Here is a 72089-nt window from a genome sequence, read left to right on the forward strand (position 1 = left end):
ATTGGAAGGTATAGTTCACTGGCTAGGCCATTTATCTGATGAGGCAGTGTGTCTCAAGCACATTATTCGTAGTATTATTATTATTTTTAATTTCTAAACTGCACAGTTGCTTAAAAGGCGTTCTGGTGCTACAACATAACAGTAGAGCAATCCTTTTCTACAACAATTAAAAGTTAAACAACCAGGTTTGAAGCAACCTTCTAAAATTACCGATGTTCGACGTCTTCGGCAGAGAGATAGGTAGCCAATTCCATAAACGTAAAACTTAAGCTGAGAAGTTTCTAAGCCCATTCGAGAAGCTCTGAATTTGTGCTGTATTAAAAGACTGGCCTAGCCGAATCCAGCATTTGTCCAGTTCTGGACCTAGTGAACTTGTTCCGGAAGTAGGTAGGGCCTAACTCATGGAGGGCCCTGTGAACAATACAAATAGATTTAAGAAGACTCTCTTGGCTACCGGTAACCAGTGACGTTTTTTTGAGGCCGATAAATTTGGTGGGAGAGACAGAGACAAACAAGCTGCCTCGTTCTGTATGCCAGAAAGACATTGATCAATATATATGAAGCTCCCAACAATAAAGAGTTTCCATAATCCAATTGACTAACTATGGTAGTTTGAACAATCAAAGGTCTATGTTCAACCACGAACAGATGTAGTATCTTACGGAGCACTTTCCTTAAAAAAGGATTGCGAGTGCCACTCTATGACCAACTATCTGTTGGAAATGCATGGACTTAGGCCTAGATCAAAATTCGGATCTGGTGTGGTCCTTTATTCCAAAATAAATAACAGATCTGGCTTCTCTTCCAACACAATTTCATAGATGTTGCCTATATGCCTGGGCATTAATTGTTGCGCACTGCAGGTTTAACAATGACCCCACTGAGAAGTTGGAATTATTTGAACACAAACGGCCTGTAGACTGCTCTACCCAGGTCAAAAAGGAAGATATTCCTGGAGTCATTCTAAAGTCATCCAATGGCTTCAGATGAGCTATTCCTGCAATTATCTGGTGAAGTCAGCTAAGCCATCTTGAAGCATGTGTATAGGGCAACATAATCAAATAAAATGACTCGAGAGTCATCCAAAAACAATCTAGGATGGTGTTCTAATGACTTTCTTTGAAAGATGTGTGAATAGCTTTAACTACTATAGTATGACTCCATAACAACTTGGGAATTACAGTAGATGACTTTGCAAACCTGAGGATGGCTTCATGACTACTTCAGGATGTGCTTGAATTTCTTTATGATGGCATCATCACTACATCAAGATGTATTTAGGTTACTTCATGATGAGTACTTCAGGATGTGTTTGTTCACAATGACCCTAAGGACCTCTGTATAGTTTCTTTTTATTCCAGCACAATTTCATGGTTATTGCTTGAATAAAGTCATTTTCATTGATGAATATGTTTCCTTCCTGTCCATTAGACTTCAGAGTGTGGTGTTGAAAAAATACACAAAGGCATCCAATTAGAAAATGTCATAGAACCATCAGCCTAACTGTAGGTATAATGCCATAATTCTTGTAACTATGACACACTAACTAGTAATTAAGAGTACTACAAATTTAAACTCAAATGGGAAAAAATGTGTGGGAAATGTGTGTTATACATAGTAAACTTGCAGACTAATTTCCAGCTCCTTGAAGTGGTATTACCACATTTCTTAATGTGGTAATACCACTTTTCTCTAAACAGAAACAATCATCTTAAATATGCGGAAATTGACTTACTGCATAATCATCAGGAATATTTGCAATTTTGTCTATCTATAAATGAGAGCCGAAGAGAAACACCACTACGGCTTTAACACACTTATCCCAGCCTTGATAACCCTTCCTTCTTTAAGCTCTTACAAGCTGTGAGTGATGATGGCTAAGTGGTAACAATTGTGAGGAGCTGTGAGTGTGTTTATAAGTATTTGGAGTGAACAACGTGACTTCTGAATAAAGTAAGTGGGTAGTACTTTAAGTTGAAAATAGAGAATTATATGAGCTCTATTGTAAATTTCTTTGGGTAAGCTGGTGGTCAATTGGAATCACTGACACAATATCGAAAGACAAAAAATCGACCTACAAATATATCGATACAAAATAATCGATCACATTATTATCGACATCATATACTTATTTAAAACATTACAAAAATATCGAACACACAATTTCGAACTACATAAATATAGGTACACAAAATATCGGCAACACAAATATCGAAATCCTAAAATATCGATGCTCAATAATATACATATACTTCATAACAAAATATCGTAAACTAAAATATCGACCACTAAAATATCTCCATTTTACTAATATCGACTATATAACATTTAATGAAAACCTAAAATCAAACTACATAAACACCAAATAATGTCTTTTATCTCTACACAAAATTATTATTAAACAATTATATATTTACTACATTTAAAAATGGATTTAAATAATTAACTCTTTACTAAAACATTATTAACAACATTCCTACATTAAACAACTATATTATTAAATTATACTTTATCAATTCATGCATCCAATACATAATATAATGTTTAGAAAAATACATATAGAATAATACACCACAAAACCACTAATTAGCGTTTTCCTTATTAGGAAACTAACTACCAGAAAAAAAAAAAAAAAATTCGAACTAACCAATAAAAACACTCCGAATTCAAACTGACCAATAAAACACATATTACAACATCCAAAGCACTATAAAAAGAAGTTCAACTTCATTCACAGTCCAAAACCAAAAAAACGAAATTGAATGAAGAGGAAAATCGACTGGATTGCAACTACAGATATAAGAAAATCAACATACAGGAAATGTTTAAAACTATCAAAAGTAAGTTAACTATATTATTCTCATGAAGACTCAAATAGAATAAATTGTAATTACAATATACATACACTATAAATAAATTAATGTCTTCTTTCTATTTCATGTTTTCACTACAGGAAACTCCAAAAGAAACTAAGAAAATACAGAACAGCACCAAAAAAGATACAACTAAAAAGTAAGTATTTCACAACCAAAAATCAACTAATAGATTAAAATACCACCCTAATTAAATCCCAATTGCAAATCCCCTAACCATTCCCTATAAAAATATAGAAACAATTATTACAACACATTTCCTTTTCTTTTCCAGACAAAGAAAATACTAGAGGAAAATCCCACAAATAAAGAATCAGGAGCATTCTACTCAAACACATCAAAACCAACGTTGTAAGTATATAGTAACTAAATCTTGTTTTTTTCTACTGAAAATTAATATAACATCATATATAATAACTATAATATATATTTTTCATAGATAAAGCTACATCAAAATGACTGAAGGAGCTGAATTCATAACAAGCCAGAAGGGAAAAATGTTACTATGCTATATGGGGTACACTTACACACAGGAAAAAGTGTATGGTTTAAAAGTTAACTGGAAATGCACTAAATACTACTCTAATAAGTGCTATGGGCGTGCTACAACACGACAAACAACAGTACTATACACTAGAGAACATAACCACCCACCAAACATTACTGAAATCGAAGTCAGATCTGCTTTAGAAACTATAAAGGAAGCTAGCACAAGTTCTCAAAAACCTACCAGTGTAATTTTAAAAGAGCAGCTTCCCAAAATTCCTAAAACTGCTACTACACAAATGCCATCTGTAACTTCACTCAAAAGAACTATTGCACGTACTAAAAAAACCACTACTACTTCAACCCCAATTCCTCACACATACAGTGAAGTTATTCTAAGTCCAGAACAAAGTATAACTTTCAACAAAGAACCATTTGTCATTTTTGATAATAAAAACAATGACAAAAGAATAATAATATTTGGAACAGCTAAAAATCTCTGTAAACTACAAGAATCACATAACTGGATGATGGATGGGACTTTTACCATATGTCCCAAACCATTTTTCCAACTATATACAATACATGTCATATATCACAATTGCAATATACCATTAATTTACACATTATTACCAAACAAACATAACTCCACATACACTGAACTATTAAATATAATAAAACAAAAAACAAATGACTTTTCCCCACAAAAAATAATCCTAGATTTTGAACATGCAATGATTAATTCTATATTAAAAACACACCCCCATACCTCCATACAAGGCTGTTACTATCATTTTAATCAATGCCTATGGAGACACATGCAAAAATCAGCCCTAAGCATTGAATATGCAACTAATTCATCTTTTGCATATCAAATAAAAAAACTCATAGCACTAGCTTATGTACCTGACACAGACGTAACAGAACATTACAACATTTTAATAGACAGCGCCTTCTACAAACAAAATGAAGAAAAACTAAGTTCACTATTGGACTATTTCGAAGATACATGGGTCGGCAGACTACATAGATCTGGCCACAGAAGAAACCCTAAATTCTTAATTCCCTGGTGGAACGTATACAGAAGCACCTTAAATGGAGAATCCAAAACTAATAACGCAGTTGAAGGATGGCATAACGCCTTCCTACAATCAACAGGCAGAACAAAACCAACACTAGAAAGATTTATATCATGCCTACAAAAAGAACAGAGTTATCAAGAGTTCCGAATGGAACAATCCATAACTCAGCTAACTCCAAAAACCTCAAAACAAACTAAACAAATGTATAAATATCTAGAGCAACAAGTAAAATTGTACCCTACTACCAAAGGCCTAGAATACCTAAACATCATAGCTAAAACACTTCTTTAAAGTACAAATACAAATAAATGACTAATTACCCATTTTCAATAATATCAAACACATAAAATATATGTATCTTATTACAAAAATAATTACTGTGTGTAACATATTTATACATATTGTCAAAAATATATTAACACACATTAATAATATTTGTAATAAAATAAAAATGAACAATAATATTAAACAATACCCACCCACAAGAAATAATAATAAATTAACTTACCACGTTTATTCCAAAGTCTGAAAAATCCATTTCCTGCTTACACAATCCAAACATTAAAAAAATGGTTCCCAAAAAAAAATGCAAAAATACAACTGGCGATTAAATCCATAAGCCATTCACCAAATATCCTTCGAAAATCCATGAAAAACCCGAAAATAGCTAAAAATATTAAAAAACGATCCATGAAAACCGAAACATTTAAAGTAGTGTAAAAACCATATTGTTCAATAAAACGAACACACACTTCTTTAAAAAAAAAAAAGAGTCCATCCGAAACGAATAACCTAGAAAAGAAATAGTAAAAACAAAGCAACTGACATTCCCACCCACATAAAACAACACATAAACACGTACTAACAATAATACTAGATTTAAAACACTTCTAAATATACATTAAACACCTTAAACCTAACTTTCGAAACATGCCTACACATCGTTAAAAACACGTAAAAACACAACACGCAACTCTAACACATAACATTTCCAAATATAACTAATATATGTACAGCTACACTAAACATTATCTAACTAGGCTCAAAAGTAAATTTAAAACCATCTAAAACACATAAAACAAACCTTACCTTTCACGACGCGAAGTAACTCCCAACCGCGAGCTTCCCTTCAAACCAAATGACCCAAAACAACATTACCCGGTTACAAAATAGAGTGTCCAAAACATAATAAAACATTTAACTATACTAAAAAGCCCTAAATAAATCAGGTAAAACAGTAAATTCACACACAAATATTTTATATTATTTAGTAAAAATATACCTATTTTTTTAATTTACCTACAAATTGTCAACAAATGTTCCTAATTTGTAAAATTATATTAATAAATATTTTAAAATTTAAAATATTTATTATTATAATTTCTAAAAAGATAATACTACAGAACAATGTATGAAAAATTGTTAAATTTTTTTTTGCATAAATGCTAAAATTTTATTTATGTTAAAAAGATGTTTGTTTCGAAAACATTGTAAAAATAATTAATATTAATATTTTACATATTAATATTAATAAAAAAGGTATAACATGTTTGTACTACAAATATTAAAATGTTTATATATGAAAATATTTGTTAAAAGTTTTGTATAAAGATTTACAAAACCTATTGCTATGTTAATTTTAATTTAAAACACTACATTGTACAACATTATTAATAATCTTTATAATTTACTTAAAAATGTTTGAAAATATACTTAATGTACATAAAATTTGTTCTGACCTATATTCAATATGTTTGAATGTAATTACAATGTAAATAATACTATTTCTGAATGATCTTACTCAAATGAATAAACAATAACAAATTTAAAAAACTACAATAAAAACCATGTTCTTGTCTTATGAATTGTGTTTCTCTGATTATTAATATTAATCTTCTATTATGAATATTTAACATATAGAATAATTATTTTATAAAAAATTACAAATCAATCAATATTATAAAATTACAGAATGCCATTACCCATTATTCCAATACAAAATATTCATATATTTTTCCTAATAATAATATTAAATATTCCAAACATATCAAATTAAAAGGTTACATGTATATATTATCCTAAACTATAAATATAGAATTAATTACTACAAATCCAATATATAAACATACAATACAAATAATATTCACTTAAATATATTTTTATAACTACTATATCAATGTAATTTAATTAAATTAAATACCAGACAGATTAGAGTAGTTGCTGGACACTGACCATAAACAATTTACTATTCCCACTCCACTCTATAATAAATAAAAGTAGATGCTTGACACTGACCATAAATAATTTACTATTCCCACTCCAGTCTATAATAAATTAGAGTAGGTGCTGGACACTAACCATAAATAATTTACTATTCCCACTCCAGTATATAAAAAATTAGAGTAGGTGCTGGACAGTGACCATAAATAATTTACTATTCCCACTCCAGTCTATAATAAATTAGAGTAGGTGCTGGACACTAACCATAAATAATTTACTATTCCCACTCCAGTCTATAATAAATTAGAGTAGGTGCTGGACACTGACCATAAATAATTTACTATTCCCACTCCAGTCTATAAAAAATTAGAGTAGGTGCTGGACAGTGACCATCAATAATTTACTATTCCCACTCCAGTCTATAATAAAATAGAGTAGGTGCTGGACACTAACCATAAAAAATTTACTATTCCCACTCCAGTCTATAATAAATTAGAGTATGTGCTGGACACTGACCATAAATAATTTACTATTCCCACTCCAGTCTATAAAAAATTAGAGTAGGTGCTGGACAGTGACCATAAATAATTTACTATTCCCACTCCAGTCTATAATAAATTAGAGTAGGTGCTGGACACTGACCATAACTAATTTACTATTCCCACTCCAGTCTATAATAAATTAGAGTAGGTGCTGGACAGTGACCATAAATAATTTACTATTCCCACTCCAGTCTATAAAAAATTACAGTAGGTGCTGGACAGTTACCATAAATAATTTACTATTCCCACTCCAGTCTATAATAAATTAGAGTAGGTGCTGGACAGTGACCATAAATAATTTACTATTCCCACTCCAGTCTATAAAAAATTACAGTAGGTGCTGGACAGTGACCATAAATAATTTACTATTCCCACTCCAGTCTATAATAAATTAGAGTAGGTGCTGGACAGTGACCATAAATAATTTACTATTCCCACTCCAGTCTATAAAAAATTACAGTAGGTGCTGGACAGTGACCATAAATAATTTACTATTCCCACTCCAGTCTATAATAAATTAGAGTAGGTGCTGGACACTAACCATAACTAATTTACTATTCCCACTCCAGTCTATAATAAATTAGAGTAGGTGCTGTACACTGACCATAACTAATTTACTATTCCCACTCCAGTCTATAATAAATTAGAGTATGTGCTGGACACTGACCATAATTAATTTACTATTCCCACTCCAGTCTATAATAAATTAGAGTAGGTGCTGGACACTAACCATAAAAAATTTACTATTCCCACTCCAGTCTACAATAAATTAGAGTATGTGCTGGACACTGACCATAACTAATTTACTATTCCCACTCCAGTCTATAATAAATTAGAGTAGGTGCTGGACACTGACCATAAATAATTTACTATTCCCACTCCAGTCTATAATACATTTGAGTAGGTGCTGGACAGTGACCATAAATAATTTACTATTCCCACTCCAGTCTATAAAAAATTACAGTAGGTGCTGGACAGTGACCATAAATAATTTACTATTCCCACTCCAATCTATATTGAATTAGGATTACTATATATGTTAGATTTTTTCAAACAATTACTAATTTGTAAACACTACCCACCCTTATCCCCTATAAATCCTACATCACTCTTATTAAATGAATTATCTTCTTAAAATTGTTAAATGTTAATTAAAATAACATTTCTAAATGGAAATAATTTTTTATGAATAATAAAATTTTGATATATTTATAAAACACTCCCCACCCTTATCCCCTATAACCCCAAAATACCACTTATGAAATTTTTTTTATTATTAAAAATATTAAAATTTACTTTTATTAAGAAATTAGAACTTTGCATTATATTTTTCAAAAATAAAATATTACATATATTTTGAATGCACTCCCCACCCTTATCCCCTATAACCCCCAATTCCCACTTATGAAATTTATTGTATTAGTAATTTATTTAATTTTAATTTTTAAACTCAAAAATTAAATTTCTATTTTTTTTTTATAAAATATTAAATATTTCTCAAAAACACTCCCCACCCTTATCCCCTATAACCCCAAAATCCCACTTATTAAATGTATTTTATTAGTAAAATGTTTAATTGTAAATTTTAATACAAAATTTTAAATGTAAATTTTTTTGAATTCAATATTAAATAATAAATATATATCTAAAACACTCCCCAGCCTTATCCCCTTTAACCCCAAAATCCCACGTATTACATTTATTTTCTTATTACAATTTTCACATGTAAAATTTTAAAACTAATTTGAAATGTTTTTATTTCTAAATATAATATTTCAAAATTTATATCATAAATTATTAAATTTTATTACTAAAATTTTTAATTTTAAATTTTCATACCAAATTTGAAATTTTTTTTTTTAATTAAATATTAAATATTAAATATATATCTAATACACTCCCCACCCTTATCCCCTATAACCCCAAAATCCCACTGATTACATTTATTTTATTATTACAATTTTCACATTTAAAATTTAAAAACACATTTGAATTTTTTTATTTTTTTTTAAATATAATATTTCTAAATTTATATCCTAAAATATTAAATTTAATATTTATTTCCAAAACACTCCCCACCCTTAACCCCTATATACACAACATCCCACTAACAATATTTTTTTTCATTATTAAAATTTAAATATTACTATTTTGTTCAAAATTTAAATTCAAATTATACAAATATTTATTAAAATATTTTATTTCTAATATATATTTTTAAAACACTCCCCACCCTTATCCCCTATAAACCCAACATCCCGCTCCTAAAATTATATATCCAAATTTAAAAAATTATATTAATAATAGTTAAATAATTATATCCTAAAATATTAAATATAATATTTATTTCCAAAATACTCCCCACCCTTAACCCCTATATACACAACATCCCACTAAAAATTTTTTTTTCACAATTAAATTTTAAATAATTGAATTTTGTTCAAAATTTAAATTTAAATTCTACAAAAATTTATTAAAATATTTTATTTCAAATATATTTTTTTAAAACACTCCCCACCCTTATCCCCTATAAACCCAACATCCCGCTCCTAAAATTATATATCAAAATTTAAAAAATTATATTAATAGAAAGAAAATTGTTATTTTTAATACACTTAAATAAACATTTGCTGACACTTCTAAACAATAATTTTTTACAAATCACAAAGTGACTTAATACTATACTTTTTCGATATTTTTACTACACGATATTATGTCTTTCGATATACTATACCTCGATATTTTACTACACATCACAATCTCGACATTTTTTACATCGATATTGTTGACAGAGATATATTGTTCCATCGATATTTTGACTTCGATATTTCTGTATATCGATATTACATTTCCGATATTTTGTCTACTCACCGGTCCATTGCGAGTGGGTCGGTCAGCAAGTGGTTGATGTTGAATGGGTGAGTTAATGTATTGAATGAAGTAATAAAACAATGGTAAGTGATGTCAGTGAAGTGAATGAAATGGTAGTGTAAGAAATCTGAGTACCTGAACCTGAGTGGGTGGATGGATGTACATGATTTGAATCACTACAGTGTTGTGTGGTGATGGCAATATCAGTAAGTAGTGCAGTTAGTGGGTGTGACCACGTGGTGCTGAGTGGGTATGAGTTGTATTCAGAGCAACTGTTGAAAATAGAAACTGAGTTGCATTACATAGTTAAGGGTAAGTGTAGCAAGTGGCTGAGAAAAATGGTTGTGTCACTGGAAGAGACTAGTGAGAATGGTATTGCATGGTTCTCGTCAATAAAAGGAATGAAAAGTAACACCTATGGTATTATATGTGCTTGATGGAAAGCGACAGTCAGACTGGTATATTATTTAGCATTTAGGATGTGAGTGGTAAACATATGGTGTAAGTGGCATTAGGTGAATGAGAACTGTGATTGGGTAAGAGCTGTGGGTGATGGAATGAGGTGAGTTAAATAATCCATCATCTGCTGCATAATTTGCAGATTTTCACAAAAACTTTTTGCTTCTAGCAAAAACGGATTTTTTTTAACAAACTCAATAAGGTGTTGCTACAGAGTAGAAGGTCCTTCGCAAAGGTTGACTAGTCACTTTCAGTGGCTTATTGCTGTATTTTGTGGTACTAATGAGATAAAATGATTGGTAAGACAGTGTTAACACGAGTAAAAGTTAGAAAATAATGAAGTAATAGTGTCACAAAATGTGCTGCATTAAGTCACATAATTTGACTTTTCTTACGCATAATTGAGTCATCGCTACCACATAATTTAGCCCTCTCATGCTGCGTAATTCCAGTGGCATTGCCTATATAGTGAACATTGATCTAAGAGGGTAAATAAATAAGCGTTGTGAAGGCATTAGTAAGATCAGGTTTAAAATTTAAGGGAATGACGTAGAGAGTAAATCTTGATAAAGAGTCCATATGGTGACCATATATTCATGTTTATGAAGTATGCGGAGAGCAGATGTTTAGAGGGCTAAACAATCATTGACATGGGATATGAACTGAGGAACAAGAGATCATAGAGCAAGGTGTGTGAAATGGCATGTGAAGAATGAATGTGGAAAGCAGTAGTGGTTGTGGATAATTGAATATTACAACAATGGTTTGTAGATTGTGTATTTGGAGTATGAATTTCGGTGAGGAACATATGTTGAGAATGCTTGTAGAGACATGAGGGTGGAGGGGAAGTGAATTTTGAGAATGGATATGGGGAACTCATGTATAGAGCCAATCCATGGAGTCAAGGTAAAAATTGGATAGCTGTAGAAATTGAGAGTGCTTGTGGTGGGTACAGAATAGGATACAAAGCCCTTGTGTTGAAGGTAAAGAATGGATACAGAGAAGAAGATCCGAATTATATATTGCATACAGCAGATGCACAGGGAAGTCAGATGATGGAGAGTGCAAACAGATGGAAACATTGGGGCCCATTAGGATGGCAGTCAGAAAACCACCCCGACCGCCATGGTAGCGAAAAACAACTGCCCGCTGGTACCGCGGCAAAACAGACAGTCCGATTCGGATCCAGCGCCCCAAAAAAACGACTGCGGCGGTAAGAGCCACCGAAAAACCGCCCATAGCGGGTGGAGAAGGCGAAAACCGAAAACAACCAAATTGCCTCCAGGACAGCGGAGACACCGCACGGAAAATTATGATATCCCCGATGTGACCAAGGTAATTTACGCAGCATGGCCACTGCTGCAGACGCTCCGTTACAAATATGTCGGTCGACAGAAAAAAGTCACAACAATGCCACAAAGTGCACACAGCAAACTATCCATGCCCCCAAAAACACCTAACACACCCCAATGACACAACCACATGGCAACTACAAAAATACAAATCCCAGGACAATCCACACTACACACCTGACAGCAATACCCCATTTGGACACACCCACATAGCTGAGTATAAAACCAGCCCCTTTCCTGACCAGAATCATTTGCAATACTCCACAACTGAAGGGCCCAACACCAGAGCACAAAGGAGAGGCAAATCAACACAGATCACTACTGACATCACACACAGCACCACCACCACTTCCACACCTGCACCTCTAACTCCCCTGCACATCACACACCCTACACATCACCATCACCCACACCACTTACACCCCTGCACCTAGAACCCCTTTGCACATCACACACCATGGCAACACAGACAATGCCCAAATTCACAGAGAGTGAGTTGACAGTCATGGTAGATGAGATAATCAGAGTAGAACCACAAGTGTTTGGTATCTTGGTCCAACAGACACCATAAGCCACAAGAACACAAAAGAGGGAAAGGATAGTCAATAAGGTCAATGCAGTAGGGACCACCCCGTGAACAAAAAAGGAAATCATGCAGCGGTGGCATGACTTCAAGAGGGTTGTGAAAGAGAAGAGGAGCAAGAACTGTGAGCTGGCTCAGAGGACTGGTGGTAGCCCTTCCATTGCACCCAAAACATTCACTGCATGGGAGTAGAAGGTGCTTGCCATACTGCATCTAGAGAGTTTCACGTGAATAGCCGGGGGAGTGCAGGCTGGTAAGTACAAACACATGTAGACCATTACACAGCTATGTACTGTCCAGCACAAGTACAAAGCCACATCTCAGAGGCCAAAGTATATCCATATGCACCACAATAACCAACACATGTCCCACAGATGGAACATTCACTCCATCTGAATCACCACAAAGGTAGCCGACATTTACAGGGTTGCATGTGTCCAAGCAACCAGCACTACAACTCCCACCATGCCCCCTGTCCCACCCCTGAGCAGGATGGAGCACTCCATACTAACCCAGAAGCAGTTGGCAGCCATCTTATGGTTCACCCTCACCCAACAGGTGGGTAGCCATCTTCCCTGGGAGGGCTGTTTGGGGGTGGGAGGCCTGCACAACAACTCCCACCATGCCCCCTGTCACACACCTGAGCAGGATGGAGCACTCCCCCCAGAAGCAGTTGGAAGCCATCGTATCACTACAAACAAACTTACAGGCAGGTAGCCATCCTCCCTGGGAGGGCTGTGTGGGGGTGGGAGGCCTGCACAACAACTCCCACCAGACCCCCTGTCCCACTCCGAGCAGGATGTAGCACTCCCCCCACCCAGAAGCATGTGGCAGCCATTGTATCTCACCAACCAAACTTACAGGTAGGTAGCCATCTTCCCTGGGAAGGCTGTTTGGGGGTGGGAGGCCTGCACAACAACTCACACCAGGCCCCCTGTTCCACACCTGAGCAGGATGAAGCACTCACCCCCACCCAGAACCATGTGTCAGCCATTGTATTACAACTACCAAACTTACAGGTAGGTAGCCAACTTAACAGGAAGGGGTGTTTGGGGGTGGGAGGCCTGCACCACAACTCCCACCAGGCACCCTTGTCCAAAAGCTCAGCAGGATGGAGCACTTCCCCCACCAGAAGCATGTGGCAGACATTGCATTGCTCTCATCAAACTAACGATAGGTATCCATCTTAACAGGGAGGGGGTCTGGGGGTGGAAAGACTGCACTACAACTCCCACCATGCCCCCTGTCACACATCTGTGCAGGATGGACCACTCCCCTAGAAGCATTTGGAAGCCATTGTATAACTAAAAACAAACTACCAGGTAGGTAGCCATCTTCACAGGGAGGGGTGTATGTGGGTGGGAAGACTGCACTACAACTCCCACCAGACCCCCTGTCCCACCCCTGAGCAGGATGTAGCACTCCCCCACCCAGAAGCATGTGGCAGCCACTGTATCTCACCAACCAATCTTAAAGGTAGGTAGCCATCTTCCCAGGGAGGGCTGTTTGAGGGTGGGAGTCCTGCACCACAACTCCCACCAGGCACCCTGTCCCACACCTGAGTAGGATGGATCACTCCCCTCCCGAGGCATGTGGCAGAGATTGCATTGCTCACATCAAACCAACAGGTAGGCAGCCATCTAATCAGGGATGGGGGTCTGGGGGTGGGAGTCCTGCACCACAACTCCCACCAGGCACTATGTCCCACATCTAAGTAGGATGGACCACTCCCCCCGAGGCATGTGGCAGAGATTGCATTGCTCACATCAAACTAACAGGTAAGCAGCCATCTTAACAGGAATGGGGTCTGGGGGTGGAAAGACCACAGTGCCATCAGGCACCCTTGTTCCCCAGCTCATCAAGATGGAGCACTCCCTCCCACCCAGATGCATGTGGCAGCCGTTGCATTGTACACTTCAAACTAACAGGTAGGTAGACATATCATGCCCTCTTGTCCCACCCCTGAGCAGGATGGAAGCCTCCACCACACACAATCAGAGATGTGTCACAAGTCCAACCCAAATGTGAAAACAGGACAGGTAAGTAGCAGGTACATGCACCCAGCCATTCCTCACAAAAAGCATGGTGCCATATGACATCACCAGCCCTCTCATCACAAAAAAATACACACAGATCCTATTGCCACTCACAGTGTGCAGACAGCTCAGCAAATGTAACTGTCAAAGCAACCAAAGTGTGACACACCAATTCACATGTAGAATAAGGTCTGTGCACAATCATGCACAGCACTGAATGCCATGTGTAAGTGCCATGTGGGCAGAGCAGCAAGGACCATATGAAAACAAAGAAAGCATGGCTGGTGGTACAAATTCAGATTTGCTCATGACATGACAAAGGTATGCATGAGATAACAATGGCCAGTTCATGCTCAGATGTAACATCGGCCAGGGCAGAGTAATCAACAAAGAGGCGTCACAGAAAATCTTTGTTGCACTAGTCCCTAGATGGCAACATGTCCCTGTTATCACAAAACATGCACATGACGCATGGTATGTTTTGACACCTCACACCATGGACAAGTAATGCATGTAACTCAACATCATGTCAGGAGGCACAGTAGTGCACATACAAACAATGTGATGATTAGTAAACTGTGTGGTGTACAAACAGTGAATAATACACAGCTAACACAAAGCTTGCTGGGTGCACTACAATGACCAGTTCCCATCTGTCCCACAGGTGACCAAGAACTGACTGCAGAGGACAACACCAGAAACCTGCAGAGCCAGTCTCCCCCCCGGAAATTAGACTCTCGGATGTTGACTCCCGGGATTCAGAGGACGAGGAGCTCCGAGCCGGCCCATCTGGTGTGCCAGGGCGCAACCGGTCCCAGGACCCCATCGCCCCCTGACCACAACTGTAGCAATAGCAACAGCTACACAGACCCCTGCTGTTATGGCATGTACATCCTCCACCACCACCACCACCAGTGCTGCCTGCAACACTCCCCCTTTCACAGAGGATGACCACCCCACACCACCAACTGAGGAGGGTAGAGAGAGGATGCAGGTGCCTACAGTGGTGAGGTAACAGATCTGTGGCAGCCAGGCAGGGTCACTCACAGACAACCAGAGCCTGGGACCAAAGCCCTGGACATTATAAACAGATTCCTTTGGGCATATGAACAGGCCCAGGGAAGAACGGGCTGGTCAGAAGAAGATTCCGGCGAGCTCCTCCTGCTGATGAGGTCCATGGACAAATTGTGGACCTCTTGGGCCAGCTAGTGGCGGTACTGAGTGACAGGCCTGCGCCACAAACAACACCTCCCCCTCCCCTTGCTGGGCTGCAGGATGACTGTTCAAAATTCTCCCCTGTGGCCACATAGAGGGGTGAGTCCTCAGACCCCACTGGCCCTACAGCAGAGGCCCCCCTGCCAAGCGACGAAGGGGCCGTCCCAAGAAATCCCTGGGAGTATCCCGTGGCAAAGCACCTGCCAAACATCAGAAACAGAGCCAGCCATGACAGCAACCCTCTTCACTACTGCATTGACTTTTTGGACTGCCCTTCCCCACACTGCCTTGTGAATGGCATCTGTCTGTTGGACTGGGTCACCACATTGATGTGGTGACTACTCGATTCTCTTATTTACCATAAATGTCAACTCACTGCTTCACTAATCACCTCAATGTAAATGTTCAACCCCTCGCATATCACCATTGTAAATAAATACTCCTTACACACATGTTGTTGTTTCTCCTCCTTCTTTATTCCAGGATGTGCAGTCTTCACCATGATTACAATGTACCAGGCGTATGGAATGTATGTGGGTAAGGAGAGGCTGAAGGGACCTAGGAAAACACAACAGAAACACATTCACTAGTCTGGGAAGGCTGTTTGGGGGTGGGAGGCCTGCACAACAACTCACACCAGCCCCCTGTTCCACACCTGAGCAAGATGGAGCACTCACCCCCACCCAGAACCATGTGTCAGCCATTGTATTACAACTACCAAACTTACAGGTAGGTAGCCAACTTAACAGGAAGGGGTGTTTGGGGGTGGGAGGCCTGCACCACAACTCCCACCAGGCACCCTTGTCCAAAAGCTCAGCAGGATGGAGCACTTCCCCCACCAGAAGCATGTGGCAGACATTGCATTGCTCTCATAAAACTAACAATAGGTATCCATCTTAACAGGGAGGGGGTCTGGGGGTGGAAAGACTGCACTAAAACTCCCACCATGCCCCCTGTCACACACCTGTGCAGGATGGACCACTCCCCTAGAAGCATTTGGAAGCCATTGTCTAACTAAAAACAAACTACCAGGTAGGTAGCCATCTTCACAGGGAGGGGTGTATGTGGGTGGGAAGACTGCACTACAACTCCCACCAGACCCCCCTTTCCCACCCCTGAGCAGGATGTAGCACTCCCCCACCCAGAAGCATGTGGCAGCCACTGTATCTCACCAACCAATCTTAAAGGTAGGTAGCCATCTTCCCAGGGAGGGCTGTTTGAGGGTGGGAGTCCTGCACCACAACTCCCACCAGGCACCCTGTCCCACACCTGAGTAGGATGGATCACTCCCCTCCCGAGGCATGTGGCAGAGATTGCATTGCTCACATCAAACCAACAGGTAGGCAGCCAACTAATCAGGGATGGGGGTCTGGGGGTGGGAGTCCTGCACCACAACTCCCACCAGGCACTATCTCCCACACCTAAGTAGGATGGACCACTCCCCCCGAGGCATGTGGCAGAGATTGCATTGCTCACATCAAACTAACAGGTAAGCAGCCATCTTAACAGGAATGGGGTCTGGGGGTGGAAAGACCACAGTGCCATCAGGCACCCTTGTTCCCCAGCTCATCAAGATGGAGCACTCCCTCCCACCCAGATGCATGTGGCAGCCGTTGCATTGTACACTTCAAACTAACAGGTAGGTAGACATATCATGCCCTCTTGTCCCACCCCTGAGCAGGATGGAAGCCTCCACCACACACACTCAGAGATGTGTCACAAATCCAACCCAAATGTGAAAACAGGACAGGTAAGTAGCAGGTACATGCACCCAGCCATTCCTCACAAAAAGCATGGTGCCATATGACATCACCAGCCCTCTCATCACAAAAAAATACACACAGATCCTATTGCCACTCACAGTGTGCAGACAGCTCAGCAAATGTAACTGTCAAAGCAACCAAAGTGTGACACACCAATTCACATGTAGAATAAGGTCTGTGCACAATCATGCACAGCACTGAATGCCATGTGTAAGTGCCATGTGGGCAGAGCAGCAAGGACCACAACTGTAGCAATAGCAACAGCTACACAGACCCCTGCTGTTATGGCATGTACGTCCTCCACCACCACCACCACCCGTGCTGCCTGCAACACTCCCCCTTTCACAGAGGATGACCACCCCACACCACCAACTGAGGAGGGTAGAGAGAGGATGCAGGTGCCTACAGTGGTGAGGTAACAGATCTGTGGCAGCCGGGCAGGGTCACTCACAGACAACCAGAGCCTGGGACCAAAGCCCTGTACATTATAAACAGATTCCTTTGGGCATATGAACAGGCCCAGGGAAGAACGGGCTGGTCAGAAGAAGATTCCGGCGAGCTCCTCCTGCTGATGAGGTCCATGGACAAATTGTGGACCTCTTGGGCCAGCTAGTGGCGGTACTGAGTGACAGGCCTGCGCCACAAACAACACCTCCCCCTCCCCTTGCTGGGCTGCAGGATGACAGTTCAAAATTCTCCCCTGTGGCCACATAGATGGGTGAGTCCTCAGACCCCACTGGCCCTACAGCAGAGGCCCCCCTGCCAAGCGACGAAGGGGCCGTCCCAAGAAATCCCTGGGAGTATCCCGTGGCAAAGCACCTGCCAAACATCAGAAACAGAGCCAGCCATGACAGCAACCCTCTTCACTACTGCATTGACTTTTTGGACTGCCCTTCCCCACACTGCCTTGTGAATGGCATCTGTCTGTTGGACTGGGTCACCACATTGATGTGGTGACTACTCGATTCTCTTATTTACCATAAATGTCAACTCACTGCTTCACTAATCACCTCAATGTAAATGTTCAACCCCTCGCATATCACCATTGTAAATACATACTCCTTACACACATGTTGTTGTTTCTGCTCCGTCTTTATTCCAGGATGTGCAGTCTTCACCATGATTACAATGTACCAGGCGTATGGAATGTATGTGGGTAAGGAGAGGCTGAAGGGACCTAGGAAAACACAACAGAACAACATTCACTAGTCTGGGTGTGGCATCAAAGACATCACACAACACTTATCATCAAGCTAATCCAACATGCACACATCACAATGAGAAACAAGTGCCAACATACACATCCTGTAGATGTTCCAAACTACCCTGTCCCAGAAACATTGTCAGCCACCACTGAGTCAACAACTGGCTACAGTCACAAAGCTCACATACACCTTCACAACATCATCAGACAATGGGTCCGTTGTACCATTGTCACTCACCTTCAAGTGAAGTAGCGGTTGATGAGCTGTTGACGCAGGTCAACACCTTCCTCCTCTCCATTGTCCTCATCACTGGACACGGGTTGGTTTGCAGGCGGGAGCCTTGGCTGCTCATCATCATCCAGGATCAAGGGGATCTTCTTGTGAATGACTAGGTTGTGGAGCATGCAGCATGCCACTACAATCTGACACACCTTCCTGGGTGCGTACATTCAGTGCACCTCTGGTCTTGTCCAGCAGCAAAATCATGACTTCAGGAGACCAAAAGTACACTCCACCACACGACGTGTCCTCCCATAGTCATCATTGTAGCAGACATCAGCTGGTTTCCTGGGATTCTGCAGTGGGCTCAGCAACCAAGGACAGTTGGGAAATGCAGAGTCACCTAGGTGTGAGAAACACAGATAAACATTGTAATGTTACTGTGGCAGAGGACAGCATGTCACACACACAGCACGCTATTTGACTATGCATACTCACTAGCGGTGGGCGGAATTTGCATAGTCACGCTAGGCAAAGCTCCGCAAAATGGTAAATGCACAAATTCTATGAACACGTGGAAATGCTTGTTTGCGATGCTTTTTTCCTGTTTGTGAGCACTGTTTGCGTGCTCGTGGTGAAATTTCTCGTGAACACGCATTTTGAGAATGCGAACAAGAAAAAATTCCACTAAGCAAAATTACCCAAATTCCACGAGCGGAACGGAATTTACCGCCCACGTCTAATACTCGCCCACAATCCATGGATGCTCAGGAAGCAGATTAGCCATCAGCTGTGGTACAATGCTGTTACGCATGATGTATAAGTCATGGACTGAGCCTGGAAATTTGGCACACATGTGCGAGATTATCAAGTCCGCCTGGCACACCACTTGCACATTTATTGAGTGGAAATGTTTACGATTCCTGTAGATGTACTCCCGTGCCCGTGGTGGAAAAAGCCCAACATGGGTGCAATCAATGGCAACAACAACATGGGGGATGTGTCCATGGGCATAAAAATCTCCCTTCACATTCACCAATTCAGGCCCCCTGGGGAAATGGATATATCTGTCCTTGTAGATCATCATAGCGGACAGGACATCACGCAGCAAAATGCTGAACATAGGTTGCGACATCCCACCTGCGCTGGACACCGTGTGCTGGAATGATCCAGTGGCGAAAAATTGCAGGCCCACCATCACCTTAGATGTTGGGATGAAAGCTGTTGGATATGTTCTGCGAGGCTGCAGGTGGGGCTCCAACATAGCACATAGGTTTTGTAGGTCGGCTCTATCCAGACCAAATTTCCGGATGATATCCTCATTCTCCATGTCTGCCAGCACTGTGAAGGGTTGATGCAGATTTGGTCTCCACGTAGTTGAGATGAAAGTGGACACACTTCAATGCAATACACCATGAGATGTGCACAACATCTTACGTTTTGACTGACACAACGCCAACAATGACTGTCATCACAATTGAGTTACAGATCACCTTACATGTAGGGACACCTTCAGCTACACTACTCGTACACGTGTCCTCTTTCACACAGCAAGTACCTCCGAAACAAATCTGACTATGAGAATGCACATAGGGACATCTAGCAAGAGCAGGCCTGAGAGTATTTCATACGGCATATGTGTAAAACTGCCACACTACTGTCTCATACCTAGGCGCTGTACCTGACACACCTTCAGGCGTAAGTTGAACATGGCACACATTAACAACACAATGACCACAGGCTGAGCATAAACAACAAGTGTGTGCATGGTCCAAGAAAATAAGACAGTCAAATCTGCACATTTTTCATTAAGACATGCGTCGCTGTGATTTTCACTGCACTTTCACACATTGACATGTGTACACATTGGAGAGTCCATAACAACACTGTTCTGTGTACATGCCCATAAATATCACAAGTGACATGTGAGGGAGTACATGCCAATGTACAAAATCACATACACAAACATGGCATGTGTAGTCAGCAGTGTGTTAAATGTTACATTGGCATTGAGTGCACAATGATGTGCCATTAATCATGTGGCCACTGTGCACTGTTGATGACTGCCCATTGGCCATTGACACAGCATGATGTGTTCATAGGTGCTGTCAAAGTGCTCCACCAGGCAAATCCCGGTCACTTACATCAATGTATGGCACCCAAATCGCGGTAGCTATCACCTGGCACCAGCGGTGTGTCACTGCCAATGCCCACGAAACAATTGCGGTAGTGATAGATATATATGTATTGTCAAATGGCGGTTGGCATGCCCCCCCACCCAAATCCCAGTCATAGGTACCAATGTATGGCACCTAAATCATGGAAGCTACTGCCTGGCACCAGCGGTGTGTCACTGCCAATGCCCAAGACACAATCGCAGTAGTGATAGATATATATGTAGTGCCAAATGGCGGTTGGCATGCTCCGCCACCCAAATCCCAGTCATAGGCACCAAGGTATGGCATCCAAATCGCGGTAGCTACCGCCTGGTCCCTGTGGTGGGTCACTGCCATGGACCATGACCTTACAGCCAATGGGATCCGCAATCGTGGTAGCCTAATGCAATTTTGAAAATCGCGGTAGGCGTGCTCTGCCACCGCGGGGCCGGTCATTGGATGCAATTGAAAGATGCACCACTGTGGTAGCGCCCGCCTTGCCCCTGCTGTGTGTCACCGCCATGGACCATGCCCTTACAGCCAATGGGAAACGCTATTGCGGTAGCCTGATGCAATTTTGAATTTCGCGATAGGCGTGCTCCGCCACCATGGAGCCGGTCATTGGATGCATTTGAAAAAGGCTGACCTGGAACACCAATTGCAGCAGCTTGGAACCAGTGAAACTGCTCCAGGGGGCTATATATGTCTGGGAGAGAGTCTCACATTTCCACAGCTTCCAGATCCTGCTGCCTGAGACCCCTCACCTGCTGCTGCTGCTGCTGCTGCCTCCAGGGACTGCTGCCTGCCACCCCTCAATACCAACTGCTGCTGCTGCCTCCAGGGACTGCTGCCTGCCACCCCTCAACACCAACTGCTGCCGCTGCTGCCTCCAGGGACTGTTGCCTGCCACCCCTCAACACCAACTGCTGCTGCTGCTGCCTTCAGGGACTGCTGCCTGCCACCCCTCAACACCAACTGCTGCTGCTGCTGCCCCCAGGGACTGCTGCCTGTCAACCCTCAACACCAACTGCTGCTGCTGCTTTTACCTGGCCACAGTGATGGCAAGGACTGAGAAGATACGGGCCAGTCCCTTTACCAGCGAGGAGCTGGAGGTCCTGGTGGACGAGGTGCTCACACAGTATCCAAGGCTATATGGTGCCTCAAATGTTGTGGTAAGTCTTCAACAGTGTGAGTGAGAGTGCAAGGGGGGCACACATGAAGTTGAGCTGCTGCAGTATGAGCCTGAGAGTGTGGGGTTTTGTCATGCACTGCCTAGCATGCTTTCTCCAGTGGGAGGGATAGGTAGCCTATTTCACACATTTCCCTGCCAGCACATCAAGATTTGAGGGACATGTATTGTCTTGTCAGCCATACAGTTACGCAGTAAGTTGGTAATGCAGGAGTCAGGATGATAATTGCTTGTGTGAATGACCGTGTGGGTCCCTGCTGTCCTTCTCAGTGTGAGCCCACCTGGCCTGCACAGTCACCACCCAATCTGACAAGAACACATCACTGAGTGCACAGAGTGTTATATGTGTCTTTTTTTCCTTACTCTCCATCGAAGAGCCATCTCAGCCCTGTAGATTGCACATGACAGGCCTTGTGAGAAGGGTGTGGGTTTGTGAGATCATGTCCCTCAATGTGACATCCATGACACCGTGCGCCATTCACACGGCAAGGACATTGAGGGCTGCACAGTGTTGGACACAGTGAGTCTACCCCCAAACATATGTTGATATATAATGTATGCCTTGCTCTACATACAAATGGACAGTAGATGTGGGTAGACTACACATGGCATAATGTGCTGGCATCCTGCATGTGTATGAGATGGGCAGGTACTGTGTCCACCCTCACACCTGCATGCATTTATGTGTGGTTCTCCCATGCTGATTTACCATGTGAGATACATTCTTGTCTCTGTTAGACATATGTGTGGATTTGGGATGAGTCAGTATCATGCTACTTTGCTGAGAGATATTGGTGCATAACATTGTGTCACTGATGTTTTCCCCCTCTTATCTCCCATGCCTGCAGCTCAGAGTAAGGCCGTGTGGAGGGTCATTGCATGCAAGGTGCGGGCTCTGGGTGTCTCACACCAACGGCGCACCCAATGTCACAAAAGGTGGGATGACATCTGCCGGCTGAGCAAGAACGTGGTCGAGATGACACTGGGGCTGATCAGTCGGACTGGCCGATTGGCTCGGCGCAGCATGACACCACTAATGGCCTGGATCTTGGCTGTGACACAGCCTGAGCTGGATGCACGTTTGAAGGAGCATCAGCAGCAAGCTAGGGGTGAGTATTCCTGGAAGGGTGACTTTGGCTGTGAGTGGCTGCATGTGTACACAGCCTGGGCCAGCGCTGGACTATGTGATGTTGGTAGTGTGATGCATGGCTTGCAAGTGGCCTCAATGCTGAGTGCAGCTGTCATGCATTTGCCAAACCTGCACTTCCTAATGTAATTTGAGTACTGGGCATTTACTTTGCATTCTGAGTCGTGGGCTTCAGGTATCGTCTGCATTGGGGTAGTCTGGTAAATCACATGGAAGGGGACGGCAGTGTGCCTAAGCTGAGTGTGCTCTCATCAATGCATGTATTGCCTGACCTCAGATTTGTGAGGCTTAGACATCTGACGCCAATGTGCAACAGTAGTTGTGCGCCAAAGTACAACATGGTGGATGGCATGAGCTCATGGCCATTGTGGACTGTTATGTTGGAGTCTGTATTCGTGTTGTCCCCTTCTGCTCCATCCGGATATGACAGTGGCAACATGTTGTGGGGTTCATCCTTGCCCCCATCAGGGTCCTAGGTGTGCTCAGAGCTATTTGTGTGTCTGGTTGAACAGAGCCACCGGTAGGATATTGTGCTGTGTGGGCATCATATGGCTCACTTATGCCTGGTTAGCTTGTTGACACCCACTGTTCGAGTTAAAAACTGAGGTTGCACAATGTTATTGCACAGGGTGGTGTGCAACATGTAGATTTCATCATCTTCAGTGATACTTTGCTTGCATATGTTTGTTCTGTTGATGCCAATGAACTGACCCTACATCTCGCTCTCATGCAGCGTCTCCCGTGGGCACGGAAGGACAGGAGATGGACACCAGTGGTGAGGCATCAAGCACAACAGCTGCACACGAGCACAGTGACACAGATGTGACCAGCGCACACAGTGGGAAGGCAACTGAGAGGATTAATGACTGCGCTACAAACCAAGGTCCATTGTAGGACTTGTAATTGGGACACAGTAAGATTTCAGTGCATCCATACAGGATTTAATAAAAGAACACACTACAAAGTCCATAAGGCTGTGTGTTTCACTTATCTAACATGGCCCATCTTAGGGCGTTTAAATAATGGTTGTGTCTCAAGCACATTTGGTTATGTCGAGACTTTAAGGAAGGAGCGAAGAGCTCTGAAACGCGTCAGGTGGCAATCGGCACCCTGACTGTTTACTAATTGGAATGCAGAGCAGTTTCTACCTTTGAATACCTTGCAGCAAGTTTCCTTCCGAGTGCGTCTCCGCCTGAGGGCACCTGGAGATGAATATTTTTGCAGTGTTCCTGCCATGGGAGGCGCACCACCTCATCAACCTGGGAGCCACGCACTGGGTATACAACCGAGCGCACTCAGTGGGAAGGCAACTGAGAGGATTAATGACTGCGCTACAAACCGAGGTTCATTGTAGGATTTGTAATTGGGACACAGTAAGATTTCAGTGCATCCATACAGGATTTAATAAAAAGAAACACACTACAAAGTCCATAAGGCTGTGCGTTTCACTTATCAAAAGTGGCCCATCTGAGGGCGTTTAAAAATAGTGGGTGTGTCTCAAGCTCATTTGGTTATGCTGAGCCTTTGGGGAAGGAGCGAAGAGCTCTAAAACGTGTCAGGCTGTAATCGGCCAGCTGACTGTTTACTGATTGGAATGCAGAGCAGTTTCTACCTTTGTATGCCTTGCAGCAAGTTTCCTTCCGAGTGCGTCTCCGCCTGAGGGCACCTGGAGCTTAAATATAAATATATATATGTATATATATATATATATATATATATATATATATATATATATATATTCACTTAAAAAACCATAGGTTTCACACATGTTATAGTTAGCTGGACATTTCACTCGTGAAAAACCAATGAAATTCCCCCGTTATAGTTAGAGCAGGCAACTATAACTCACGCGACCGCAATCCTCTGCTGATGACGTCAGATATTACATCACTGTATTTAGACACTTATTTACCCATGTCTTCCATTAATCTTTAGCTATACATATATTACAAATATTTATTTTTCATAACGACACATATGTCATCAGTGATGTAATATCTGACGTCAACAGCAGAGGATTGCGTTCGCGTGAGTTATAGTTGCCTGCACTAACTATAACGTGGGAATTTCAATGGTTTTTCACGAGTGAAATGTCCAGCTAACTATAACATGTGTGAAACCTATGTTTTTTTTTTTTTTTTTTTTTAAAAACCTTTATTACAATTTCAGAGAAATACAAGTATGGGCCTACAACCAATAGGCCGGCCGCTAAAATGCAGTGTGACCCTAGGTACAACTGGAACATTCACGTCGATAAAGCCATAAAAGGGGGTCACTGGAGTGTAAATCCTTGCCGTCGGCCGCAGTTGCAGTCCATGAACAAACAAAGGTTTCATATTTTTAAGAAACGAAAAACAACAAACACACAAGGCAAGGAATTTTAGAGCAGTAGCATGTGCCCATCGTATCGAGGGAGTAAACCAACCAGGGTAAACCTATGGTTTTTTAAGTGAATATATATATATATATATATATCACTGAGCAAAAGTGTCCATTTGACAGTGGGAGCTCCTTAATCAGCTGGTGCCCGCGTCGAGACCAGGACAGGGTCTCGTACGAAATCTTGCTCAAAGATGAAGTACACGGCACACCTCTTGATGATTTTAGAATTGTTTATTCAGTTCGTGACTGTCTCCTACGCGTTTCGAACCGTAGTTCCTGATCACGGTAGAGTGTTATTCTAGTCCTTTTTTAATTTCCACTTATATACACTGTGATTCTAACTAGTGCATTATGGGTTGGGTAGTTTGTACACACATATGTTTTTTTACCTTTTTACATTTTTCAACAAACTTTATTGTTCATTGCGCTACTCATTCTTCTATCTACATGGCGAATTTGAGCACCAGAAAACACAGTAATTTGGATGAGGTTTTGTCACATGACCTCCATGTGCTGATGGGGCAAGGTCTCTAGCAGTAGCAGACGTACCGTTATTGGTGATTTAACCAATTCGTTTTATACGATTGCGCATGGGGTAGATTTAAACTGAGTGTTCGAAGGGTAGAGGGCTGAGTGCCCCTTACTGTGCTTTTGATTACTCGTGTCGCCAGTTAGACAAAGAGTGTGCGAGCATCATTGTTGTTAGTGCATTTGCTGTCTGGTTGTTGTTGTCTTTCTCCACACAGTTCGGTTGTGTCTATACAGTTCTACTGCAAGTATGTTAATGAGAGTTCACTTGACAGAGCAAATTCATCGGGTTTTTGTTTCTTGATTATTATCTTTTTCCAATCAAAATCAGAGGTGAACATACATCTCCTCATCCCCGTTGAGACCCAGCGGTTGTTTTGTCCTGAATCTCATGATCATGCTGGACTCTAGGCGGCGTAGTTTTTGAACTCTGTTCCCTCCACGTTCATTTATTGGAACTGTTATTAATCCTGAGTACTTGATGTCTAGCCAAGTTTTGTCCTTATGTATGGTCATGTGTTTCGCGATGGCGTATGTGTTGTCCTTGTTTTGTATCGCTCGGATGTGTTCTAATATCCTTTTCTTAAGGGGACAGATCGTGCTGCCTATGTATTGTTTTCCACAATCACATTGGAGAATGTATACCACATGTGTGGATTCACATGTGATGGTTTCCTTTATTTCAAAGATTTTGCCCGTTGGAACACTCAAATTCTTCAGATTTTTGCCGATTTTGCATGCCTTGCAGGATGTACACTTGGTGAACCCTTTGGATCTCTTCTGTAGCCAAGTTTCCGTTTTTTTAATTTCAAAGTGGCTTCTGATCAGGTGGTCATTAAGATTTGGCGCCCTCCTATATGATATCAAGGGCCGTTCTCCAATAGAGTTTCCTATGTCTGGATCTTTTTTGAGTACATTCCAGTATTTGGTTACTCTTTTTTGAATTTCATAGCTTTCTTTGCTGTAGGTGAGTATAAGCCGTGGTTGATTGTTGTTCGGTTTTGTAATACTCTTTTGGCTGTCTGGATTGTTCTCTGTGTCTGTGCTGTTTTCTTCATCACTCCTTTGTACTTTTTTGGGTAGTAGTGTGTCCGCTCTGGTTTTTTGTCTTGCTTTCATTTCGCCACATCTTATGTCTGTATATTTGTATCCACGTTGCTTGAAGCGTTCTTTTGTTTCTTCAAACTTGTCTTCCATTTCCTGCTCTTCCGAGCAGTTTCTTTTCATCCGCAACAGTTCACCGTAAGGTATGCTTTTTTTCAGTGCTTGGGGATGAAAACTTAGGCCATGGAGCAGACTGTTTGTTGCTGTTTTTTTGCGGTAGACTGTGGTGTGCAGTTGGTTGTCCTTGACGTATACCTTTGTGTCCAGGAATTCGACTTCTTTTGGGCTTATGTTGTAGGTGAATTTTAAACCTACATCATTCTCATTGAGCTCCTCGAAGAAGTCTTGAAATTGTTTCTCAGTTCCTCTCCACAAAATGAATAGATCGTCAATAAATCGTAGCCAAAGGGCTACGTTTGACATGTGATGGTCGTTTTCCTCTCTCCAAGCTATGTTCTTCTCCCACCATCCCATCATGAGATTCGCATAGCTTGGAGAGAAAGAAACTCCCATGGCGGTACTGCAGCACTGGGCATAGATTTTTTTGTTAAATAAAAAAACATTATTGTACAGGCACAAGGTGATCATTTCAATCAGCATCTTGGAATGCTCTGATTCATTCAAAGGCCTCTGTTTTAGGAAATATTGGATCGCATTAAGGCCCTTTTGATGATCAATTGAGGTGTAAAGTGACACCACGTCGATGGTTACCAGTAGGTAGGTTGGTTGCCATTCAGTGTTCATGAGTATTCACAGAAAGTCCCCAGTGTCCTTTATATAGGAACTCAGAGTTGTTACAAGGGGTGCTAAATAGAAGTCTACATATGTTGATATGTTTTCGTACAGGCTTCCACAGCTTGAGATGATTGGACGACCTGGTGGTTTGTTAAGTGTTTTGTGCACCTTTGGGAGGAAATAGATGGTTGGCATGATTGGGTATTCAACCATTAAAAATCCTTTTTCGTTTTCAGTCAGCAGGCCTTTCTCTTGCCACATATTTAGTTTTCTTTGTAGATCTGATATTAGTAAAGCTATTGGGTCCTTTACCAGAATTTTGTAGTTTTTTGTTTCATTTAGTTGGCGAAGTGCTTCTTCTATGTAGTGCTGTTTGTCAAGCACTACGATGTTTCCACCCTTATCGGCCGGTTTGATTTCGATTTCATTGTTGTTCTTCAAAGATTGTATGGCCTCTCGTTCTTTTTTGGTTAGGTTTTCCCGTTTTTTCTTTGAGTTGACGTTTTGAATAGTATCTATTTCTCCCAATATCAGATCATAAAAAATGTCGATTTTGTTCCCTGGATGCAGCGCTGGGCAAAATTTGGATTTTTTCTTAAATGTGGTTGGCATGCGTTTGTTCAATTGTAGCCCCATTTCCCCCAAGATTTGGGTGTCTGTAAGTTCAGAAGCATCAGTCTCATTTGCTAATTCGTAGGCTAGTCGTAGATGTGGTGCATCAGAGATACTGTAGATTTCTGGATTTGCAGGATCAGGTATTCGGATTTGATCTAAGTTCGCTTTGGGCGAGTGCCTGGCAAAGTATTTTTTTAGTTTTAATTTCCTTACATATTTATATATGTCTATTTTAATTTCCAGGGGGTCCTGATGTTTCTCTGGGCAGAATGATAAACCTTTATTGAGAAGTGTTGTTTCCGATTCAGATAAGGTATATCTGGATAGATTGATAACCAGATTTGGGATTGCATGATTCTTGCATTTTATTTCCTCACTACCGCGCGGTTCCTTAGATTGTATCTTCCGCTTGGACCGCTTGCTTCTTCTTGTTTTCCTTGGTCTCTTGAGTGAGAGAATCCCCTTCCCCTTGCCCTGGTTCTCCCTGATCCTCGTCCTCTTGTTTTGTCTCTGGGTGTCTGTTGTTCTTGATAGAGCAGTTTCATCTCCTCTAAAAAAGAGAATTTGCGTAGGCCTGTCTGTCTTTGTTCTCCTTCGCCTGGATCTGATTCAGAGCCACTTATTGTGTAGCCAGCACCAGTGTCTACATTAGGTTGTGTATCCCATTGTTGTTTATAAATTTCGAATTTTCTCGCAAATGTGAAGATGGTTCCAAATTCATAGTCGTCTTCATCTCTACGGAACTTACGTTGTTTCCTCTCCTGTACTTCTTCTTCATGTTTGTCAAGATTGCGATCCATGTCAGCTCGTAGTTTTTTGATTGTCTCACTATTTTCATTTGATGCTGTGATTTGGGTTTCAAGTTCTGATATTTTTTGTTGTAATTCATCTACGTCTTTCTTAGCGTATTTGATGATTATATGCATCATGTTCTTTGAACACTCCATGTTGTTCCTTCCCCACTCTTCAAGCATTTCAGATTTTGTATCCGGGTGGTTTGGGAGCATGAAAATGCGGAGCCCTCTAGGTACCATGTCGCATTCGATGTATTTTTCCAGAGTAATAATCTCCCAGCTCCGTGAGGTTTCCTTGCGTAGTAATTTCTCAAGCTGCATGAATACTTGTTTGATGGTAGTGATTTGGGGTTGAGATCTTTTGTCCGATGAGTTCGCGTTTTTCGTGGCCCCTGTGCTCCTTTGAAACATGTTCTGCGCTCTAGATGTTCTCTTGGCACTTCATCTTTGAGCAAAATATATATATATATATATATATATGAACAAGCAAAGGAGATTTCACCGCACTCCCAGAGATGTAAAATTTTACATCTCTGGGAGTGCGGTGAAATCTCCTTTGCTTGTTCCTATGATTGAGGGCATGTGGTCTGTTCCTCAACACCGCACCAGCAGCAGAGCGCGCCGCCTGTGGACCACAATTTGCTCTAAATATATATATATATATATATATATGTGTGTATATATATATATATAAACACACATATATACCTAGAGGGCATGACCCGCTTAAACCTCACACCGGATTGCCATGGATATTTGGTGCTGGGGTTGAGAAAGAGAGACGAGAGAGGATCTCTTCCTCTCTCTGAGAATGCCGCATTCCGGGTATAGAGCAGAAGCATGACAGCATATGTATTGTACGATGTATTTTAACAGCATGCACCTGGAAATAAGGCACTTTTTTCATGTACTTACGTGACACTGGTTTATAAAACGCTATTCAGGCACAATGGATTGATTTCAGTGCCATGTCAAGAAATGGCAGTGTTGGTGCATTCTAGGACCCATAGTTGCAAGTAAGGGCCATGTGACCACCGGGTATAAATTACACCCACCTGTGACCAAGGCGGTAAACTGCCGAAATGCGTGAGGATATTGAGTGGAATTCTATGCTGTGTCACAAGACGAATAAAGTATTTTTGGAAACAAGTCGGTGTTGTGGATTTGAACTCTTGGTGCAATATATATATATATATTCACTGAAAAAACCATAGGTTTCAGGAGCGTTATAGTTAGCTGGACATTTCCCTCGTACAAAACCCTAGAAATTCCCCCGTTATAGTTAGTTCAGGTAACTATAACTCGCGCCCCCGCAATGCACTGCTGATGACATCACATATTATATCACTCATGACATGGTCAGTGACATCACTCATGACATCACTGATTACATCACTGATGACATCATCCAGTGAGTGTGTGTTTCTGTAAATTTTAAATATGTTTAATATATATATAGGGAAAAACCTATGGAAGAATGAGTGGGTGTATAAGTGTGTGAATGGATGATTTAGTAGGTACGTGACTGACTCTATAAGTGAGTCATTAAACGTATCTTACTGCAGACTAGTGACTAAACTGTGTGAATGTCTGTATCTGTCTGTCTGTTGGTGTATAAGCGGCTGCATGGTTTTGGGAATAGCTATATGAGTGTCTCTATGGGTTATTGATTGGTTGTCTGAGTATCTGTATGGGTGCCTGAGTGTTTGTGTGGGTGGGGTGTGTGTGACTGTGCATACATGTGTGAGTGGGTGATTCTATGGGTGCATGGTTTTAAGAGTGCATCTGTGATGGACTGTATGGTTGGGTGAGTGTATGTATGGGTGTGTTCGGGATTGAATGTATATCTCAGTGGTTCATGTGTGACTAACTACAGATGTGAAAGGCAGTATATGTGTGTAAGAGTATATAAGTGGATATATGTGAGAGTGTGTGATTGTGAGAGTGGTTGTATGGATGAGTGTGTGCTTGTATCAGTGATTGTATAAGAGCGTAAGAATGTGGTACTATTTTTATGAGTAAGTGAACTTGTGTGTGTATAACTGCATAGGTGAGTAAATGGGAGTGTGATTAATTATTTTCATGACTGACTGAGTGTGAGAGTACCTCTATGGATGATTGGTGGTGTGTGAGTGTCTATGTAGGTGTATAAATGCATATGATAGTCCTGTACTGAGTGACTGTAAGTATGAGTGACTGTACAGGTGAGTGAGTGGATGTGTGTGTAGATCTAAGAGTCAATGAGTGGGTATGTAGTTATTTGTATTGGAGTATCTATGGTTTTGAGAATGGACGTCTGAAATTTTGATTGAGTATATCAAAGGGTGTAAGAAGATGCACTAATTTATCACATGGATGACGTCGTCAGTGACGTCATCAGTGATGTCATCAGTGATGTCATTTGAGATGTCATCAGTGATGTCATCAGTGATGTCACTGACCATGTCATGAGTGATGTAATATGTGTGCTTGTCATCAGCTGTGCATTGTGGGGGCGCGAGTTATAGTTAGCTGAACTAACTATAACGGGGGAATTTCTAGGGTTTTGTACGAGGGAAATGTCCAGCTAACTATAACGCCCCTGAAACCTAGGTTTTTTAAATGCTAATTCCTAACTATATCAGGCCTGAAACCTATGGCTTTTTCAGTGAATTTCAAAGGTTTTTTAAATGACAATTTTGAATGTATTAATTGTTATACTGATTTTTTTTATATTGATTTACTACATTTTTTAAACTATTTATTTTTATATATATTTTTTTTAATTACATAATAATTACATTATACATTACAATACAAAATATACTTTCTCAGAATGAATTACTTTAGTTTAAATACTTGGCAATTAGGCAACAGACTCTTAAGTACAGTAGTTACAGTTGTTGCAATGGGCAACACAATTTCAAACACAAAGCAACATTGAGCTCAATGTGAATTTCTAGTTAAATGCAATTAGTTACTTTATGGATTACTTTTCTAACCACAGGACTGGATCCTAGATTCAGTCCTTGGACATCTCTTGTAAACAATTGAGTAAAAGCGCTTTGGTTACAGTAGTAATTTTTAAGGAATATTATTGTATTTTAAAAGTTGTCACTTAGAAACTTTTTCCCACAGAATCACCAATGTTATCCTACAGCAGAAAATTCACTTAGCAGGTAAGTAGTGTTATTGTTACTTTTTCTTACTCAGCGGTGGATCCGGGATCCAGCACTGGCCAACCTCCTGTAAACAGTTGAAAGAAGTCATACAGATGATTTTTTAGGAATATTTTTAGTTTGTGAAAATAGACACTTAGAAACTTTTCTGGAGAAAACCACACAATGGATTCATATGGAAGGAAATACAAGTTACTTGTAAGTACGCTTAGAATTACTTTTCAGGGTCAGTGCTGGGCTAAAAGATGCAGCCCTGGGTTCTCTCCTGATAACAGGTGAGTAAATCGGAATTCGTAGTTCGGCTGATTTTGGAGGAATATTTGTATGTTTCAAAAATGGACACTGAAAATTTTCTGGTGAAAACAACACAATGGATTCCTATGGAAGGAAATACAAGTTACTGGTAAGTACGCTTAGAATTACTTTTCAGGGTCAGTGCTGGGCTAAAAGATGCAGCCCTGGGTTCTCTCCTGATAACAGGTGAGTAAATCGGAATTCGTAGTTCGGCTGATTTTGGAGGAATATTTGTACGTTTCAAAAATGGACACTGAAAATTTTCTGGTGAAAACCACACAATGGATTCCTATGGAAGGAAATACAAGTTACTGGTAAGTACGCTTAGAATTACTTTTCAGGGTCAGTGCTGGGCTAAAAGATGCAGCCCTGGGTTCTCTCCTGATAACAGGTGAGTAAATCGGAATTCGTAGTTCGGCTGATTTTAGAGGAATATTTGTAGGTTTCAAAAATGGACACTGAAAATTTTCTGGTGAAAACCACACAATGGATTCCTATGGAAGGAAATAGAAGTTACTTGTAAGTACGCTTGGAATTACTTTTCAGGGTCAGTGCTGGGCTAAAAGATGCAGCATTGAGTTCTCTCCTGATTACAGGTGAGTAAATCGGAATTCATAGTTCAGCTGATTTTAGAGGAATATTTGTACAATGGTGAAGGAAGGGGGAGGGGCCTGAGGTGACATGTGCAAACACACCCTGTGGCGCGTTTTAAGTTGGGGAATTAATTCCTCTTTAATACTGAGGTCCCCCTCAGTATGCGCCAGGGAGCTGCCTTACAGAGAGGTGTTCAGAGGCCACACCCCTTTTTACAACACTCTGCAACGCAGCTCCATGGCGCTTAGTGGAGGTACCTGGTGGGCTAGTTGTCCCCTAGGGGACCTCTGGATTGAAGAGGAATGAATTCCCCAACTTAAAACGCGGCACAGGGCATGTTTGCACAGTATCACCTCAGGCTCCGCCCCCTACCTTCACCAATGTGCAAACGCGCCCCGTGGCGCGTTTTAAGTTGGGAGATTAAGTCCCCTTAAATCCTGAGGTCCCCTGGCGGCCAACTAGCCCACCAGGTACCTCCAGTAAGCGCCAGGGAGCTGCGTTGCAGAGAGGTGTAAAAAGGGGCGTGGCCTCATTACACCTCTCTGCAACACTGACCCCTTGCGCATACTGGAGGTTTCTGGTGGGCTAGTTGGCCCCCTAGGGACCCCCAGTATTGAAGGGGAATTTGTTCCCCCTCTGCAAACGCGCCAGGGGGCGCGTTTGCAGAGTGATGAAAGGAGGGGGCGTGGCCTCCTCCCCGATCCCGTTTAAAAAAAAAAAAATCTTTTTAAGAAGGGGGGCTACGTAGCACCCCTTCTTTTTCTTATTTTTTGGCCCTGGGGACCCCATCCCCCAGGGCCTGCCCCCAATTTGTATTTTTTATTTTAAAAAAACAATAAATCGGGAAGGGGGCCGCATGGCCCCCCTCCCAAGGCCATAATTTTCCCCAGGAACCCCATCCCCGGGGCATGGCCTTTTTTTAATGTTTTGTTTTTGGAGGGGGGCTGCCTTGCCCCCCTCCTGTGTCCCCTTTCGGACCTGGGGACCCCATCCCCGGGGCCATTTCTTTCCTTCTTTATTTTTAGGAGGGGGGCCGCGTGGCCCCCCTCCCGGGCCCCTACTGGCCATCTCGTTGGGGACCGTGGGGGGGTCCCAATCCCCCCACGGTCCCAGCCGGCTCCCCGCTTCCTGCTTGAGCCAGCATTGCTTTTCCACATGGTGAGCAGCTAACACGCTGCTCCCCATGTGAAAAAGCAATCGTCTTTGGTTCATAGAAGTGAGAGCAGGTTTCCCTGCTCTCGCTTCAATGAAGCAAAGCAGTTTGCAATGGCAGGGTGGGAGCCGCGAGGCTTCCGCCCTGCCATTGCAAACAGCAGTGTCCCGGGGGTGGGCACCCCGGGACACTGCAGGAGCCGGCCCTGGGGGGTGGTGGTCCCCAGGGCCATCATTGGCTCCAAGGGGGGGGCCGCGCAGCCCCCCTCCCACTTAATATTTAGCCCCGGGGGGTGGTGGTCCCCAGGGCTTGGGGGTCCGTAACGGACCCCCTATTTTAAATATTTAGTGCCCCAGGGAGGTGGCGGTCCACAGGGCGTGTGGGGGCGTCGAGCCCCCCCACACAGTTTTTTTTGTTTTTTTAAACAAACAAGCCCCGGGGGTGGCGGTCCCTAGGACTGCGGGGCGGCCATGAGCCCCCCGCATACATAAAATTAAAGCCCCGGCAGTCCCCGGGGCTGGGGGGCCCCTCTGGGCCCCCCATTATGATAAAGATATTGCCCCCAGGAATTGGCCCCCCGGAGGCTAAATAAAGAAGAAGCGCGGGAGACTGCGCTTCGTTTTTTTTTCGCCAGCGCGATGCGTGGACCCTACATGCATCCCGCGCCTTTTTTTCGGTTTTCTAGCGCCTCGGTTCTACCGAGGCACAAGATGGCTGCCAACACTTCCTGATTCAGAGTGTTGGCACTGGCAGCCAATTAGCATTCAGCTCGTGCTCGGGAGGGTTCGGGGAGGGTGCGGGGAGGGTGCGCGGATCCTCCCCGGCCATAGATATCACTAACTTTTTTACCCTAATTTTCTCAGGAACTACTGAACGGATTCACACCATTTAAGCAAAAGGCACGAGTCTGAACTGAGGACTACCTCTTTGCGAAATTTGGTGTAATTCCGTTCAGTAGTTCGGGCTGTAGCTGCGACAACAGATCCTATGGGAAATTGCATGGGGAAAACGTGTTTTGGGACCCCACTTTTTTCTCGGCTCCCGCTTGACAAATCACCACGAAACTTTCAGGGTAGGAGCGGAGCAGAGCTGGCCAAAAGTTTGGAAAATTTGGCGAAGATTCGTCAATCGCCGCTAGACTTATTGGGATATTGGGAATAGAATGTTGCGGATTTCCTAGGGAAATTAGGTCCTAACTATAACTATCTACCGGCGCCAAAGTTATTCAAAATAGAATTTTCAGATTTCCTATGGAAACACGGTCCTAACTATAACTATCTACTGGTGACCGCCAGTAGATAATATATATATATATATATATATATATATATATATATATATATATATATTCACTTAAAAAACCATAGGTTTCACACATGTTATAGTTAGCTGGACATTTCACTCGTACAAAACCAATGAAATTCCCCCGTTATAGTTAGTTCAGCTAACTATAACTCGCGCGCCCGCAATGCACTGCTGATGACGTCACATATTACATCACTCATGACATGGTCAGTGACATCACTCATGACATCACTGATGACATCTCAAATGACATCACTGATGACATTAAATATTTGTTTTTAAAAAAAATTCCTATGGATTTATTTGTATATTATCTGTATCCTTTAATTTGGTTTGGCTCATTTTTTGTTAAAACTTTCAATTAGGATAAAGTAGAACAGCATAGTTAATATTTTCTATTAAGTTATGTCCACTTTTTTTTTTTTTTTTATATAAATTCTTAGGGTGTGTGCTCAGAGCGCGCACCTAGTACGTTTGCGTAAGTTTATTATGAATTCCGTCGTACGTTATTTACGTACACATACATACGTTTTATTTCACGCTCTGAGCGCGCACCCAGTACGCATGCGTACGTACGCATGCGTGCGTGCGTCGTATGTGCTCCACGCGGTACACTTCCATATACGCGTATAGTACGCGCGCTGACGTTCGCGTATACGCGTGTGCTATGTATGCGCGTTACGTACGCGCATACCACGTATGCGCATGCGCTCGTACGCGTTCGCGCATGCGTAATTGCTCCGTGAGCGCTCAGAGCTTGCTCCGTTCGCGCACCTCGGGTTATGTGCATAATAAAACAACACTTCTTATTGGTTTTCATTACTTTCAGTTTCTGATTGTTTCAACACCACACCCAATCCCCTCATGGCAAGTCATGTGATCAAGAATAATCACTTTTGATTGGTTTGAAGTACTTTCACTTCCAGATTCTTCCAACACCACTCCCACTTTCTTCATTATTAGTTCTGATTCCCTTGGAGAAGGAGCTAATCTGTTGTTGAGAGACAATGGCTGAGCAGCAACCATCTTCAGAGAGTGAACAGGACACTCTTGAGAGACAGAGGAACAGGAAGCAGAAAGACAGCTTTATATGGCAGTTTTTTACTTTCCCTGAGGGACAAAAAAAGGTGAATGCACCGAAAGTTACTTGTGTACTGTGTCAAAAAGTCTTATCACGTGGGAATGCTAACAAGAAGTACTCTTTTAGCATCCACACAATGACGAGGCATGTTGAGGCAATGCATCCTGTGACTTTTCGTCGAGCTTCTGGAGCAAACCCTCCACCTGCTCAGCTGACGACATCTGCAGCAGCTCAGCCGAGCACATCTTCGGCAGCTCAGGCAAGCACTTCTTCTGCGATGGTGCCTTCACCTTTTTCTACACCTCTTGTTGCTCCACCTTGTTTGGCGAGGTTGTCTACACGGTGCACTGATTGCGGTAGTCTTATTTCTGTGGGGGAGACCAGTCTTGATCTCCTTCAGCGAAAATTTGATGTGCATCAGTGCTCTAGGCCATAGATGTTTTTTCTTTTTATCGTTTTTCTCTTCCTGTTTCCCTACATTAACTCAAGAGCTCTTTTCAGGATTCGTAGTGTGGCGGATTTCCCCCAAATGGGTGCTGTGTCACCTTGGGTCCCTGATTCATACCCTCCAATGGGCCCCGTGACGGGCACAGTCTTAAATTACAGCGCTGCTCTCCTCGTTCGGAACCGGACATGATTTCCAGCTCACCGACCCGCTTGAAATCTTCGCGGTGGTGCATCTTCTACAGCAGGGCCTGACGCATATAAATTTCAGCTTCAAAGTTGCCCACTGGCGAAGATGCACTCTGGTTGCAGCAAATCCCCAATAGACTCTGCCAAACACGGGATGCAGCCTGACGTGTTTCGAAATAAATCTTAATCATAGGCTTGGTTCCGTATGGTGCACAGCGTTTTACACCACCGCTTATATTTAAATGTGCTGTCTCCTGATAGGCCCGCTCTAATGAGCATGTTTGTGGCAGTCCCCCACAGGATTGTGGGATTCGTAGTGTGGCGGATTTCCCCCAAATGGGTGCTGTGTCACCTTGGGTCCCTGATTCATACCCTCCAATGGGCCCCGTGACGGGCACAGTCTTAAATTACAGCGCTGCTCTCCTCGTTCAGAACCGGACATGATTTCCAGCTCACCGACCCGCTTAAAATCTTCGCGGTGGTGCATCCTCTACGGCAGGGCCTGCTGCATATAAATTTCAGCTTCAAAGTTGCCCACTGGCGAAGATGCACTCTGGTTGCAGCAAATCCCCAATAGACTCTGCCAAACACGGGATGCAGCCTGACGTGTTTCGAAATAAATCTTAATCATAGGCTTGGTTCCGTATGGTGCACAGCGTTTTACACCACCGCTTATATTTAAATGTGCTGTCTCCTGAGAGGCCCGCTCTAATGAGCATGTTTGTGGCAGTCCCCCACAGGATTGTGGGATTCGTAGTGTGGCGGATTTCCCCCAAATGGGTGCTGTGTCACCTTGGGTCCCTGATTCATACCCTCCAATGGGCCCCGTGACGGGCACAGTATTAAATTACAGCGCTGCTCTCCTCGTTCGGAACCGGACATGATTTCCAGCTCACCGACCCGCTTGAAATCTTCGCGGTGGTGCATCTTCTACGGCAGGGCCTGCCGCATACACATTTCAGCTTCAAAGTTGCCCACTGGCGAAGATGCACTCTGGTAGCAGCAAATCCCCAATAGACTCTGCCAAACACGGGATGCAGCCTGACGCATTTCGCAATAAATCTTAATCATAGGCTTGGTTCCGTATGATGCACAGCGTTTTACACCACCGCTTTTATTTAAATGTGCTGTCTCCTGATAGGCCCGCTCTAATGAGCATGTTTGTGGCAGTCCCCCACAGGATTGTGGGATTCGTAGTGTGGCGGATTTCCCCCAAATGGGTGCTGTGTCACCCTATTTTTTTTTTTTTCTGCCGTACGCGTACGGTAAGCTTACCGTACGCGCACCACACGATTTTTTTTAAAAAAAATTACATGTATTTTTCATACTTTTGGGACCTTCTTGGACCCCCTGACAAACGCTAGGGGGTCTGAAACTCTCTTCGTTGCCCCCTTTTCACGTTCTCCACCTTTGTTTATCAGTGTGAGACACACAAAATGGCGGCCGACACTTCCTGATTCGACCGATTCGAATGTTTACAGTCATGTAACCACCAATCAGAATTGAGCTCGCGCACGGCACCGTGCGCTTACGGTAAGCTTACCGTACGCGCTCGGAGCGCGCTTATAGATATATATATTGATTTAAATGCTATTTTCTCAGCAAATACTGAACACATTTACACCAGACCTACAAAAGGCACATCCCTGACCTGAGGACTACCTCTCTGCCAAATTTCAAGTAATTCTGTTCAGCCGTTCGGGGTGTAGCTTGGACTAAAGGTCATATGGAAAAATGCATGGGGAAAACACGTTTTGGGACCCCCCCTTTTTCTCAGCCCCCGCTTGACAAATCCCCCCAAGACTTTCAGGATAGGAGTGGAGCAGAGTGCCCCACCTATTTTGAAAACTGCGCCAGGATTCATCAATCGGCACCAAAGTTATTCAAAATAGAATGTTGCGGATTTCCTATGGAAACACGGTCCTACCTATAACTATCTACTAGCGACCGCCAATAGATAATATATATATTCACAGAAAAAACCATAGGTTTCAGGGGTGTTATAGTTAGCTGCCCATTTCACTCATACCAAACTATAGAAATTCCTCCGTTATAGTTAGTTCTGCTAAGTATAACTCACGCTCCCGCAATGCACTGCTGATGATGTCACATATTGCATCATTCATGACATGGTCAGTGACATCACTGATGACATCACTGATGACATCTCAAATGACATCACTGATGACATCATACACTGAATGTGGTTTAGTTTGAAATTTAAATATGTATTATATATATACCAATCAGTATTGAAGATTGAGTGTATATATAACTGTCTGGATGGAGGATTTAGTAGCTGTCTGACTGTCTTTTTAAGTGAGTAATTAAAAGTGTCTCACTTAATAAATGGATTAGTAACTAAACTATGTGAATGTGTGCAGCACTGTCTCTGTTGTTGTATAACATGCTGCATCAGGTGGTCACTAACTACATGAGTGTGTATATTAGTTATTGATTAGTTGGGTGAGTATTTGTATGGGACACTGAGTTTGTGTGTGGTTGGATGGGGTGTGTGTAACTCTATGCATAGATGTGTGAATGGTTGATTGACTAGGTGTATGGGTTTAAGAGTGCATGTGGAAACAGTTGTTTGGGTGACTGAGTGTATTTATTTGTGTGTTGGTGAGAGAATATATGTTTTAGTTGTACATCTTCAACAAAGTAAAAAAATAAAAGGCATTGTATGTGAGAGTTGGTGTATATAAATAAGTTTGTGTAAGAGTCAGTGATTGTGAGAGTAACTATATGAATGAGTGTATAATTGTAATGGTGCTTTTTTAACATATTAACAATGAGTTGCTATGTGTTTGAATAAATGAGGTGTTGTTGGATAATTGTGTAAGTGAGTAAATTTAAGTGCGATAAATTTTTTTCATGAGTGAGTAGGATCAGGATGACTGCATAACCTACTAAGATGACTGCTGATGTGTCAATGTCTATATATGTGTATAAGTGCATTTGATAGTGTTCTATTAATTAATGACTGCATGTATATATGATTCTGTTGTTGAATGGGTAGTTGTGTGTGTAGACTTAGGAATCAGTGAGTGGGTATGTAGTAACTGGTATTGGTGTCAATGGTTTCAAATATGGTACTCTGTATTTTACAGTGAGTGATGGAAGGTTATACTAGTGTATGATGAGGTGTATCAGATTGTCAAGTGGATGATGTCATCAGTGATGTCATTTGAGATGTCATCAGTGATGTCATCAGTGATGTCACTGATCATGTCATGAATGATGCAATATGTGACATCATCAGCAGTGCATTGCGGGCGCGTGAGTTATAGTTAGCAGAACTAACTATAACGGAGGAATTTCTATGGTTTGGTATGAGTGAAATGGGCAGCTAACTATAACACCCCTGAAACCTATGTTTTTTTCTGTGAATCTCTAAGGTTTTTTTAAATGCTAATTTCTAACTATAACGTCTCTGAAACCTATGGTTTTTTTCAGTGAATTTCAAATGTTTTTTAAATGATAACTTTTAAGTGTGATAGTAGTTATATCTATTTTTTTGTACTGATTTTCTACAGTTTTTAACTGTTTATTTATAAATATTTTATTCATTAAATAACATTATATATTTTTCTGAAAATCGCAAAAAAAAAAAAAATTAAAACTGAAATATTGATTAATTTTCTTGTTTTCATTTTTGATTTTAATATATTTATATTACTTTCTTTAGAAAAAAATCCAATTTTTTTTCGGAGTCGCGCACTCAAAGTGTACACATCACGGTGAGTGCGCGCATTCTAGCTGCCATTGTAGAAAAGTCATGAAGGATCCGCATATGGTGTGCGACGGCTGCGTGTTTTTCAGTTACATCATATACATTTAATATCACGTGATATGCGCGATTGGTATGCGACCAGTCTGCGACTCCTGCTCCCGCTCATTTGCGACACATGCACATTACGGTACGAGATGTTTGCGCGGTTGCGGGTCCCGCGTGACATCATATACGTGCTGGGGCGCGCTGGGTGCGCGACTCCCACAAAAAAATTATGTTCCAAAATGATATGTATGTGTCTTTAATATACATATTAAGGCAAGAGATTATGTAAGATATTCATCAAAAGAATATATTTGTACTTATAATAAATTATATTATTTTTAAATATATTTTCGCGAAGTCGGGTGCGTGCATCGTGAGTGCAGAAAACCAGGTCAGCAGAGCTGCTCTAGAGCCTAAGAATTAGGTCAGCAGAGCTGCTCTAGAGCCAGAGAACCAGGTCAGCAGAGCTGCTGTAGAGCTAGAGAAACCAGGTCAGCAGAGCTGCTTTAGAGGGAGAGAACCAGGTCAGCAGAGATGCTTTAGAACCAGAGAACCAGGCCAGCAGAGCTGCTTTAGAGCCAGAGAACCAGGTTAGCAGAGCTGCTTTAGAGCCAGAGAACCAGGTCAGCAGAGCTACTGTAGAGCCAGAGAACCAAATCAGCAGAGCTGCTTTAGAGCCATAGAACCAGGTCAGCAGAGCTGCTTTAGAGCCAGAGAACCAGGTCAGTAGAGCTGCTCTAGAGCCTAAGAACCAGGTCAACAGAGCTGCTCTAGAGCCAGAGAACCAGGTCTGCAGAGCTGCTGCAGAGCCAGAGAAACCAGGTCAGTAGAGCTGCTTTAGATGGAGAGAACCAGGTCAGCAGAGCTGCTCTAGAGCCAGAGAACCATGTCAGCAGAACTGCTTCAGAGCCATAGAACTGGGTCAGCGGAGCTGCTTTAGAGCCAGAGAACCAGGTCAGTAGAGCTGTTGTAGAGCCAGAGAACTAGATCAGCAGAGCTGCTCTGTAGCATAAGAACTAGGTCAGCAGAGCTGCTCTAGAGCCAGAGAACCAGGTCAGCAGACCTGCTGTAGAGCCAGAGAAACCAGGTCAGCAAAGCTGCTTTAGAGAGAGAGAACCAGGTCAGCAGAGCTGCTTTAGAGCCAGAGAACCAGGTCAGCTGAGCTGCTCTTGCTGACACTGACTGACTGACACTGACTGACTGACACTGACTGATTGACACTGACTGACACAGATTGACTGACACGGACACTGACTGACACTGATTGACTGATACTGACTGACTGACACTGACTGACTGACTGACACTGACTGACACTGATTGACACTCACTGACACTGATTGACTGACACTGACTGACTGACACTGATTGACTGACATTGACTGACACTGATTGACTGACACTGACTGACTGACTGACACTGACTGACTGACATTGACTGACACTGACTGACACTGACTGACTACTCTACTTCTGACTCTCTACTACTCTCTCTCTACTACTCACTCTCTACTTCTCCCTACTACTCACTCTCTACTACTCTACTACTCTCTACTACTCACTCTCTACTTCTCACTCTCTACTACTCACTCGCTACTACTCTCTACTACTCACTCTCTACTACTCACGCTCTACTACTCTCTACTACTCACTGTCTACGACTACTCTCTCTACTACTCACTCTCGACTACTCTCTACTATTCACTCTCTACTACTCACTCCCTACTACTCACTCTACTACTTTCTACTACTCTCCACCTCTCACTCTCTACTACTCTACTACTCACTCTCTACTACTCTCTACTACTCACTTGCTACTACTCTCTACTACTCACTCTCTACTACACTCTCTACTACTATTTCTCTCTACTACTCTCTACTGCTACTCTCTACTATTCACTCTCTACTACTCACTCTCTACTACTCTCTACTACTCACTCTACTACTCTCTGCTGCTCTCTACCACTCACTCTCTACTACTCTACTGCTCTCTCTCTACTACTCACTCTCTACTACTCTCTCTCTAATACTCTCTACTACTCACTCTCTACTACTCACTCTACTACTCTCTACTACTCACTCTCTACTACTCTCTCTCTACTACTCACTCACTACTACTCTCTCTCCACTACTCACTCTCTACTATTCACTCTCTACTACTCACTCCCTACTACTTGCTCTCTACTACTAACTCTCCACTACTCACTCTCTACTACTCGCTCTCTACTACTCTCTACTACTCACTCTACTACTCACTCTCTACTACTCTCTACTACTCTCTCTGCTACTCACTCTCTACTACTCACTCTACTATTCTCTACTACTCACTCTCTACTACTCACTCTCTACTACTCACTCTCTACTACTCTTTACTGCTCACTCTCCACTACTCATTCTCTACTACTCGCTCTCAACTACTCTCTACTACTCACGCCACTACTCACTCTCTACTTCTCTACTACTCTCTCTACTTCTCACTCTCTACTACTCTCTCTCTACTACTCACTCTCTACTACTCTCTACTACTCACTCTCTACTACACAATCTCTACTATTTGCTCTCTGCTACTCGCTCTCTACTACTCTGTAGTACTCACTCTACTACTCACTCTCTACTACTCTCTACTACTCACTCTCTACTACTCACTCTCTACTACTCACTCTCTACTACTCTCTACTACTCACTCTCTACTACTCACTCTCTACTACTCTCTACTACTCACTCTCTACTACTCTCTACTACTCACTCTCTACTGCTCTCTCTCTAATACTCTCTACTACTCACTCTCTAGTACTCACTCTCTACTACTCTCTCTACTACTCTCTACTACTCACTCTGCTACTCACTCTCTACTACTCTCTAATACTCTCTCTGCTACTCACTCTCTACTACTCTCTACTACTCACTCTCTACTACTCTCTACTACTCACTCTCTACTACTCTCTACTACTCACTCTACTACTCACTCTCTACTACTCTCTACTACTCACTCTCTAATACTCACGCTCTACTACTCACTCTCTACTACTCACTCTACTACTCTCTACTACTCACTCTCTGATACTTTCTCTACTACTCTCTACTAATCTCTACTACTCACTCTCTACTCTCTATTACTCGCTCTTTACTCTCTGCCTCTCTACCTCTCTCTCTACTACTCTCTACCTCTCTACCCCTACCTCTCTACCTCTACACCTCTACGTATACAGCTCTACCTCTCTGTACATGCACACATATGCACATATATATATGCATATATATTCATATGCATTTATATATACGTATGTGTATATATATATACATATATAAACATATAAATATAATCTGCATATCTAAATAAATATAAATACCTTCAAACATATACATATATGCATACATATGCATGGTATGTACATGAAAGTTTGAAAAACTCTAATACAAGCAAAGCTAAAAAGCCACCTAATTACAAACAGAATTGCTTTAACTTAAACGAGGGCGAGGCCTATTGCATTTTCAATGCTTGTTTACTTTGATTCCATCAAGAAGGCATTCAGATGTGTCACACATTTTCCATAAATTCTGAATGGTAGCACTCTAGTTGCTCATTAGATCACTATAATAAAGCTCCTGCTCACCAGGGAAGTCTGCTGCTGGTATTCAAAGTGCATGTTTCAGTCTGCATGTCAGAATTTTTTAATGAAATGGAAGAGGATTTGAGAAGTCAAAATGTGCCCTAATCTTTCTTTCTGCAGCACTAATCATAATTTCTATGGCAAAATGAACCCCCTCATTTTGTTCCTTTGCAAATTAAATGTTTTAAGTGTTACCACTTTATTCCAATCAAGATGGCTTCAGGTGTGCCATACTTTTGTCATAAGTAAGACTGTTAGCGCTCTAGTTGTTCTTTAAAACACTCTGGGATTTCTGTCATTGGGCTATACTTGGACTACATCTCGGTGATATTTGTGCTACATTTGGGCTCTTTTGTCTCTGGTGGCCATCTTGGGAGACTTGTTATGAAGTTTCCTAATTTCCTCATTTACTACAGTCTCCTCAGTAGGCATAGTGTCAGTTTTTTACTTTGATTCAATGAAGAAGGCATTCAGATGTGTCACACATTTGCCATAAATTCAGAATGTTAGCACTCTAGTTGTTTATTATATCACTGTATAAAGCTACTGCTCACCAGGGAAGTCTGCTGCTGGTATTGAAAGTGCTTGTTTCAGTCTGCATGTCAGAGTTCTTTAATGAAATAGAAGAGGATTTGAGAAGTCACTCAAAATGTGCCCTAATTTTTCTTTCTGCAGCACTAATCATACATTCTATGGCAAAATGAACCCCCTCCTTTTGTTCCTTTTTAAATTAAATGTTTTAAGGGTTACCACTTTATTCTAACCAAGATGGCTTCAGGTGTGCTATACGTTTGTTATAAGTAGGACTGTTAGTGCTCTAGTTGTTCTTTGGAACACTCTGGGAAGCTGCAGTAGAACACAAAGGAATCAACTGACAGTCTCTGCCCTTGTTGGATGTACATGTTTTACTGAGAATGTCAGACTTCATTCTCACATGACTAAGAAAGATAATGTGAATTTACAGAAAATATGCTCTCAGTTTAGCTTATAGATCACCTTCTAAACCTCTGTGGGAAAAGAATGTGAAAATAGTTTTCTCTCAAACATGATTCATGGTATCCCAGCAGAAGGCTTTTTCACATGGTAAAATCACCTTAGAACATACCACAATTCCTAAAATGAGTATGGTACCATCAACAAATGATTTATAATGTAACTAAAGTCTTAAAACCTTCTATTAACTGCAATGCTTTTTAATGAGGTGTTATCATGTATATTGGTCCCAAGATGGCTGCCAACACTTCTTGGATGAAGTGCTGACAGCCAATCAGATCTCATGATGAGATGTGTGGTTAGGCTCTGCCCAGATATATATGTGATTTTACTTTTGATTTTCTCAGGAAATACTGAACGGATTTACACCATTTAAGCAAAAGGCACGACTCTGAACCAAGGTCTACCTTTCTGCCAAATTTGGTGTAATTCCGTTCAGCAGTTCGGGCTGTAGCTGCGTCAACAGGTCCTATGGGAAATTTCTCAAGCTCCCCTTGACGAATCACCACAAAACTTTCAGGATAGGAGCGGACCAGAGCTGGCCAAAAGTTTTGAAAATTTTGCGAAGATTCGTCGTCCGGCGCCAGACTTATTGGGAATAGAATGTTGCGGATTTCCTATGGAAAATAGGTCCTAACTATAACTACCTACTGGCGACTGCAAGTAGGTAATATATATATATATATATATATATATATATATATATATATATATATTATCTACTGGCGGTCACCAGTAGATAGTTATAGTTAGGACCGTGTTTCCATAGGAAATCTGAAAATTCTATTTTGAATAACTTTGGCGCCGGTTGACGAATCCTCGCAAATTTTTCAAAATAGGTGGGGTGCTACGCTCTGCTCCTACCCTGAAAGTTTCGGGGTGATTAGTCACGCAGGGGCCGAGAAAAAAGGGGGGTCCCAAAACGTGTTTTCCCCATGCATTTTTCCATAGGACCTTTAGTCGAAGGTACAGCCCGAACGGCTGAACAGAATTACTTGAAATTTGGCAGAGAGGTAGACCTCAGGTCAGGGAAGTGCCTTTTGCAGGTCTGGTGTCAATCTGTTCAGTATTTCCTGAGAAAATAGCATTTAAAAGCATATAAATATCTATACGCGCGCACGTGCGCGCACCGTGCGCGAGCGCAATTCTGATTGGTTGTTAGATGTCAGTAAACATTCGAATCGGTCGAAATCAGGAAGTGTCGGCCGCCATTTTGTCTCTCGCAGTCTGAGGCAGTGAAAAACAAAGGTGGAGAACGTGAAAAGGGGGCAGGGTGGACAGTTCCTGACCCCCTAGCCTTTGTCAGGGGGTCACTGAAGGACCCCCAAGGGTGAAAAAAACACTTATTTTTTTGACAAAAAAGCGCGGGGTGCACGCACCGTGCACGCACGGCACGCACAACGCATCGTGGGTGCTCGGTGAGCGAAGCGCACCGAGTGCTCATGATGCGCGCAGGGTGAAAAACCTGAAAAAAAAATATTAATAAATACATAACTTAGCATTTAAAAAACCGTACAAATTCACTTAAAAAACCATAGGTTTCACACACGTTATAGTTAGGAATTAGCATTTAAAAAACCTTGCAAATTCACTTAAAAAACCATAGGTTTCACACATGTTATAGTTAGCTGGACATTTCCCTCGTAAAAAAACAATGAAATTCCCCTGTTATTGTTAGTACAGGCAACTATAACTCACGCGACCGCAATCCTCTGCTGATGACGTCAGATATTACATCACTGATTACATATGTGTCTTTCTGAAAAATAAATATGTAATATATGTATAGCTAAAGTTTAATGGAAGAAGACATGGGTAAATAGGTGTCTAAATACAGTGATGTAATATCTGACGTCATCAGCAGAGGATTGCGGTCGCGTGAGTTATGGTTGCCTATACTAACTATAACGGGGGAATTTCATTGGTTTTTTACGAGGGAAATGTCCAGCTAACTATAACATGTGTGAAACCTATGGTTTTTTAAGTGAATATATATATATATATATCTATATGCAGCTTAATGATAGGTAGTGAGGTGTATCCTGCGCAAGCATATAGTGGTTGGAACAATAAGAGAACAGAATTATCACAGTATTGCATCAAAGGGAACAAAACAGCCACCACCCTACGCTGTTAACTACAATTGATGGCAATTGTAAATATTCAAAAAAATAATAGTTCCCTGAGCAATCGTTAAATATATGAAACTTCAATTATAGTTCATAGAAGTTTTCTCAGAATCACGAGTTTCTGTGTTACAGATGGAAATCTTGTCCGATCTTCATCTTCCTTTATAATATTTAGTTACAGCTTTGTCATTGTCCTTAGGAGACTTGTTTAAGCAAAAAGGCCTTATTATCCGGACGAAAAGTAGTCCAAGTCCATTCATAAAGAAGATTTTCTTCGAATCACTTATTTTGAACAGAAAGGTTTTATTCATTCGATCTTAGAAAAAACAGCCAACACGTGTTTCGTCTATGGTTAGTATTCCAAAAGACTTCCTCAGGGCTGTAATAAACAGATATACAACACAATTACCAATTCTATCTCTTCTCAAACTAAACAAGTTACAAACCTCCACCTAGCAGAGGAATCCCGTGTTTATAGAAGAGTCAAAAAGACCAAGGAAATATGAGATAATGCCAAAATGTACCAAGAAGTGTTAGGGTCACCCAAACCACCGCAGTAAAATCAATTAGAAAAGAAAAAGAAAAAACGCCAAGTTTGATGCCAACTGTATACACAAGAGATCATCCGAAGATACAAACCAGCCAAGTAACTAAACTAACTACTCCATAGTGTGTAAAAACACCCAATTGAAGTGTCTTGTAAGGTAAAGTCAAATAAGAACTAAGAATTAATAAAATAAGCCAAACGCTAATCCCAAATAATTCGTAAATACAGTAAAAGTGACAACATATGTAAATATGTGTCACCAACGTCAAAATCATAAGATCACAGATCACTCACCAAAGTTCCAAATTGCGATTTACCTAAACAGGAAATAGTGAAGAGGGTTGGCCACATATATAACAGCCAGCCCAACAGAATTCTTCCTTAGCAAAGTGCTCTGTTACCTAAAAAACATGTATATATACTTAAAAGGTAATTCTAAGTATTTTTGTAAAACCAATATGGTCCTAACCATAAGCCAAACAACAACATCAACATTAATTAAAGAGATATGTTGTCATGAATATTCTTAAGCAGTCTAACCAAAATTCAACTAAAAGCCGTTAGGCACTCAGAAAATAACATATCAATACTTATTAAACGTTTAAAAATACAACGGAAGGCATATAGGGATATTCGACGTCTGAAAATCCAAATCTTACCTCCAAATACGAGGCAGAGGGTAGAGGCGTATCTTGCCTCACTGTATTGGCGTCTTGCAACCGCGCCATGTTTTTTTCATATATTTATTGAAGGCGAGTGCTCTTCAAAATCGAAGAGGGACTAACGGGAATACTTGTACCTTTAATCAAAGACTTAGCCAGCGCCATTTTGGAGTGGGTTACGAAAACGATATCACTAGTGCAAATAATAATTTGATTTCTAACCCATCGTGAAGCAGCTAAATATTTAACAAGGAAATGATAAAAAAAGAAAAAATAAACCCTTAATTAGCGAAGTAAAACCACAAATCCCAATAGTTATCAGTCGCAACCAATATTTTTTTTTCTATTTTAGTTATAATGCTCTATTCAATGAAGACTCAACAGTAACCGGTTTAACTTCCTGAATCCTTACTCAAAAAGTCCTGATATTCCATTCTGTTACTATATATAAACCTGGAAATGCCGGTTTAAGGGTGAACACGGGTACAGTATAACGTATAGTGAAGAGTAATTTGATGTTACGAGAGTATTGAGGAGGGAGACGAGAGGAGAGAGAGGATAAAAGAAACAGCGAGACGCTAAGCTTGCTACCTCAAAATTGCCAAAAGGGGACACAATGAATATTTTGGTAATAGGTACAGACCCAACACGGGGTAACAATAACATTTTACATTCTATAATGGGTGACAGCTATGAGACTCATATTGGTTATAAATACAATTGGGTGAACAATATATGGCCCAATTCCTTATAAATTATTATTAGTCATGAAATCCCATAACAATCATAAAGGGGATTACGCTTATGACTTCAATAAGTCCAATTCATTAGTGGAACAATTTAAGTAATACATTCAGAAAGCCTACCAGCCCAAGAAATATTGCAGCTCCGAATCCACGTTAAGCCCCAGTTCCACAGCCCATAATTTTAAAATCCATTTTGCCTCACATTGGCGGACTCTAAGTTCTCTGTTACCCCCACGGTTGTCAGGCAGTATATTTTCAATGCCATGGAAAGAAAAAGAAAAAGAAGAACTTCCTTTCTGGCTTAGACAATCTTTGGCATGATTTGCAAGGGGATACCTAAGGTCAACGTTCTTTAGGGCTCTAAAATGTTCAGCCATCCTTTCTTTAAGACATCTAATGGTGCTACCAATATATATCTTCAAACACTTGCATCGAATTGCATATACCACAAATTTGGTTGAACAGTCAATATGTTGTAAAATTTTATATTTGGCTGAGCCATTGTATTCAAATTCCTTAATGTCATGAACTGAAAACCTGCACATGCTACAGTGTCCACATTTAAAGGACCCTATATTAAGTTTGTGCAGCCAGGTGTGGTCAGGTTTAGTATTTCTAGGATAGCTAGGACTAATCAGATTGCGAATGGTCGTACCTCTGTGGTAAATTTAATTACCTAGACTTAATTTATGCGGTAAAATTAAATAAGAATAACTCAGTAAAAATAAGAGGCAGAATCCGTGGCATTTGAGGTTTTAAAATGGGTTTATTCCTTACAAAGGAATTGGTTCGAACCAGGCAATCGTATTCCGTCACCACTAAGGTTCGGGAAGGGATAGAAGCAATACTTTATTGACAGGTTGTCATATTTATAGTAAATGCATTACAGTGAAGACATATGCAGAAGGCGTTACAGCTGAGAAGAGAGATAAGAATACACATACGTAATGAAAAGGCGTTACAATAGGCGTGCATGAGGGCATGTACTAGAAACGTCATTATGATGATGACACAAGTGGGTGGATCCATAAGAGAATCCTGCAAAGTCAGCAGAAATACTTGCCAAATATGCGTGCACAGTAGCATGACGTGTGATTGACGTGTAACTGGAGGGTGAAGGGGACTTGACATTTAGCCCTACATGAGGAGACAGAAGTCTGGGATGTCAGAACAACCTAATCCCAAATCGTATCTAATATCTTGTGTTTAAGGAACTGTATTATCTGGAAGGAAATGTCTCTCAGGCAGAGGCTATCCTATACTAACTACTAGTGCGTGTACAAGCGTCTACGTGTCTACATGAGATGCGAGGGGCATGGGCCTACCATGGCAACAGAAGCCATGAATTACTTGCACGGAGACAGTAAGGCCGGGCCCTTTGCTCTGTAGCTGGAAGGATGTTTACCTAAACTACTAGACAGGAATGCATTTTCTCGAGGAGCGGAGCAGATAACTTGAAGGCTGAATACAGTCTTGGCAGGCAACAGGCCGGGCCAGGCACCGTTAGCCGCGCAGGAAGAAAGACAAAGGTCATGGATACAGATACAGGTCCAGGCTGGAGCATTCAGAGGCAGAAGCAGGAAAAGCTCGATGGCAGAATTCAGGGCCTACCTTGCCAGAGCTGGAAACGTGAAAAGTATACCATATAAAGACGGTGGCAAGGTATACTTAGGAACGGAATATCTGACCCATTCATGGCAGATCTGAAAGAGGACATGTTGACGTTGGACACATATGTATTTGCGTCCTCATAGCTTGAAGTGGAGGGAACATACATGTACTTGTAGCATGTACATGGAGCCGTTGGGGTCTAAGATAGGGGACATAATTGACCATAAAAATTCATATTTCCTCATTCCCTCCTTGTCCCCTACGGACCCTTCATGAGATATCGATCCTCAGGAATCCATCAATCTGTTCATGTAACATCATTTGCTCTTCTTTCTTCTTCCGGGATTTTGAACGAGAACTTGAACGTGGAATACATGATGTGGCACACAGGCCGCAAATCGCTGGTCCACATTGTAGACACAGGCAGCAACTGAATACTATGAGAAGGCCAATACCTAGGAAGGATAGGACTTTCCATCCCCAGGCTGACAACACGCTCCAGAACCAACCGGACCATGTCCAGGTGCCTGGATTCTGATGTATCTGGCTTGCAATCGTATGAAGACGAGTTATGGCTTTATATACGGATGGCGCGTTTTCTGGAATGAAAACACAACAACTTGATCCGATGACTCTACAGGCTCCGCCCCTATCGGCCAGGATGACGTCAAGGACAAGACGATTTTGGAGAACAACAATCCGCATCGCAGACTGCTCCTCTGTTAAGTTGCCTAGGGCAGAGGTAGTTTCATTCACTACTGCTTCAAGGGTTCTGGTTAATCTACGTATCAGTTTACTATTAGAGACAACACCTATGTAAGGAAAGAGACCTTTATTGAAGTCTGTATATTGTTCCCATGCTGTTTCAGTGTAGTCAACAATCGGGATATCTCTCTGGGGTCTATTGTGTACTAGATGGGTATTTCTATGATAATCAGGAGGGGCTAGGAAAACAGGTGGCAGAAGGAATGCAATGTAACAGGTACCATCCCAGTCTAAAGGTAAGCGTATATATGCGGTATGACCACAAATGAAGTAGGAATGACGGGAAGCTCTAAATGTAGACTTGCCTTTATCACTGATTTCGATCACAGTAGTACATTTTCTATGACCCAGGTGTACTGAACCATTCTTTCTTATACATAATTCACCTTTGACTGGTAATACTGACATAGCAGGTAAGACTAGTGCAGCTTCGGATTCAACATTCAGAATCATGAGGTTGAGTGTAAAATTACCTAATCCATATACTTCATTTTCTAGGTCAGTTCCTGTCCTTTTGGGAAGTCCCTCCTTGTTAGGGTAGCAGGCTTTAAGCAAAACTAAGTTCAGGTTTCCCCATACCCAGTTGCTACAGTATTTGAATCTAAAGAATTAATCAAACTAAACCATGCGCCACAGGAACCATTGTGTGTGAATGGATACGGAAAGAGAGGCAGAACTCCCTTGTATTTCTGATAGGGAGGGAGTCGGCCACATATCCAACAATTTGTAGCGTTGCTGGCTTGATGGGAGTGATGTAACATACTAATGAATGTGTTGTTGCGCAGCGCAAGTCTATAGGGCAACTCATGTGAAGGTAATTCGCTAAAAGAATGTTCGGCAGTATCATTGTAAGCAGAATGAGCACGCTTGAAAATAGGATAGTATATGTGCAACAGTATACTTGCAGCAATAATCAACAAATTTAGAAAAAACATAATCAACAATGTCACTATACAGTGACTATGAAGTGATTTACAATATGCACGTTTCTTGAGCTGTTTCTGTCTATCGCTCTCTCGATTTCGGTCTAGAGGATACATGTCAGAGACTAATTCAACCGATTCACCTAGGAGAGGACTTAAACAATCAAATTGTCTGACTTGCTAGACCTTAGTTTCAGTTTATAGTTTTGGGAAGCAGTGTTCTCGACCAGGGGAAGTTTTGAATCAGTCTGTGGAAGGGGGCAGGGCTGAGAGTTCAAATCAGACGGTAGTCCATGAAATTTCTTGATATGGCTCGAGTGTAGCCAACCCTTGCGACCCTCGACCTTCACTGCTGTCCTCGTGGTCAGGAGTACTAATCTCGGCGTTTGCCAGTGAGGCTCCAACGGGCTCCTCCTGTCGAAATTTCTTATGAAGACAAAATCTCCGGGAACCACTTCATGGGGCTTCACCTCGGTGTTGTCGGGAAAGGCTGCAGCTACCTGTGAACGGCAAGATTGTAGTGCAGACATCAAGGAAGCAAGGTAATCTGTCAGCATATTACAATCAACATCAGTGATTTTACGAGGTATAGGCGTCCCCCACATATTTGGTGGCCTACCGAAGACCACCTCGTACGGGGATAGCCCTGTGCGAGAATGTGCTACCATTCTTATGTAAAAGAGTGCAACTGGTAAGGCTACTATCCAGTCGACGCCTTTTTCTCTACAGATTTTTGAAAGTCGAATTTTCAGAGTCTGATTATGACGTTCCACGAGACCTGCTGCCTCGGGATGCCGGACACAGTGAAATTTCCATTGATAACCTAACAGGAGTGAAATGTGTGTCATCAGCTCGGATGAGAACGGTTGGCCATTATCTGAGTACACGATACGGGGCAAACCATACCGTGGGAAGAATTCACGAACCAGCTGCTTGGCCGTGGTCGGGGCAGTGTAATCTGAGACTGGATATGCTTCTGTCCAACGGGAAAGAGCGCATACAACTACGAGGACATATTTGAATCCTCGACATCGTTCCATCTGGATATAATCCATCTGGAGGACTTCAAAAGGGTGATCAGGAGGTTGAAATCCACCTTGCTCTACAGGTACACCTTTACCTGGGTTGAACTGACAACAAATCATACAAGTACGGACTTTCTGTTTGGCTGCAGCTCGTAAGTGTTTATTAAACCAAATGTTTTGAATACTGTCTAACATAGCTTTTTCTCCTAGATGTGCTGGACTATGTATTGTGTTAATGATAACTTGAACCATTGAGTCGGGGAGAAACCATGTAGATTTTCCCTTCGTTATCCATCCCTGATCTGTTTGGATCCCTCCTAGTTCAGTCCATTTCTTGGTTTCCTCTGGCGTAGCATGTGTCTGTATGTCAATTACATCAAGGGCGGGATCCCTAACTGTCATGCAGTGTGTCGGTGTCGGAACTATTGTCTTTGTCAAGTCAGTTGCATGAGTTCTATTCTGTACTGTTAGCTTAGCTGTTCGGTCTGCTAGGTCGTTACCCTGGGAAATGATATCGGTGACTTTTGTATGAGCCTTGCACTTCATGATAGATATCGAAGTAGGCAGATGTATTGCATCTAACAGAGCTTGAATGAGGGGACCGTGTTGAATGTTGGCACCGTGAGAAGTCAAATAACCTCTCTCTCGCCAAAGGACTCCGAAGTCGTGTACAACTCCGAATGCATAACGTGAATCTGTGTATATGTTGACTCTTTTATTTCTGGCTTGAATACAGGCTTGTGTCAGAGCGATGAGCTCTGCTGCTTGAGCTGATAATGTGTCAATACAATTTGTTTCAATGACTTCGGTGTCTGTCGTAACTGCGTAAGCGGCCACTAATTCTCCTGTACTTGTTCTCATGCATGACCCATCCACATAAAGTGTCAGGTCTGGATCTGGTAATGGGACATCTGTCAAGTCTTGTCTGGGTTTTGTCGTAATAGTAATGACTTCAATGCAATCATGTGCCAGTGGGTCTGTTCCACTTAATGGCAAAAGTGTGGCAGGATTTAATGTACTGCAGCGTCTGATTTCTATGTGTGGCTGAAATAATGTTAATTCGTAACCTGTCAGTCGTGCTATAGTCAAGTGCTGAGTCTGAGTTCGGTTTAAAAGAACTTCCACGGAGTGTGGAACTTGCACTGTCAATTGATGTCCTAATACTATGGAATCGCTTTGTCTGATCGCTAAAGCTGTCGCTGCGACTGATTTCAGGCATGTAGGCAGAGCATGAGCTACTGGATCTAATGTGCTGGAAAAGTAAGCACACGGCTTGTGTGAACCTGCTTGTTCCTGAGTGAGTACTGACAAGGCAGTACCTTCACGTTCTGTAACGAAGAGTGTAAAAGGCTTACTGTAACATGGTGTCGCTAAAACAGGTGCTTGACATAAGGCTTTCTTTAAGTCGTCAAAAGCTTGTGTATGTGCCTGAGTCCAAGGGAGGACAGTCGAAGTCGCTGCCTCCTGGGTTGTCAACTGAATGAGTGGCTTCACTAAAAATGCATACTGGGGAATCCATTGTCTACAGTACGAAGTGAGACCTATGAAGGCCCGCACCTCCTTTTGTGTCTTGGGTGGTGGCATGTTTACAATTAACTGTATGCGATCAGGTGTGAGCTGTCTTCCCCCCTTGGACAGCAAGTGCCCAAGGTACACAACTTGCTGAACACAGAATTGCAGCTTCGAAGGGGACACCTTGTGCCCCTTGTCGGCCAGAAAATGTAAAACCGTCAGTGATGCTTTTTCACATTCGGGTTCGCTTCGGGCGGTGATCAGCAGATCATCGACATACTGAAGCAGTGCAGTGTTAACAGGCATGTGGATACTGTCAAGTTGTCTTTTCAGTGCTTGGCTGTAGATGCTGGGGCTTTCTGTAAAACCTTGAGGTGAGCGTGCGAATTTAAAGCTTCGTCCATTTAAACTAAATCCGAACAAATATTGGCTTTCCGGATCGATTGGGACGCTAAAGAAGGCGTTCTTGAGGTCAATTACAGTAAAGAACGTTGCTTCTGAATCAATAGCTGTCAATAATGAAGAGATATCTGGAACCACGGGATATTGTGGTACAATGCATTTATTCAATTCGCGCAGATCAATAATTAATCGATAAACTGGTGGTGCTTTGGATCAGTTCGTTTAAGAACCGGAATTATAGGAGAATTACACACATTGGAGTCGGTTTCCACAACCACTCCTTGTGCAATGAGCTCGTCAATGATTTGCAGCAAAGCCACTACAGCATCTGGAGGTAACTTATATTGTCGAATTCGTGGTAATACCACTCCTGTTTTGAGTGTGACTCGATATGGTGTAATGTGCATACAACCTACATCAGTAGGGCCTTGTGCCCATAAATGTGCAGGAACATTCTGTAACCTGTGATCCATGTCTCTAAATACATAGTGACCTTTAAAGTCACGCAAAAATAGTCGTACCCCCTCCGGGGAACAACATATTACAGCTCCTAGAGCTTTCAGTGTCTTTATACCTAACAAGTTTTCTGGGCATGATTTTGTAAGCAATAGATCTGTAGTCCGTGTCAATGGACCAACTGTAAGAGGCAGAGGTTGCGATACTTCATTAACAATAGGTTGTCCTGAAAATCCAAGGGAAACATTTTGTGAGCCTGAGAGGGGTGCCCCTGGAACCTCGTCGTGACTTATAGTTGTTCTGCTTGCGCCTGTATCAATGAAAAACTTTCTGTCTTTCCCTAATACTTGACTCTGTACATAAGGACCCTCTTGATCTACGGGAACCTCAATAAGGGGTAAGCCAACTTCCCTCTCTAGGCTATTTCATGTGTATCGCTGATAATCTGGATAGTCATTTTGTGCATACTGGTACATCTGTTGTGTGGTGTTTTGTGTTGCGGCAATAGGCTGTGACTGTGGTACCGCTACGGTCTGTTGTGCAGCTTGCATAGGCTGTACATTCTGAGGCACTTGTTGTTGGATCTGATCCTGTCTGGGCGGACGTGGTCTCTCCTTGGTTTTACCCGTAGAGATATTATGTTTCAGAACTGCACAATCGTTTATATAATGACCTGGCTGTTTACAATAGTTGCATGTCCCTTTAACAGGAACTGCTGAATTACTGGACTGTGTCGCACCCTTTTTATGACTGTCAGCCGGAACTGACTGGGCGACGAGCATTTTCATTTTCGTGTCTTTCATACGTCTCTGTTCGTGTTCTTGTTCTTCTCTAATTCTATTCTGGTGGTACTGTAACATTTGTAACATTTGTGACGGGGTATTAGCTTGCCAAGAGCTCTCTACTTTCAATACTCTGTTCTTAACCTGGGGCAAGGAATTTTCGACTAGTTTCGTTACAAAAAGATGTGGATATGAATCGCTACTTGCTTTCAGGCCGCTATTAATACCAAAACATTTTTCAAATCGGGAATAAAAATCACTAGTGTCTTCATCAGGTTTCTGTTTGCAAGCTGAGATTGCTCCCCAGTCTTCCTTTTTCGTAGTTAATAAACGTGGCAACACTTGTACTAATAATCCTGGTAATGCTTTAGTTTTGTCTCCGAGCCCTACGCCTGCAGTTCGGGCATTTTCTTCGTTTTCTAATGCTGTCCAATCAATCTTTTGTTCTCCCACCTCCCACTCTTTTTCTTTGAGTTTCTCGTAAATACCGGCAGGCAATAATACTTTCAATATTTTCATAATGTCAGGATAGGTATAATCACCCATGAGTAACATGTCTTTTATTTCACGGTGAAAACCTGCTGGATCTCTGTCATGGCTGGGCACTAATTTTTTCATTTCCAATAGTTCTATTTTAGTTATAGGCTTGTACACAAACACACGTCTAAAAGTATTATCATCATTTCTAACTGGGTGTACTTCGCGTAAGGGATTCTGTCTGTCTATGTAATACGTTTTTCTTTCCATGGAGGGAGCTGGATCATGTTCTGGACACAAAAAGGCACTATATCTGTGTCGACATTCTAGAATTACTTTAATTAGGTCGGTACCTAGACCTCTCCATTTATTCATGAGTAGTTCTATCAGTATATCAGGTAGGGGACCAGGATCGGAGTGTTGGCCTTTATATAATATAAGGAGATGTTGTATCATGTATATGCCAGCTAAGCGCTGTTCGTCTGGTGAGAGATTCAAAAACGTATGTACTAGCGCGTCATCACTATATTTATCAGAACTGTCAGCCCATTGTACTGCTGACCTGGCTAATTCTTGTTCATCCATAGAATCGAGTACATTGTACCCCATTCGTTCTTGAAGTATTTTATCAGTAGCCTGAAACAAATGTTCAGGGGTCCTTGGGTTTGTCATAGCTGCTTGAAACATTCTCTTACTTTCTGGACGTATCAGACGTATTGGAGTATTGAAGGATCTTCCTTTTCCTACATAAGCTATCATTTCTCTAGCTGGTAATTGTAATTGTCCTGTTGTCATTTCTAGTTGTTCCTCATCCCCTGAGGACTCGGTTTTATCTGCATCTGTTTCTCTTTCAGGCTGTTCTCTTTCACATATTTGTTCTACCTTTTTCCTAATCCTTCTGTACATACTTTCTATACTATTCTGTTTATCATGTTTTCCGTCTGCTATATTCTGGCCCCATTTGTTAAGGGCTCTCATTTCTTCCGCGTCTACGCCTGGCCTATCTCTGTGTCTTATCAGGCAGTTTATGAAGAAGCGTAACAGCAGTTTCTGCGTGTCCACTTTCTGGTATGCCATGGCCTCGCCAATACTTTCAGAACCTTGCCCTGTTTGGACAAAGCGATATATTTTGTCTAGATGTTCAATCATTCCTGGTAATATCATTAAATAGTTCGCAACTCGTCGTAGACGTACTGATGATAGCATCATTCTGTCATCTTTACCTGGTACTGGATCATATCTACAATCTGTAAGAGGCTCTTTAAGTATGTCATAATTCGCTGTTTGAGGTGTACGTTGGTGTGCTAGATCCCTATAAGTCAATCGACACACTGATGGTGGCGTATGAAAACTTCCTGTCGCACCTCCTGAGGTGCTAGGTCCAAAAGGATTCGTTGGGTGTAAGGTAGGAAGAATAGATGCAGGAAGAAGTGGAGGAACGGGCGGAAGGTTTTGGACGGACGGAGGAGTATGTTGCTGCGGAAGCGGGGACAGATTTTCTCGGGGTCGAGCACCATTTGCAGGTGGTGTACGTGGCGGCGGAGCATTAACATATTCGGGGGCTATATCGTCTAAATAAGAAGAAAGGAAAATGTCCTTTGCAGTCTTGGGGTGCACTTTAGTCGGAAGCAATGGAGGTGGCAGATCTTTCGGTACTTCCAGGGTGGCCTTAGGTAAGCCCTCGGCCAGAAGAGGATACATACCATTCATAAGAGTGTTTCGTTGTCTGTCTACTTGTTCTGCTTTTACTTGGATACCTTCCTCAATTAATATATTTTCTCGGGCTTTGTCTGAATCCTCCCTACTTTTCTCTTCTTTTCTGAGCGCTTTCTCTGTGCGTCTATGCGATTCTTTACGCCATAATTCAATGGCATCTTTCTGTGACTGTCTGGCTTTCTTTTTCCATAATGCTTCTTCTACTCTCATGATGCAATCTGCATCCCATGTCCCAGTAGTGGGCCATCTCTGATTCTCTGCTAAATCCTTGGTGTAGTCTACCCACAATTCGAGATATAATACGGCATCTAGGCCATGCTTATGATACATAAAGTACCCTGGAGTGTCCCTAGGTGGAATGGGAACAGCTTCCTCGAGTGTCCCTTTTCTAGTTTTTATCTGTCTTAATTTCGAGAATAACGGCATCTTGAACCTTGCTACTTGGTTCTTACTCGGACTTGAACACAGTTAATACAATAAACACAGTAATGAAGATCGAACAATCACTCATACCACGACATTTAAAACATATTAAAACATTTTAGAACGAACAATAATAATTAGAATAAAACTAGTCAACTGCCTAATACTAGATGTACTGCTAAACAGCACAGATACACTGCTGAAACAGTGCAGACCAGGTCTGTGTACCCAAACCTGTCTTGACCGGCACAAACCAATGTGCACGTCTAGATGCGTCCCCAGCAACGGTACTCACCGGGAAGCACGGAACGGAACAGAAGGCCTCGGAAGTCTGGACTGGACTAGACCAAACTGGACTGGACTCGACTCGTGACTTAGATACTTCGGAACTTCGGAATCTGGTGGGCCTCTGTATACCTCGGATCTTGCTCTCTCAGCTAGGCTCTGGTCGGGATTCTCCGCACTCCTCACCGCCTCGTCTGGGTGTTGATCGCAGCCTCAGTCACCCCCCTTGGCCTGAGGGAGATACAGGAAATCCTGCGGGTACGCGTAGTTGTCCGTCCAGCTGTGGCAGGAGACCGGGTCTGCAACGCACCTCCGGCGCGTGGGGTGTGAGAGGTGTCCCTGTTCGGGCGCCAATTATGTGGTAAATTTAATTACCTAGACTTAATTTATGCGGTAAAATTAAATAAGAATAACTCAGTAAAAATAAGAGGCAGAATCCGTGGCATTTGAGGTTTTAAAATGGGTTTATTCCTTACAAAGGAATTGGTTCGAACCAGGCAATCGTATTCCGTCACCACTAAGGTTCGGGAAGGGATAGAAGCAATACTTTATTGACAGGTTGTCATATTTATAGTAAATGCATTACAGTGAAGACATATGCAGAAGGCGTTACAGCTGAGAAGAGAGATAAGAATACACATACGTAATGAAAAGGCGTTACAATAGGCGTGCATGAGGGCATGTACTAGAAACGTCATTATGATGATGACACAAGTGGGTGGATCCATAAGAGAATCCTGCAAAGTCAGCAGAAATACTTGCCAAATATGCGCGCACAGTAGCATGACGTGTGATTGACGTGTAACTGGAGGGTGAAGGGGACTTGACATTTAGCCCTACATGAGGAGACAGAAGTCTGGGATGTCAGAACAACCTAATCCCAAATCGTATCTAATATCTTGTGTTTAAGGAACTGTATTATCTGGAAGGAAAGGTCTCTCAGGCAGAGGCTATCCTATACTAACTACTAGTGCGTGTACAAGCGTCTACGTGTCTACATGAGATGCGAGGGGCATGGGCCTACCATGGCAAAAGAAGCCATGAATTACTTGCACGGAGACAGTAAGGCCGGGCCCTTTGCTCTGTAGCTGGAAGGATGTTTACCTAAACTACTAGACAGGAATGCATTTTCTCGAGGAGCGGAGCAGATAACTTGAAGGCTGAATACAGTCTTGGCAGGCAACAGGCCGGGCCAGGCACCGTTAGCCGCGCAGGAAGAAAGACATAGGTCATGGATACAGATACAGGTCCAGCCTGGAGCATTCAGAGGCAGAAGCAGGAAAAGCTCGATGGCAGAATTCAGGGCCTACCTTGCCAGAGCTGGAAACGTGAAAAGTATACCATATAAAGACGGTGGCAAGGCATACTTAGGAACGGAATATCTGACCCATTCATGGCAGATCTGAAAGAGGACATGTTGACGTTGGACACATATGTATTTGCGTCCTCATAGCTTGAAGTGGAGGGAACATACATGTACTTGTAGCATGTACATGGAGCCGTTGGGGTCTAAGATAGGGGACATAATTGACCATAAAAATTCATATTTCCTCACCTCTCCTGTAAACAATACTGGGTTTGCTGCTTAAATGGACACCTAATGTGGGGTCAGAAGTCAATAGGTGCCAGTGTTTTTTAAGGATATTATAGATCTATGAGACCTGGGATGGTAATCAGTTACTAACTTCAGGTGTTGTGTCTTATTAACCTTATATTTAGTTTTTTGTTTCAAGGTATCCTTTCTATATAATTTCAATGATCTTTGTTTAGCTTGAATAATAATATCCTTGTTATAACCCCTTTTCAAAAAGCGTTTTTCCATATCAGTAACACAGCTAAGGAAATCATCTTCCCTACTGTTATTTCTCCGTGCCCTAAACATTTCACCATAGGGTATGGCGTTTACTTGGGCTTTAGGATGGGCACTGGTAGCAAATAAAGTAGAATTACAGGAGGTACTTTTTCCATATAATCTGCTATTAATTTTTCCATCTGCCACAAAGAGTTCAGTGTCTAAAAAGACTATCTTCTCCTGACTCGATGACATAGTGAAAGACATATTAAAGAAATTCATATTCATGAATTCAAAGAAATCCCGCAACTGTAACTCATTACCAGTCCAAATAATAAGACAATCGTCTATGTACCTGCCATAGTAGATAATATATTCCTGCCATTTGGCACCATTGGGACCCCAGAGGTGTAACATTTCAAACATCCCCATAAACAGACGTGCCAGGGACGGCGCAAATTTTGATCCCATTGCTACTCCGCATTTCTGTCTGTACCATTCGTTGTTAAACAAAAAAACATTGTGTTCCAAAATCAACCGTGACATATGAATCAGCATATCCGAATGTTCCAATAATTCCACTGGACGTTTGTATAGAAAGTACTCTAGTGCCTGTAACCCCTGCTCATGTTGGATATTTGTGTACAGGGACACCACGTCTAAAGTTACTAGTATCATTGAAGCGTCCCAAGTAAGATCCATCAAGACATTAAGAATGTGTTTAGTATCTCTGATATACGAGGCCAAATTCAGAACATATGGTTGCAGAAATAGGTCTACAAATTCAGATATCTTTTCCATAGGCCCTCCCATACCAGAGACAATGGGTCTCCCTGGTGGTCTAGAGACATCTTTGTGGATTTTTGGGAGCGTATAAAGGCAAGGGAAGCGAGGCTTTACAATTTTCAAATAGGCAAATTCGTCATCATTCAGTAAACCCCTAGTGAGTGATCTATGATCTTATGATTTTGACGTTGGTGACACATATTTACATATGTTGTCACTTTTACTGTATTTACGAATTATTTGGGATTAGCGTTTGGCTTATTTTATTAATTCTTAGTTCTTATTTGACTTTACCTTACAAGACACTTCAATTGGGTGTTTTTACACACTATGGAGTATTTAGTTTAGTTAGTTGGCTGGTTTGTATCTTCGGATGATCTCTTGTGTATACAGATGGCATCAAACTTGGCGTTTTTTCTTTTTCTTTTCTAAATGATTTTACTGCGGTGGTTTGGGTGACCCTAACACTTCTTGGTACATTTTGGCTTTATCTCATATTTCCTTGGTCTTTTTGACTCTTCTATAAACACGGGTTTCCTCTACTAGGTGGAGGTTTGTAACTCGTTTAGTTTGAGAAGAGATAGAATTGGTAATTGTGTTGTATATCTGTTTATTACAGCCCTGAGGAAGTCTTTTGGAATACTAACCATAGACGAAACACGTGTTGGCTGTTTTTTCTAAGATCGAATGAATAAAACCTTTCTGTTCAAAATAAGTGATTCGAAGAAAATCTTCTTTATAAATGGACTTGGACTACTTTTCGTCCGGATAATAAGGCCTTTTTGCTTAAACAAGTCTCCTAAGGACAATGACAAAGCTGTAACTAAAGATTATAAAGGAAGATGAAGATCGGACAAGATTTCCATCTGTAACACAGAAACTCGTGATTCTGAGAAAACTTCTATGAACTATAATTGAAGTTTCATATATGTAACGATTGCTCAGGGAACTATTATTTTTATATATATATATATATATATATTCACTGAAAAAACCATGGGTTTCACACACGTTATAGTTAGGAATTAGCATTTAAAAAACCTTAGAAATTCAGTGAAAAAACCATAGGTTTCACACATGTTATAGTTAGCTGGACATTTTACTCGTAAAAAACCAATGAAATTGCCCCGTTATAGTTAGTTCAGCTAACTATAACTCACGCGCCCGCAATGCACTGCTGATGACGTCACATATTACATCACTCATGACATGGTCAGTGACATCACTCATGACATCACTGATGACATCTCAAATGACATCACTGATGACCTCACTGATGACATCATCCAGTGAATGTGTGTTTTTCTGAAAATTAAATATGTTTTATATATGTATATCTCAAGGTCGATGGAAGAATAAATGGGTATATAAGTGTCTAAATGGATGATTTGTTTTTAAAAAATTGATTGTGTAACTGACTGATTAAGTGTATCTCTCACTTTGTGTATAAGTGGCTGCATGGGTTGGTGAGTAGCTACATGGGTGTCTATATAGGTTAGTAGTTGTTTTTTTGAGTATCAGTCTGAGTGTCTGTATGGTTCGGTGGGGGGTATTACGTAGTGCATAGGTGCATGAATGAGTGACTCACTGTTTGTATGTGTTGAAGACAGCATGTGTGCAGGACTGTATGGGTGGATGAGTGTGTGTATGGGTGTGTTAGTGAGTGAATGACTGTCCCAATAGTGTCTTCAGGAGTAACTACATATGTTTTAAACTAGTATATGTGACTATTGGTGTATATATGTGAGTATATGTGAGAGGGACAGATTGAAAGAGTTCCTGTATGAATAAGTATGTGTTTCTATAAGTGATTGTTTAAAAGACTAAGTATGTGTAAGTTTCCGTAGAAGTAAGTGTGGTGGTGTGTGTATAACTGTATATGCAGGTGAATGTATGTTTGATTCTTTATTAGCATGAGTGACTATGTGTGTGAGTAACTCTATGGATGAGTGGCATTATGTAACAGGATGTATAGGTGTATGAGTACATATGATGAGTGAGTACATGTATGAGTGACTGTATAGGAATGTTGGTGAATGAGTGGATGTGTATGTGGATCTTAGAATTACTGAAGAGGTTGTTGTAACTGGTATTGGTATGTCCATTGTTTTGAAAATTTTAGTCTCTATTTTTGAATGTGTGTATCAAAGCTTATATTAAGGTGAGAGGAGGTCTGCCACTCTATCACAAGGATGATGTCATCAGTGAGGTCATCAGTGATGTCATTTGAGATGTCATCAGTGATGTCATGAGTGATGTCACTGACCATGTCATGAGTGATGTAATATGTGACGTCATCAGCAGTGCATTGCGGGCGCGTGAGTTATAGTTAGCTGAACTAACTATAACGGGGCAATTTCATTGGTTTTTTACGAGTAAAATGTCCAGCTAACTATAACATGTGTGAAACCTATGGTTTTTTCACTGAATTTCTAAGGTTTTTTAAATGCTAATTCCTAACTATAACGTGTGTGAAACCCATGGTTTTTTCAGTGAATTTGCAAGGTTTTTTAAATGCTAATTCCTAACTATAACGTGTGTGAAACCCATGGTTTTTTCAGTGAATTTGCAAGGTTTTTTAAATGCTAATTTTTTTTTTTTTTTTATTTTTTTCAAACATATTTTTAATTTAATTTTCTTTCCTTTTATAAAGACTATGCTTAAATTTTTAAAATCCTTAAATATTTTTTTTTAATATATTTTTTAAAATAAACATGTAAAATTTATTTCCATATTTTTTTTTTTTTTTTTTATTTTTTTTTAGTACGCGTACCGTAAGCTCACGGTAAGCGTACGGTTTACGCAACGTCCGTAATCTATCTACGCTGCTTGCGTATAGTTACGCAATTTGCGTAGCCGCGCGTACTGCGCGTGGGACGCGTGCGCGCTTACGCCACACGCGCACGTTACGCGGAAGTGCCGGGGAGTGACTGTTATGCGCATGCGCGGAAGCGCGTGTCTTTTTTACGCGCACGCGTACTTTTTGCCGTAAGCGTACCGTAAGCGTACGGTAGGTCATGTGATCATGAAACACAACTTTTGATTGGTTGAAACTACTTTCAGTTCTAGAACTCTCCTACACCACACCCATTCCCCTCATTTCTGCTTGTGATCCCTTGGGAGAAGGAGCTGGTTTGTCTTTGGGATACGATGGCAGAACAGCAGAGCTCTTCTGAGAGTGAGCCTAGCACCAGCAGCACTGTCTTGAGGCAGAGATCGAGGAAACAAAAGCCTTCTTATGTTTGGGATTATTTTACTTTTCCAGAAGGCCAGCAAAAGGTGAATGCACCCTTAGTTACTTGCTGTCTGTGTAAGCGTGTACTTTCTAGAGGTAATCCTAACAGGAAGTATTCCTTTGGGAATCACACCATGAAGAGGCACCTCCAGGATGTACACGGAAGGACACATGGTCATCTTTTTGGAGGTAACTCTTCAGAAAGACGAGCCAGTACATCCACAGCAGCTCAGCCTGGACCATCATCTGCAGGGCTGACTCCTTCTTCTGCAGGTCAGGTGAGCCCTTCATCTGTGGGGGGAGAATCTCCTTTTGCTGGCCCTCTGGAAATGAACCTTCGATTTCGGAAGGTTGATATTCATTGCACATTTTGTAAAGGTCTAATTTGTCATAGGGAGACCAGTGTTTCCCTAGTGAACAACAAAATAGATCAGCACATTTGTAGCTTTGAATGATTTTCCCATGCTTCCTTTCCTCTGTCCCTGCATGAACACAACGGTTCTTTTAAGAGCCAACCTTATCTTTCATCTTTTTTTTACATATGTTTTTTAAAACCTTTTTTTTTTTTTTTTTACCGTACGCGTACGGTGCGCGTACCTTTTTTTATTTTTTAAAAAAAACACTAAAAATAAATTATCACATTACAAGGTCCTTGAGAGACTACAATTATTATTATTGACTTACCATACTCACTCAAAAAAATATTTATTCATTTGTTTTTTTAAAAAATAGTTTTAAAAATGGTTGTAGTTTTCGAAAATTTTCTATATCGATCTGAAAAAAAAGAAAAAAGTATTAATATTTTTTTAACAATTTATAATACAGTATACATATTTACATTTTTTTCAAAAAAATATTTTTGCCTTATTTTTGCTGTTTTCAGAATATATTGCATTTCACTATAAATTGTGAAAGCAATTGCATTCATCATTTTACAGCGGGCAAAAAAAAATAACAATCTCAAAGATTGTATTAAAAAAGCCCAGAATCTCTTCTCACTTAAACTTATCATTACAGAAATGCATATTATTCTAAAAAAATATCATCTAAAAACAATACTTATTTCTTTAAAATACCGTCTGATATGTTTGTTTCAGAAGTATAATCACAATATTATATCTCAAATAACTCCAAAATACATCTGATTTCATTTCCTTTAGGCCAAATAGTATTTTTTTTTTTTTTTTTGGAATAAATTTCCAAGGGAAATCCATTAAAATTCTAAAGTTTAATCTGTCCAGATCTCACCGATTCTCTGTAACATTTTGGTTCACGAAAATGTTTTGAATAATTTATTTAGTCCACAATAGAATTGCTTACTTTTCCACATGGCCAAATAGTAATTTTTTAAATCATTTTTGAAAAAATTTCCAATGGCAGTCCAATAGCATTCCAAAATTTAAAATGTGCAGAAGTTACCGATTATCTATAAATTATTGGTTTTTCAAAATTGCATTAAAAATTAAAAAAGTCCACATTACAATTGGTTATCTTTCCTTTAGGCCAAATGATAATTTTAAAAATATTTTTTCTACAAAATTGCAATGGTAATCCAGTAAAATGGTAAAATTATTTTGTCCAGATCTTGCCAAGTCTCTCTAAAATTTAGGTTTCAGGAAGATTAGATAGGAATTTGCTAAATCAAAAGGCAAACGTTGTTTGAAAATCAATTGGGAATCATTACACAGTGTCCAGCCTTTTTCACATTTTAGATAAACTGTGTAATGTCCAGAAGTAACAGTAGGTCCATCATGGAAAATTATTGCAACAGTTACAAAAGTTTTTCCTGAAATTGATAATTGCTGTCCTGTAAACTTCTTTATTAAAGTATCCAATTTTGAACCATCAGCTCTACATCGTTGCATCATTAAAATTACATACTGTCCGTATTCCCTTAAAATTAATGTTGAAAACATGTCAGAATTACACTCACCACATTTTATGCTATGATTAGCATCTTTAACTAATTTTGCAAAAGTGACTGTTTTACTCTCTGGCAATGTCAAATAAATAAACCTTTCATTATCAACAATAGAGCCACATATATTATAACAATTATCACAACTATGTTCCCATTTATAAGAGAGACCAAAAAAAATGTCAATGGGAACTCCTTCTTCTTCCACTACCTGAAGAAAATACATCAAAAATTCGTGTGCATCTTGCTGTTCATTTTGTGAAAACTGTGTTCGTCCTGAACATACATCTAAAAGTTTTCTAATATCAGTAGCACTTTCTATTTGAGTTTTATCTTTACTCAGCTTTTGAAAAAGGAGACTCAGCTCTGAACAGAATCTTTTTCCCTGATTTACTATTATCTGCTCTTGCAAACTTTCCAGATAAAATGCAACATTCAGCACTACATTAGCGTAGCAGTTGACACCAGAGCTATTTTCAAAATGACATCCTACAACCTGTTCTTCATTGTCCTTTTTCTTTTTGCTTGCAATTACATCACTCCTCTTTTTTTTCCTCTTCTCTATATCTTCATTACAGATATTCTCATTTCTCCTTTTACGAGAAACTACACGTTTCTCCAACACAGGATACTGACCTAAATGAGGAGCATAGCTTCTTCTTAATCTATTATACTCCTTTACACAGTTTGTATCAGCACTAACTTTTGAGTCATCAAAGTCTATCATGAATAAACCTGATAATGTTTTGACTCGTGACAAAGCTACATATGCCATACCTTCTTTGAACACAGTTGAACCAATGTTCACAAATGCACAATCTACAGTCAATCCTTGAGACTTGTGGATAGTTACAGCATATGCTAGAGAAAACGGAAACTGCTTCCTACGTACATATAAGTCTTTCACAAGCATAAAACGAACTGTACAACGACAAATATCTTTAACTTCATCTATCTGATCAAATTTTATCTGTAAACATTCAATTCCTTCTTTTTTCTGATAATTAATAAAACCCACAACTCTTCCCATCGCTCCATTCACTAAGCCTTTCTCAACATCCAAATTTCTCCTTAAAAATACTCTACAGTTCATGCAAACATATAGATTTTTTTCTAATCCTGCAGTTTTGGAGATGTTCTTCTCTAGTGAGTCCAATTTATTTTTCAGTTTGCCTGTTACTGTGACAGTAATTCTTCCATCCTCAATTTTGTCCACTGCTTCCAATTTCCTGATCTCTTCCTTTTCCAATTTCAAAAGCTCCTCATTAAATATTGAGCATTCACGTAGAGTTGGCATTAAGCAGATGACACTTTTGTTTTCTGCAATATTCTTGTATATTTTCTCTGCAACTATTTCTTCCTTTGGAAATAAATTATGTAGCAGCCGACTCTGTAATGCTTTTTTCCCAACTTCTGTGAGTAGTCCAATTCTGATATCTTTCAGAATACTTCCATATTCTTCATCGTTTGCTTGCCTCATATTAGTTGTAAGTTCCTTGTACTCAAAGAAGGACCAAATATTTGTATTTCCAATGCTTCCCAATGACTTCTTCGTGTCTTCATGTGTCACAGTATTAAACACTGGTTGTCCTTTAACTGGAGTAAGTTGCAAAAGATCCCCAAAAACTATGACGTGTTTTCCACCAAATAACACGTCATAGTCTGTCTTCAAAATTTGCTGCATTCTTAAATGCACAAAGGCAAGCATTAAGTTTGATACCATGCTCACCTCATCAATAATGAGAACTTGCATCTTCTTCAATACTCTTGAAACTTCCAAGGATGCTTCTCCAGTTAGCTTGTTGAATTGTATTTTGTTCTCATGCTCCACTGGTAACATTAGCAAACGATGTAAGGTGATTCCTTTTATGTTATATGCTGCTAACCCAGTTGGAGCAGTAACCACACAAGACAAAGTAGAATCCGTTTTTTGCTTTAGGTAGCTTCTGATGACTTTAATTAGGAAACTTTTTCCAGTGCCAGCTTGTCCGCTTACATACATCCTGATTGGATGAAATGATGTGCATGAGCACTCTTTTTTTATATGTAGAAATCCGTGATCAATTTTGTTTTTGATCTCTTCATAAATGTGTTGCTGCTCTTGATTCAGTTGTCTTTCCAAATTTTGTAAGTCTATAAATTCTTCTTGAGCTTGATTCATAGCCGTTTCCACTTCATTCATGGCTATTGATGCTTCATTTTCAACGATTGGTTGTCCTAGGGGATCTTGACTGTATGTTCCTGAACTTAGGCTGTCCTGAGAACTGTCTCTAGCTATTTCTGCTGCAATTGTAGTTTCCTGTTCAATTTCTTCATTTAACATTTGCAGATAAGTTGAGAATGTACTGCATTGTATGCTGTCTTTGCAAGCATTAAAAGAATCTTCATAGCTCTGGAATTCTCCCAGTAGTTCATCCTCTGTACGCCATGGTTTAAACAACTGTAAAAGAGCCAAGTAGTAAAATTCTTTCTTGTCGGTTGTGTCGCAACTCAGCTTCCGGTGATTTATCAAACTTCCTTTGGTTTGCTTCACCAAACATCCTTCTTCACCAACAACTTTATATTTTCCACTGTTGATGTCTTCTGCAGCTTTCCGTGAATAAATGTAGTTCTGCAGCACTTCATAGAGACACATGTTCTCCAGATGATGACTTCTCTTGGGATAATATGTGTCCAACATGTTTGTTTTCAATATATCTGTACTTTCTGGGTCATTCTCGGCCAAATATTCAATTTCTCCAACAGATTTCAGTACCCGATTTCTCATTGCTGCAAGGCCTAAACTTGCCCAAATTATTCTTCTTGACTTCGAGTAGAGACTTGCAGAAGATAACCTATCTGAACATTCGTAGGATCCAATTTCTCGATGCGATAACATCTTCAAACTGAAACTGTACAGCTTCTTACTGACAGTCTTCTCGTGAGAAATCTCTTCCCACATTTCCTTCAATTCTGTTTTTTCTGATTTCGTAATGTAAGACGTTACATATCGTGCAACAGCAATGGAATTGTCAGCTACATACTGTATATCCATGTTAGCGTTCCACATGGATAAAATGACTGGGTTGTAGTCATTTATATTTTTTGATTCTTCTTTTCTTTTAAGGTTGTAGGTATTCTTAGGTGATTTTCTTGTGATAGTATGTCTCACAGCTGACATAAAACTGTTGACTCTTCCATTTGAAAGAACAGGTCTAGGAAATCCAAATCGACATTTAGTGTAGTATTTTTCTTTGCTCTTGTATTTCCGTCGACAGTATTTTCCACACCGATGACTTTGGAAACGTAGAACTTGCTCCTTTAACTTGTTCTCTTCTTTGCTTTTTGGTATACCACATGTTGCATATTCTTCAATGTAAGATAACACTGCTTCATCAGTATCTGTTCCAAACTTTGGGGCATCCTTGATCCACAGCAGCATATGAATATGAGGAGCACCTCTTGCCTGGTACTCTTTTCTCCAAAAGAAATCCACTACTTCTCCAAGGGGTGGATTTTTTTTATTGCAGATGAAGGACATCATAGCCTCAAATCTATGATTGAAATATCTGCAAACATTAACCGGATCCAATGAGCACAGTTCTCCTGCTGTCTTGTATTCGATGTTTTTAATGTTTGAATTGGCCTCTCGTAGAAAATCCAGTAAATCATCCCAAGCGTACTCGGCACAGCTTAGGGTAAGGAACCATGTTGGTGTTCCTAAATTGCGTAACATGCATTTTAGTTCACCATGGCGTC

This window comes from Triturus cristatus, chromosome 5_1 (assembly GCF_964204655.1).
Source record: "Triturus cristatus chromosome 5_1, aTriCri1.1, whole genome shotgun sequence".
NCBI classification, from domain to species: domain Eukaryota; kingdom Metazoa; phylum Chordata; class Amphibia; order Caudata; family Salamandridae; genus Triturus; species Triturus cristatus.